Here is a 71,097-nt window from a genome sequence, read left to right on the forward strand (position 1 = left end):
TAAAAATTTTTACATGTAGTTGGAAAAATATGTTTTTAAAAGAAAAGAATAGAGAGAGTATATACATGTACTTGTTCTGAAGTGGAAGGAAGGGCTCTTCATTATATACGCTTAGAATTAGGCTTACCAAGCCTCTATCTAGGGGATACCCAGCAGGGCATACTGTGTATGCTTTAAGAATCTAATCCTTATTGGTCAGTCTTCATGTTGCACACAAACGGACAAACTACAAATCCAGAGAACCAGTGATAAAACGTGTTACCTACCAGATGACAGTGAGATGATAAACTAAAGATTCAGAAATATATATGTGTATATATAATATGTATATATACACGCATATATGTATGTATGTATGTAAACATGGCCAATGAAGGGATTTATTTTGCTTGACCATACATATGTGATAAAGGAGTTTTGTTTTTATTTTTTTCAGGGTTTTTTTGGGGGGGAGGTAGGGGATTGGAAGACAAAATAGTGGGGCTAGCTAGCTATCGGAATGGAGAAAAATGTTTTAACAAGTTAGAAAGGAGGGTCACTGAATCATTTTAAAAGTACATAGGAGAGGAAAGAAGGAAAGTCAGTAGAAAACAGATGTGTAGGACTGCTTTGAAATAATATATTGATCAAAGCGGATGTGTAACCTAAATATTAAAAATTATAACGTAAAAACTTAGAAGAGAAACAAATTATATACCTTTCATAGCTGTGGAGAGAAGGTGATAGATGGATAGAAACAATGGATAGAAGGTGGTTACAAAAGACAAAATAGATAATTTTGATTACACAAAATTAAAATCTCTCACTCCCAAAATTAATTTATGTAAGTTAAGAAGGCAAGACGTCACCTGGAAAAACAAAACAAAACTTTGCACCAAATTTCTAATAAGGATTTGGTGTCAAGCTGTATAGAGAAATGACAAATATAAGACCAAAATCCATTCTCCAATAGGTAATTGATCAAAAAATATAATCATGTAGTTCTAAGAAGAATTACAAACTATTAACCATATGATAGAATGCTCCAATTTGCTGATAAGAGAACTGCAAATGAAAACAACCCTGAGGTTTCATTGCATGCTCAGCAAATTAACAAAGATGACAAAAAATGGTAATAGTCAATATTGGAGGAGCCGTGGAAAGACAAGTCACTCTTATAGGTTATTGGTGCTGTAAAGTTGTACAATCATTTTGGAAGCATTGGGGGTTATGCAAATTAAGCTGCTAATACATCCACACCTTTTGACCCAAAGATTTTACATGCTTATATACCAAGGAGGTCATTGATAAAAATAAAGCCTCCTTCTATACCAAAATATTAATTGTTGTTCAGTCATTTTTTTTCAGTCACGTCCAACTCTTAGTAACCCCATTTGGTATTTTCTTGGCAAAGATACTGGAATGATTTGCCATTTCCTTCTCTATATCATTTTCCAGGTGGGAAACTGAAGCAAACAGGGTAAAGTGACTTGCCCAAGGTCACACAGCTAGTGTCTGAGGCCAGATTTGAACTCAAGAACATGACTCTTCTTGACTTCAGGCCTGGCACTCTACCCACTATGCTACCTAGCTGCCCCAAAAAATTCATAGAAGCCTTTTTTGTGATCGCAAAGAACTGTAAACAAAATAGATATCTGTTGATTGGAGGATGCTAAACAAATTGTGTCCATTAATGTAATGGAATATTTTTGTGCTGTGAGAAATGATGAGCACAATGAAGACAGAGAAGCATCGATAGACTTACATGAACTGATGCAAACTGAAGGAGGCAGAGTCAGGAAAACAATGTATACAATAATAACTATAACAATATAAATGGAAAGAACTGCAAAATAATCTAAAATGAAAATTGGGAAATAATAAAGAATAAATTTGACAACAAAGAAGAGATCTGAGGTCTTCCTACACTGCCTCTCACCCCCCACCCCTCTACCCCTCTTCCCTTTATTTGGCAGAGGTGAGGAATCCATGGGTGTGGAACACTGGATAGGATACAGAATTCCCTCCCCCGCCCCCAGATTTTGATTTTTTTTTCCTCCTTATTTTCCTTTCTTCCTGTTTTTTTCTTTTTTAAAGAATTATTTGTTAGAAGGGGTGGCTCTCTGGGAGGGGAGAGAAGGAAGGGTACAGGAGAAATCTAGGTGATATAACAACAAATGCTATCAATAAAAATTCATTTAAAAAAAAGTGAAAACGTGTTGAACTTCTTGTATTTTTGGAGGTAGAAGCAAATTGTTCATGGTTCTGGTCTGGGGCTTCACATGCAGTCTTCTTTTTCTGTTCTGCTTTGCATATAGAAATGCTTATTTAATTTGATATTTGTTAAATTCAGAAAGAAAAAGAAATACGCCATTCCCTAAGGTGGAGTGCATTATCAGGCAATGCCTGACTTTCCTCTCCTTTGTCACAAGTGGGAAAGGTTACTTCCACCAAAGATCCCCATTCCTTTCTGCCTCAGCAACTAGCCCCTCCTTGCTTTTGCTTGAGAAGCAGCTCTAGAATAGAATTTCTTCTTATTGGTTTCTACCTTTGGAAGGATGGAATTCTAATTAATGCTAATTACTCCAGAAATTATTAACTGAGAGAAACCTCCAGCAGCTTCTGGATAACTGAAGTTCTTATTTCTATGATATAGCACCCATGTGCCAGTGGTTATAATCTGTTCCCCAAATTCCTCATCTGTTTCTTCTTTCTGTCTAGGTGGTCAGTAGTATACTTCACTGACAATTCCTAACTATTTTCTTTTCCTTTTGACCTTTACTCACTAATAAGATTAATAGCTAGCATTATAGTACTATAAGGTTTATAAAGCATTTTGTGAATATCTCATTTTATCCTCATAACTCTGAAAGGCAGATGCTATTATTATCCCTATTTTACAGAGGAGGAAACTGAGGCAGACAGAGACTGAGTGGTTTGCCACAAAACTAGTGTCTGAGGTTGAATTCAAACTTAGATCTCCTGTTTCCAAGTCCAGTACCCTAGCCACTGTCCTATCTTGTTGTTCATTTGTTTCAGTTGTGCCTCGCTCCTTGTGACCCCATTTGGGGTTTTCTTGGCAAAGATACTAGAGTGGTTTGCCATCTCTTTCTTTATCTCATTTTACAGATGAGGAAACTAAGGCAAAAAGGTTAAGTGACTTGCCCAGGGTCACACAACCAGTAAGTATCTGAGGCCAGATTTGAACTCAGGAAGATGAGTTTTCTTGACTCCAGGCCTGGTGCTCTATGCACTGTGCCACCTAGCTGCCCACTGTGCTTCCTAGCTACTTCAAATGTTATCCGTCATTCTTCCCTCTGGTTCCTTAATTTCCTTACGTGCGTATATATTTTTAACGTACCATGTTTCTCAGCCTCTCCTGTTCTGTTTCTTTTGAATATGGTATATCCTTTTTAGAGCTGTATTCTAGTCACAGATCTCATCTCACTAAATTTCAGTGATACCTATAAAGTCTAAATTGCTTCCTTGTGTTAGTAACTCTTGTTTTTTAGTCATGTTTTTTATACTTGTATATAGCCATGGGTGTGTGTGTGTGTGTTTTGTTACTGGCTCCTTTTCGGGATTTTGTCCAAGAAAGCTTAGCATGGTGCCTGCCACGTATTTAATAGGCAAATAAAAATTTGTTGAGTGCTTGCCTGTTATTATTGCTTCCTAGGATTCTCTGCATGTCTACAACAGTTCTTTCTTTTTTTCTTTCAATTCACAAACATTTATTAAATATCTACTATTGTGGAAAGGTGTTGTACTAGGTGATCTGATCTTTGGTATTCCACCATCTAGGTTTCTGTTAACATGCATTTTTCTATTACATTTAAATCTTGAGTTATAAAAAATATAAAAATATGAAAATATCATAATAAGCAGTAATTTCCTTAAGGGCAAATAAAATCAGCACATTAATTTCGATGAAAATAGAATTCTGAAGCTCAAAATATGGCCCATCATTCTTTATTCCATAGTAGGAATGTAGAAGAGACAGAAATCTTCAACATTTTGGCATGATTAGGCTCATCTTCCTGTTTCCCATGCCTGTGTGACACATGTATCAGGGATACCTGTGCTAAAACTCTCTACCACCTATATGTTTCTCCATTGCTTTAATTCCAGCACTTTCTCAAAGCAACCATGGCCTTATTTTCATGGGTTGGCCCCAGAGGAAGACAGGTAGAAGAAAGCAACAAGAGAGTCCCTTAAAATCCTAAGACTTAGTGGGAGATGCTGAGCAAGGGAGAGACATCCCACCTTGTAGGGGAGAGGGGGAGAGCATCCCAGACACATTCATTCTTATTGGCCCTTGAAGGATCCCTTCCACCCCTGGTCAGAAGCATGCCATTCTCCTATTTTAAATAGAGGCCGATAAAAACTAAGGACCTTAGTTTTACATGTGAGGAATCTTACAACCATACACTACTAGAGTTGGAAGGGACCCCCTCACATATATACAATTGATTCTAAGGCCAAGGCCACACACACACAATTGGAAACCAAGGCCAATAGAGGCCTAGTTAGTACTGGAAAGTTTCTGAGCTCCCTCCAACACTAAATTAATCTGTTGGTTCTTTTGTCTTCACAACACCAAGTTCCTTAGCCCACTTCTTCAGGAAATTGCAAGAATTGACTACTTATTTTGACATTGTACAGATGCTGCCCAAGAAGCAGAACTCTATTTAATAACAGACCCTTTAGATAGCTGCTGCAGCCACAAAGGACAGAGTGGGTTTTTCACACGTGCACAATATGGAAAAGATCAAGATTTAGACTAGGAAGGACCTCAGAGGTCATCTTGTCCAATCCCCTCATTTTACAGATGGGAAAATAAGGCCCAAGAAGGGGACATGATGCATAACAGTGCTTGGCAGAGTTAGGATTTGAACCCAGGTCAACTGACTCTATATCCAGGGTTCTTTCCATTATGCATGGGATATCCACCAGTTTTCCTTAGCTTTTCCAGCAGCCCACCTCCTTTTCTGATTAGAAATCACTTCGGTGATGTCATTTATGCCATTCTTCATTGGTAATGAACTATAATGTGGTCATGTCCTCTACTCTAATACAGGTTCCTTCCTTACTAGATGTGTGACTCTGGGCAAGCCACTTCCTTAGCTGTAAATGGGAGTCATAATAGCACCTACCTCACAGGGTTTCTGTGAGGATCAAATATTTGCAAAGTGCTTGGCACAGTGCCTGGCACATAGCAGGCATTTAATAAATCCTTGTTCTCTTCCCTTTAATTAATTGCTTTTGTTGTTGTTCAGTTGTGTCTGACTCTTCGTGACCCCCTGGACCACAGCGCGCCGGATCTTTCTATCCTCCACTACCTCTCAGAGTCTGTCTAAGCTTGTGTTCGTTGCTTCCACGATACTATTTGTCCATCTCATCCTCTACCCTCCCCTTTCCTTTTGCCTTCAGTCTTTCCCAACATCAGGGTGTTTTCCAACGAGTCCCATCTTTTTGTTATTTGGCCAAAGTATCGCGTCAGCTTCAGTATTTAACCTTCCAGTGAATAGCCTGAATTAATGTCTTTAAGTATTGACTGATTTGACCTACATGTTGTCCATGGAACTCTCAAAGTCTTCTCCAACATGGTTCCAGATCAATCTTCTATTTTGTCTTTAATTGGTATTTTTGCAGACAAAAAATATTATTGGCTGCATTCGATTATAGCCAGTAGGCAGGACTTTGATGAATCTGCGATATCATCAGTATGAGCGCTCTCCCCAAGCTAAAACCTACCTATGACTTTTCATACTATACAAGCCTCGCTTATATTTTCCAAGAAATCCACTGGGGGTGGGTGGACATCCACGCAGCATACTGAGGGCCTTCCTCTCCTGTTTATTGTCCCTTGTTCCTTCCACCTCACTTTCTATTCTGGCCCATACATCTCTCTGGGGGACCTCCTTTAAGCTGCTTTTCTCATTTGATAGGAGAAACATTGATGTTACCTGCACCTATTGATAAGGTCAAAACAACACTTAGCAAATCAAAAGCAGCTTCGAAAGGTTCCACTTAAAGATAAACTGTAGGGAAGGAATATCACCCCTTTGAAAAGACCTTTGTGATCAATTCATTGAGTAATGAAAACTTTCCTACTTTGCTACGGGCAGCACTTGTTGTGGTAGCAAAGAACTGGAAACCAAATAGATTCTTATTGATCGAGGAATGGCAAAACAAATTGGAGTACCTGGATTTAATTGATTATTATTGTGGTGTAAGAAATGATGAAGACAGACAAGCATGGAAAGACATATGAACTGATGCAAAGTAAGCAGAATCAAAAAAACCACATGTACAATGATTACAAGGTAAAAAGAAAGAACAAAAACCACGAAACAAATCTCAATGTGGTGAAATTATAGTGACCAAGCTTGACCCCAAGGAAAAGAGATGATACCTCTCTCCGCTCCTTTACAATGATAGAAATCCCTGGGTATGGGAGACTACATATAACAACAGACTTTTTTAAAAATATGTTGATTGGTTTTACTAATTTTTTGGCTTTTCTTTTCTTGTTTTAAAAGAATTCTTTATTATAAGTGATGGCTCTTTTGGAGAAGGTAGGAGGAGGGATATAGGGAGAAATATAGGGGAATCTATTTTTAAAAAGGAAACTGATATTAGAGACTTGTTAACTTTGCAATGCCACATCAAGAGAAAATTTCAATTAAATTGATAGATTTTAATGTTACATTTCCTCTGAGATACTCCCTAAGTTGACACTCAAATTTATAGGTTGGGTCACAAGAGGGCGAATACCTTAGGTTCGAGGGGCTACCATTTAGGTAACCACACTAAAACTATAGTTCACAATCCCCATTATTGGTCTGCTTCTCAACTAGCTCAAAGCAATGACACATACTAAAATGATATACGTGGAACAGTATCTTCAAAACCTCCCACCACCCACAAACATGGTTGCACTCTTCCACGAAAACATACCAAGTCATGGGAATAATGAGCACTGGTTTTGGGTACAGCAGTATCAAGGTACACATTAAAGGCACACACGTGTGCAAGGCTCTTCACTCATCTGGCACTGCAAGGTCTTCCCGAGTTCTTTCTTTCTTCAATCCTCACAAAAATCCTCTGCTGGTCAGCCTCTCTGTGGGGTGGGCTGCTCAGCTGGGTTTACAGGGTTTCTTTCTTTCTGTACCCCAAATCTCAATTGCTAGGGCTAGCTGTCTTGAGTTAAAGAGCTGGCTATTTTCTACTGTCAAAGGTCCCTTATTTGAAGCTGTTTACTGCCTCCAATGACTATCTTTCTGCTTCTCTATTTGTCTGGAGTGAATGTTTCGCCTCCTTCATCTGTGCCTGAAACTCTCTACAACTGTGTAGAACAACTGCTGGATGGCGCGTCTTCTTCTGTGGGAGCAGTTCTACTGCTAGATGCCCTGGTAAAGAGAAAAATAATAACCCCCTTCCCCAGGAGGTGGAGTTGCATTCTTCCCCCAAATGACGGATCCCGCCTCAACTCTCTTATGACTGACTGCCTTGTATCTTTTAAGGGCTACTGGATAGCTTGCCCAGTCATTGTTTATCCAATGACATTGCTCCTTTCTGATTCACTTGAGGGTCCTCGTTTGTTTTTTATGAGGAACCTCATAAATCGATCATAAAGTGATCACCTGATTTGGCTGCATTTTTTTTTTCCTAACTTGCGCAACCTGGAAGCACATTGGCCATTTAGAAGCTTTGGTTTGCTCCATTTCAGACCCAGGACAGCTCATCGCCTTAGGCAACATGGTTTGACTTCTGCAATCAACTGTTTCTGGGGGCTCACCATGTTGGTGCCAGGTAGTGTAGACACTGTGGTTCAGAACCCATGAATTCAAGCAATCCACTGGCTTCAGCCTCCCCAATAGCAGGGACTTCAGGTGTGAGCCACTATCTGGTGGTGTGGCAGCATTTTTACAGATAGTTATCATTCTCTTTTCTGTGATTTGGTCCTGGGCTTTCAAGGACCAATTCCTCTACATTAAAATGAAAATTATATAATGTGGGAAAAGTATACTGGCCTCTGCCTTGATGGAGGTCCATTGATGTCAGAAAGTCTACCAACACTAGTTTTAAAAATGTGTTTTCTCTTGCAATTTGGATACCTTACATCTTTCACAGACAATCACCTATATTAAGATAGATAAAAGGAGAGTTACATACGTAATAATTTTTTACATAATGGTGAGCCTCCTTTGGACTTCAGAAAAGCTGAAGATTGGAAGGGGCAAACAGAGAGGCAATAAAATGTAAAGGAAACATTCCTCTCAAGGCCAATGATGACAATTAACTTGCTCCAGGGCACCGACTGCCTCTAAACTTTTGTCCCCAGCCACTCATCTACATAATGCCCCAACAGGAATCTGGGAAACTAACTGTCTAGTCAGCATAAGTAAGGGTAAGGTTCTTTATGGAAGGAATGATTCTCTGAACCATAAAGAATTATTAAATAGGAAAGACTAGACTTCTCCCATATCCTGTCTGGAGGTGACAATCCTCAGAGCCAAAGGCCCCAGGGGAATCACTGACAAGGGGTTTCTGCTAATCCTAGACCAAGGGTCACTGGCCTTCCTAAAAGAGGAAAAAAAAATCAACCTAATTAAAAAGAGTCCAGTAATACCTGGCTAAACCAGAAGTCAGAGGTCATGGAGACTACAGCTTCCCCTTGAAGACCAAGTCCAGGAAGTTAAGTTGATCAGCAGAGATACTGTCCCATGTGAAGAGCTCTACCTAGGGTGGGGGCAGCAGCCCAGCCAGGTGAAAGACCTACTTGGACCAACCCAATAATGGATCTCCTATTCTAGCTGAGATATGGGGAACTCATCAGGACACTCCTGAGAAAGAAAGTACACCGGGGCCCAGCTGTTCCATGGTCGTGGGCTGCCTTGACAAAACATGTTTCCTATACACGTGTACTACTGATTGTACCGTAAGTCTGTGGCCACTCGCCACTCCTGCGGACTCTGTGTGTGTTTGCGGAGTGTGCAATCCAGGATTCGGGAGACATATTTTTGTATTTACTGGTTTTGATATGCCGGTTGAGTAAATGTTTTTTTCTTAAAGTTGATTGAGTCTATTGTCTAATTGTTAAAGGGAAGCACACCAATGGGGACTTGAGGGTTGAGGAAGACTTATTACAAAATTGTGTACTGACATGGGAGCAGAACATAGAGCAATTCTATATTATTGGGAAACATGCCAGCTTCCTTGTATCCAAGTGCATTGAAGGATACTTGAACTAAAGGAAGAAAATGCCATTTTTCTTAATGCTAATAATAGAGGTGATGCCATTCATTTGATAACATTTTTTTCCCCCTGAAACTTATATATTTGATGGATTTTTTGAAAAGCTGAGTACTCTAAATGAAACAATTGTTGTTCAGTCACATCCAACTCTTCATGACCCCATGTGGAGTTTTCTTGGCAGAGATACTGGAGGGGTTTGCCATTTCCTTCTCCAGCCCATTTTACAGATGAGGAAACTGAGGCAAACAGGGTTAAATGACTTGCCCAGGGTCATGCAGCTAGTAAGCATCTGAGGCCAGATTTGGACTCATGAAGATGAGTCTTCCTGACTCTAGGCCTGACTCTCTAACCACTACACCACCTAGGTGGCTCTAAAAATAAAAATACGATATTCTAAAATTCATACTCTGATTGAGAAAGACAATGACAGTATTAATGAAAAAGAGCTAAGGATGAATAAATTTGCAAAATAGTATTTTTTCATATGTTTCCCAAACTTAAAAATACTTCACCAGTCTACAGAAGCAATCCTCAACTTATTTTAAAGACCTTCATATGGAGTGGGGCGGGGGCGGGGAGGAAGGGGGAAAACAAGAACAAAGTAAAAAGTGTACAGCAGAGAACAAAGAAAAACTATAAGGAAGCAAAGAAAAGATGGACAGCTCTCAACGCAGCATGTAGTATTTATTATATAGGCTTTCTTGAAATGGAAATTTATTGCTGTATGTTTTGAATCCTCCCTTATGTTCTGCTGTGCACATGACATTTTTTTCTTTCCTTATCTTACACTTAAGTTTTAATATTTAATTTTATGTTTCTTCCTCTTTTCTCATTATATATTTAACTTTTAGCATTTAAGTCTAAAATTTAAAAAAAAAGATTTTAAATAAAGACTTTGTTTTGTCCAAATAAAAATAGGAAAGGAATCCACTTGCCAATAACAAATATGATACATTTGTTCTTCCTGTATCTGTTCAAGAATAGTTAGTAGATGTGTCTTATTATAGTACTTTCAGTACTATAATCTGGATATCTTATATTTTAATTACAGGCAAAGAATTAATTGGTTCATCAAATCAAGTGAAAAAATTTAACTGATTTTTGTTACCCATTTACGAAATAGGGTTTTGTGGCTTTATCTGTCTATAAAGATGAAATACAGATCTCAATTTATGGTTAATGAAATAAGGAGTAGCAATATCATCGATGACAATATTTTAGAAACTTTGCCCTGACAGACAAGCCCTCCCAACATATTAAATATTATTAATTTTAGGGATCCGAGATTGGACCTGTGGTTTCATCATTGTAGAGATCTCCCAGGTGAATAAAAGTCAGCACCTTCTCTGAAATTTATAATCCAAAAAGTAGCCTAGGGCACTGAAAGGTTAGGTAACTTGCCCACAGTCATGACATACCTGTGGGATTACATGCCAGGGGAAAGATTTATCCCAGATTTACTTCCTGGCATGGAAGCAGGCTCTCTATCCACATCACACTGTGTCTTGTTAGTTATTATAAATATGAGAATTGTAACAGATTTTTTAAATGGTCAGGGTCTATTACCTTGTTTTATTGTATTTAAAATAATTCTTTGTGTTATTTTAAAATCAATAAATTCTTAATTTTATTTGAATAAATGTGAGATAAAATTATTTGTGTAGATTATTTTATGAAAAGTTGGGGGAGTAACGGTGACTTTTTTGTTTAAAAGGTGGGAATCACTACATAAAATTTTGAAATGACTGGATGTGATGCTCTAAAAGGTCCCATCAATTTCTAAATCTATGATTCCAGTCATTTGCAAAAGGGATAGGTGAGCTCTAAGTGTTCTATTTCTCTTAGTTCTGGGCTCTTAACCTTGGGTCCCCTGGACTTGGCGGAGGAAAAAAAAATTACATCTTTATTTTCACTAACCTCTAACTGCATTTTCTTTCATTATGAGTTAAAAAAAACCCCACAGAACCAAAATATTAATTGGAGGAGTCTGCAGTCTTCATCAGACTGACAAAGGGTTGTTGTGAGGATCCAATGAGGAAGTTGTAAAGCATTTAGCACAGTGCCTGGCACACACAAATGCACTCCGCAGCAAATGAAAGCGCCGTGTAAAGGTTATTACTATTAAAGGGGTCCATGGTGCAGAGAAGGTGAAGGACCCTGGTCATGTTCCATCCCTTCTTTTGACAGATGAGGAAACTGAGGCCCCGAGATGGGATATCGCTTGCCCGGTGGGTCCACCGCCTGGCGAAGGACGTGACCGGCGTCCTAAGTCCCAGGCGCACCCAGATCACTGCAGCTCAACGGCTTCACACCGCGCCCCTCCCCACCCTCGGACGCTACTGGGCACCGCCCCCCCTCCTCTCGCCCGCACTCTCTTCCCGGGGGGGGGGGCGCGCGCACCCCCCTCTGCGCAGGGAGACTCGCGCCAGCTGCTGGCCCTTTAAGAGCGAGGGCCGCCCCGCCTCGTTCCGGGCACGCAGGCGCGCGCACGCGGCGGCTCCCTCCCCCGGCCCCACCCCCTCCCGCCCTGCCCTGGAGAGGCTCTAGCAGCACCTGCGGTGGCAGGCGGGGGCGCGAGCCCCGGGGCCGGCGGCGGAGAGCGCGGGGCCACGGACAGGCGCGCGCGGGCGCAGGGGCGCGCGGGCGCGGTAGGGGGCGGGGGCAGACTCTGCAGCCCGGGAGGAGGAGGAGGAGGAGGAGGAGAAAGGGGAGGAGGAGGAGGCAGGGGCTCCGCGGGCTGAGCCCGGGAGTGCGGGGCTGCCCCAGCGGGCTGGAGGCCTCCCCAGCATCACCATCCGGAGCAGGGGGGCAGCGCGGCCTGAGGAGGGCAGGGGGCCCCGGGCCCCGTGGGGAGGGCTTCCGACTGCCGAGGGGCTGAGCGCGGCGCTGCCGGAGGAGCCGCGGCTCAGCCGGCGCGGGCTGCTCAGCTGGGAGCCGCAGCAGAGGCGGGGGCTGAGGCCCAGCGTGCAGGAGCAGGGGGGCGTGAGCTCGGGGGTGCAGGAACAGGGCGGGGTGGGCGCGGGGGTGCAGGAGCAGGGAGCGCGCGGCGGCCGCAGGCCGAGCGCGGGGGGCAGCGCTGGCTCTGCTGGCGCCCCCCAGGACTGGACGAGCCTGCTGCTCTGGGGCCGCTCCGGGAGCTGGCCGGCAGTACAGGAGGTGGGCTTGGGTCCTAGGAAGCAGCACCAGGAGAAGGGGGAAGGAAGCCCCGCAGTCCAGGAGCACGGGGAGGCTGGGGCCGGGGTACAGGAGCGGGGCGAAGGAGCAGATCTGCAGAGACAGCCGGTGGAGCAGGAGGTCGGGGGCAGCCCGGGCGAGCAGGGAGAGTGGTTTACGTGGAGCCTCGGGGAGCCGGCGGGGTGGTTTGAGGGGACCTCCAGGGAGCCGGGGGTGCTGCTGGGGAGGAGCTCAGGCAAACAGGCAGGGCAGTTTGGGGGAAGGCCACCTGAGCGGTTTAGGGGGAGCTCTGGCAAACACAGAAGGGAGGAAGTGACCCAGCATATCTGGAGAGGGTTAGAACTGCTTGGGGGAGCCCGACTGGTAGGACCCGGGGGACCTGAAGGAGAAGGTCGGCTCGGGGTGCAAGAGGCAAATTGGAGGCCGGGGGTGCAGGAGGGACAGGTGAGGATCTCTGTCCAGGAAACTTATTTCGAGAGAAAGGGACAGGGCCTTCCCCAGGGCGCAGAGGCCACCCCGGAGGGACACAGAGTAAGGAGGCGGAGGAGGAGAAGGAGGTGGTGAGGCGGCTTTCTGGGGGTGTGTGAAGGGGCTTGCTCGGGACCATAGAATGTAGTGGAGGGGGCTAGGAAGCAGAAGGGCTGTGAGTCAAGGAGAGGTTGGACAGTGGAGTCCAGAAGCATCCTGTTTGACCCTCTTCTCTCACCACTTTTTGGGGAGCCTGGAAGCTAGTGTGGTTTGGGGGCATTCCTCCCCTCATCCTTCGGGGGCAAGGCGGCAGAAGGCTGCAGGTAAGGGCATTACCTCGATCTCAGTTCTGAGTTGGGCACCTGGGTCCCTTTGTGGGTGGGGGTTCTTACAGCTAGTGGGAAGAAGCCTGTGGTCGTAGAAGGTCAAGGGTTTCAACTCTGACCCTGATATGTTTTTATTTGGTTTCTCTCCCTTTACTTTCCAGTACTGGGTAATCATGGGGGTGAAAGATACTAATTGCCTGATGAATCTTGGGCCATTTGCCCAACAGATTTGGGGAAGGCCGATGCAGATAGCCCATGTGTATAATCCGCAGAGCCAAGAGATGACCATACAGCCCTCTTTCATAAGAATGTATTTCACTTTCCTCCAGAAAAAAAATATTTCAGCCTGGGCAGAAGGGCAGGAGAGTGATAACCTTCTTCCCCTGCCTCACTTCCCCTTACAAGGGGTCTGTTATATGAAAGTGGTGATGAATATCAGTTTGTAACCAATCCACAGAGTCTGAAATCCTGCGAGTTGTTAGAGCGTATTCAAAGGAAAGTAATGGGACTCTAGGCCAAACCAGTTTGAAAGAACTTCAATATTAATAAAAACTCATATTTATATAGTGCTTTAAGGTTTGCAAAGGAGATTCCTACCCTTCCTGTGGTAGGGAGAAGTAGGTTCGGAGCAGCAAGCACCTGGCACCTTCAGGACTCTGTGAGGTCAGTGCTGCAATGGACACTGAATTCAGGGAGAGGAAAAAGTGCAGTTAAGTCCAAATGTGATTTGCTCAGAAAGCAGAAAACTTACCCTGTAACTTTGCCATGTGGGCTAGAGGTATGAATGTAGCACCTGCCCTCTGTTCTACACCCCCCCACCCCGTGAAAGGAACCTCATTGTTATGGGGAAAAGGATGAGAAGTAGGTGGAAGGGTGATGGGTATAGATAGTAAGAATCTTGCTTGCGTCTAGGTGAGACTGCAGATAAGGCCCACTAGTCACAAGAATTATTGAATAGCTCACAATTCTCTTGTTTTTTAAGATTAACAAAGCACTTTGCCCACAGTCCTGTGCAGGAGTTGTAGTTAATGCAAGTGTTATTATCCCATACTTGGAACATAGGAAGCATTTAACCAATGCTTATTAATTGATTTTCCTAGTTTTTACATTTGAAGAAACTGAGACCTCTTGATCAAATTAATTGCCTAGGAGGTCATATAGCTAAAAAGTATGAGAATTTGGAATTTGAACTCAGGTCTTACAGTTGCCAAGACCCATGCGGTCCTCTAGGAGTAGGGGGGTGGATCCTCTATTTCCTATCTGTGGCTGCCCTCAGGGGAGTCCTAGCTAGAGGCTAAATGTTCACCCGGTTGAGCTGTGGGTATTGAGCCAGTATCAAGACCGTAGCTCCCTGTCAACGTGTGAGGCTTGTGCCACTTCAGCTTTTATCTCTCTTTGGCTCTGTTCCACCTGGGGGAGGAGGCAGTCAGACAAAAACTCTGGCATTCGGGATGTCTCCTTTTGCAGCCACACCCAGAGCTTGGAGATGATCTCTAGCCTCCAAAGAGGTTATGTGGTGGGGGAGAAGGGCTTGGGAGTCTTAGATTTTTGAGGTCTGTTACTTCCTGTTACCACCTGACTGGTGGCCAGGCTCTGCCTCAGTTTCCTTCCGTGGTGCCAGTGTTACGCTTCAGCACTCATTTTGCTTAGCTGACCATAGAACAGCCATGGAAGGAAGGTCAGAAACATTAGAGTTCTTGCTTTCCAGCTTCCTTGGTTGTGGGGGGAGTGGAGTCTCTATTTCTCTCTAGTTATAAACAGGACACGTTGTGGTCCTTTTTTGTCTTTTCAGTCTCGGGGAAGATCTGTAGGCATGTCTCCTATTACGACTATGTTGGGACCCCTCTGCTACTGTAGTGTGGCTATAAATGAAGCTACAAGCCAACGATGGGGCATCCCCTTTGGGACTTGATCCCTACATGGAAGGGAATGGGCTGCCCGAAGGTGCTCCTCCCTGTTTCTTCCCTTGTAGGGCTGAGGGGCAGCCAGCTGTGCCTGAGCCGGTTAGCCCGCTCCAAACCCAAACTCGTCTGTCTACTTCCCATCCCACGCCTGCCAGGCCATGGTTGGAGAACCGTAATTCTGCAGTGATGACGTGCCACCCCCTTAGAACCCACACCCCAGAAACCTGGCTCCAGTGAGTGACCGTACGTGGCTCCTGTGCCCTCCGTATTGGCTATGGGCGATACTTGTGGCCGTGGGGGTGGGGACTCCTGGAGAAGGGAGGCTTGGATGGTAAACTAGTAGCTTTCTTGTTAGGTCTGAGTGCAGTCCCTGGTTACTAAACACAGCCCTCCCTGAATTTGCCCTCTGCCATCCTGTGTGTGCTACAAGGATGAGTATAGTGTTGTATGGGGGAAAAAAAAAACCAAAACAAAACAGACAGCTTTGGGTTTGGAACCAGAAGACCTGGGTTCAAACCTCCAGTCTGTTACATTCAGTTTCTTTTTCTCCTTCTGTCAAACTGAAGAGATGGAGCAGGAAAAAGAAACATCACTGTCTCTGTCTCTCTGTTTCTGTCTCTCAGTCTGTCTCTGTCTCCCACTATGTTTGGTTTGTCCCCTTCCACCTCTCCAAAAAGTTGCTGGACTGGATAGGCCTCATAGCAGAGGGTGGTAGGAAGATGGAAGAAGGAAGGAAGGATTCAGCCATGAGTGTGGGCTTTGGAGCTTAGAACTCTTGAAGGGGCAGGTCTGGTACTCTTAAGTGGGAGTGTGTAGGTTGGGACTTTAAATGCCATCTCAGGGATGTCAGTCAACGAGCATTTATGAAGCTTTTACTTTGTGCGAGTAATTGTGCTGAATGCTGGGGATGTAAAGAATTGGGGCTGGGGAGCATGGCCCTTAAGAGATTCATGTTCTACTAGGGGAACATAACTGCATACAAGGTATATACAATATAAAGGGAAGCTAGGCACTGGAGATGGAGAGAACCTGGAAAGCCCCCCAGAGGATGGAATTTGAGCTGAGTTCTGAAGGAGAGAGAAGGCATTCCAGGCATGGGGTGACAGGAGTTTCCTGTGGGGAATAGAAAGATCAGTGTAGCGTATAGTACGGACTTGGAAGGGGTGAGGTTGTGAAGGCCTGTAAATGCTGATCAGATTATAGTAATAGATAATAGCTAGCATTTATATAGTTTTTTAAAGTTTGCTTTACATTTATTATTTTCTTTAGTCCTTGGTGAGGTGGATACTGTCAGTATCCCCATTGTGTGCTTCTGAGGAGACAGGCAGAGGGAGGCTATTTAAACTCAGGTCAGGGTTCTGGATGTGACCTTTATGTGCTACTGTCTGGTCCTCTGTTTTCTCCACCCTCTCAGTATTCCCGATCTCCTCTGTTATTAGTTGTGGTCCCTTAATCTACCATTGGGGAGAGAGAGGGAGTAACTGCATAGGTGAGGTGTATATTAAAGCCAGTCAGTATTCTTTTCCATCCTGGGTTGTTAGTTTTTGGTGTTGGGTATGTGTTAGAGATGACTAAATTTAAAAACCACAACAAAAACCATTTAGCTATCTAAGATAGAACCTCCTATATTTCGTTTCTATAAAAATTTTCTTTTAACTGCATTTGTGTTCTATGGAGTGCTGCGTTTATTCCTTTTTTAAAAAATAGTATTTTATTTTTCCACAATTACATGTTAAAACAATTTTCGACATTGGTTTTTAAAATTGAGTCCCAAATTCTCTCCCTCCCTCCCCACTCCCTCATTGAGAAGGAAAGCAGTTTGATGTTGGTTATATTTATGTAGTCATGTGGCATTTATTTCTAAACTGGATATCAGTTACTTTTTAAATCAGAAGAGACCAGAAAAGGAACTCTGGAATAATATTTTTAATAGTAATAACTAATCCTGGTTGGTGTACAGTTATGTTATGTTTAAGGTTTATACAGTACTTTCTTCACTGAAGCCTTTGAAGTAGGTTGTGTAATGCAAATATTGCTATCCATTTATTGAGGGGAAAACAGAGGCTCAGGGGACTTGCCCAGGGTTTCACAGCTAATATGTAGAGCTGGGGTTCAAACCTCATCTCAGATTTTCTACATTCAAGACCAGGTCACTTTTTGGCAGCTAGGTGGTGTGGCAGATAGAGCCCTGGGCCCAGAGTCAGGAAGACCCGAGTTCAGATTGGACCCCAGCTACTTATTAGTTGTGTGCACCTGGGCATCTCACTTAAATCTGTTTCTGCCTCAGTCTCCTGAACTGTAAAATGGAGATGATATTAGCACCTAACTCCTAGTGGTGGTACTGTGGGAATCATATGAGATATTTGTAAAGCGCTTAGTACAGCGCCCGGCACTTCATTTATAAATCATTTATCAATCACCAGATGTACGGAGAGTATTAGGCTAGGTAGGTTGCCAAGTTTAGCCAAGTTTAAGAGCTCTGACTCCAGGAATGGGACTCTTTTTTTCCCCCTTTCTTTTTAAAATCACACTCTTGTAACAACAAGAGTCATTACTTTTCTTCAGTTGCAGATATTGAGGGAGCTGAAAACCCAGGCTGCAAGTCTTCTTTCTCCTGATGACCCCACCTAGGGTACAGTGCTAGAACCTCGGTGTCTCCGCTGTGGGCCGAGGGTGGGGGATCCTTGTATTGCCTGTCCACTGGGTGACCTCAGCCTGGTCTTTCTGTGCCTCAGTTTTTCTGTCTCCAAATTATGGGTGTGAGAGAGAGGTCTTTTCCAGCTCCAGTGGTCTTAGGTGCTGTAATCTAGTGCATTGTCCCTATCCTTCAGCTGCCGCCCATCCTCTGGTCCCTGGGGAGAAGATAAAGGTCATAGACTGTTTACAGGAAATTGATCTCTTCTTCCTCTTTTAGACTTCCCAACTCCTATTAGTTGAACCAGAAGTTAGGAAGACCTGAGTTCAGATCCAGTGTCAGACACTAGCTTTGTGATCCTGGGGTTTCCTCAACAGTAAAATGGGGGTAATAGCCCCTGCCTCACAGGACTTTGAGCATCAAATGCGATAATGACTGTAAAGCACTTAGTATAGTGTTTGGAACACAATAAGCACTATACAAATGGTAGCTAATATTATTAATATTAGTATTGTCTGTAAGGTGGAGATAACAGCATCTGCCTTACAGGGTTGTGAGATTCAAACCTGAAACCACTCTTTAATGCTACCTGTTAGCTGTTGGGTGGAGGGCTGAAGAGGGAAATGAAGCATAATGGAAAGAATCTTGAGTTAGGTGTCAAAAGACCTGGACTGCTCTTAGGTGCTTTTTCTGGGGAAGAGGTCAAAGGTTGCTCTCCTTTCTTCCATAGACTGGGGTGATAGATGACTTCCTTCCGACCCCTCCTAAGTAAGCCTAAGTAATATCCAAACTCCTCAGCCAGGCATTCAAGACATGGGAACTGCCTACATTTCCAGAATTATTCCATACCACTCCCTTGACAAATTCTGTGTTCCCACCAAACTGGGCTTCTATCCATTCTCTGATGAGCCTCTGTCCCCCATGCCTGGAATTCTCCCTTGCCTCGTCCTTGACCCTTAGAATCCTTCAAGGCTTAGCTCTGGTGACATCTTTTCCACATGGAGGACCACCTCCTCCCCTGACCCCCCAGTCCCAGGGACGTCTTTGCTGGCTGGGACCCAGACAGCAACATTTTGAGTGTACCTAGCTCCTTGAAACCTGTCCAGAAGGGTAACAGTGGGTTTGGACTCTAGAGGAGACCATATCTCTGTTAGCTCCATAAGTTTATAACCCTTCCCCCCCCCCTCCCCGTTCCTTCCTCCTCAACAGTCCCTCTCTTCCCCCACTCCACTCTGAGGACTCTGGCCTTAACAATGGGCCCCTTCAGCTGGGACCTCTGTCTGGGCATAGAGAAGGGTGAACATGGACAGGGGCTGACTAGAGCTAATCTCTGCCCTTCCCTCTGCCTACTTTTGGAAAAGATCTGAGGCCGGGGAGGGCAGGCAGGAGGCAGGTGTTTCTTTGCATCCTAATAAATTTTAACTTGTAGATTTATGCCTGTGAGTGGCACATTTAATAAATATTTGTATGGGCTACTCAGTTTTTTCCATGAGAAATAGGGGTAGTTGCACACTATCTGGGCTCTTTTTGTTATTTAGTTGTTTTAAATTGCGTCTGACTCTTCATGACCCCCTTTGGGGTTTTCTTGGGAGAGATATTGGAGTGGTTGGCCAATTTCCTTCTCCAGCTCATTTTACTGGTGAGGAAACTGAGGCAAACAGGGTGAAGTGACTTGCCCAGAGACACACAGCTAGTGTCTGAGGCCTGATTTGAACTCAGGAAAACATCTTGTTGACTCCAGTGCAATATGGCACCACCTGAGGGCTCTAGTACTCTATAGTGGTCTCTCCTCCCTGCTACCCTCCCGTAACTTTCTGTTGGAAGGCAAAAAGGTCTTCATTCTGAAATCCTCAATAGGCCTTGTCAACATGGTTGTGGGACTTCATAAGATTATATATTTAGAGCTGGGTGGGACATAAAAGTTCATTTAATTCGACTCCCTCATTTTACTGATGAAGAAATTAAGGCCTAGAGAGGGGTAAGTGACTTCTCTAAGGTCACCTAGGGAGTGACAGGCAGAATTTGAATTCAGATCCTTTGACTCCAAATACAGACTTTTTTCCTCTCCATTCTACCAAGTTGGATTCTTAATAGTTTTTTAAGTGGGCAAAGGGGCTCCTTCCAGGAAAATTTTTAAGGCATTGAGAAATACCCTTCCCCCAAATATTAACAATGTAAACATTGTCTACAAGGTTATCAGAGGCATATAGCTATAGAGTGTAGGTGAAACAGTTTCAAGTATCTTGGATATGTAGGTGGGAGTTGTGAATTCTGTTGGGAGATTTTGTCTCTTGGGTGAGAGCTCACTCCTATCCTCAACCCTAACCCTTAATTCAGTGTTGGGGAACCTGTGGCCTCGAGACCACATGCAGCCTTCTAGGTCCTCAAGTGCATCCTTTTGACAGAATCCAAACAAAGGGCCACACTTGAGGACCTAGAAGGACACATGTGGCCTTGAGGCCACAGGTTCTCCACGCCTGCCTTAGTCCCTTTGAAGAGTTGGGTATTTGCCTCTTCTAGACCAACCACTCAGGAGGTCCTTCATCCATTTATCAACTTCCCTATCCCAGTGGGGTTTGGTGGCCTTAGGTGTTATCTGGTCAGTGGGATGGTGGCAAGGGGGCAGAGAAGGGCCTTTGGAGCATTCTTCCTTCCGGTAACCATGGAGGAGACTGAGAGGGAGGGAGGGATGGATGGATGGATGGGGGGTGGGGGGGGTGTGAGGGAGAGAGAGGGAGGGAGAGCAAGCATTTAAGACTGGGCTTGAATTAAAGTGATACTGAAACCATAAGAGATTTGTAATAGCCAAGGAGCTGTTATTAGGCTTGGAGCAGGAATAGCAAGGATCACATTGACATTCCCAAAGGGCATCATCATCCCTCCTATCTCTTTGTCCCACGAAGACTCTGGCTTTTCTGGATTAAAACAAAGAAGGGTTTGGGGGAGGGGATCCCTGAGGCCTACTGGATTTGGTCCAGCTCTTTACAACTAGAACAGTGAAAAGATGCCAGCTGCTGTCAGTGTAAAGGTAAATCTTCCCTCTCTCTCCTATAATTGCTCACCTGTTCTTGTAATGAAGGCTTGTTAGAAGAGTATAGGACTATTGAGTTCATAGACCTCTGGGCCTCTAGAACTGGAAGGGATCTTAAAGCTTATCTGGTCCAACCCCCTCATTTTACAGATGAAGAAATTGAGACTCAAAAGGGTGGGGTTAGCTTTGCCTTGTTACACCACTAGCAAATGATGGCAGGAAATCTGGACTCGGATTTCCTGATTTGAAGGTCTGTTCTCACCACAGCATGTTGCCTCTGTTTGGATGGTCTGACTGTCTACCACTTCCTTCTTACTTTCCTCCAAACCATGTTGCAGAAAGGAGTATAGACTGAGAGCCCAGGATTGTGTAATATGTTGTCATCTTGGTTCTGTTTCGAGCTGGGCTTCCAAGCGCCAGGAGGATAGGATAGGAAAGACTTGTGAGTTCTTTTGCTACCCTGGGGTTTGTCATAGAAGGGGCTAAAGGTTTATATTTGTCTCTTTGTGTGTCTCTGTACCTGTTTCTCCAAATCTCCCACCCCCAACCATTTAGCATCTTGCCTGTCCCCACCCCAGATCTCTGTTATTTGGGTTCTTAGGGAGAACAGCGAGGAGGTCCCTCCCTGGCACTTGAAGTGGCAGGGGTGGGGGGAATCAGAATCAGAGGGGCTTGAGAATCCAAAAACAGGTGTCCAGTATTTGGCCACTTACTGCCCTGAAACACAGAGGGGGAGGAGTGCCAGGGATGGTGTGGGTTTTGGTAACAATGTTGTGAAGAAGGAGGGAAGGCTCTTCTAATGTTGTTAGCTCTTAACAAGGGATCTGTTCCAGACTTGGGAACATGTTATTCTTCAAGGCCCAGTGGTGAGGAGGTAAAAATTAGGCTGGCTCATAGGATGGCATATATTCCCTAAATTATGGTAGCTTGTTTTGAAAAATCCTCATGCCCGGAAATTGCATAGCTAGTCCACTTCTCTGTGTGGATTTGTCACTTTAGTGCTGCTTTGGGGACCTGTGGGGGTGGAGAGGTGGGCAGAGATCCCAGGCACAAGTCCCTGCCTTGCTAGGAGGTGTGGAGCAAGAAGGGGACTAGGTGTGGAAGGGGAAGGGGGAGCTGTTCTCACTCCTTGCCAAAGATCATTTGGTTACTGGAAACATCCTATAGTAGTGGGGTGGGGGAGAAGGAGCTGGAGTCATTCGAATGACACTTGGTTACAGTCACTACTTTCCACCAACCAGAGGAGGAAGGAGATAGGCCTGGCTTCACTAGACAAAGTAGGAATCTCTAGTAAAGTGTCCTTGGAACAGTTTCTTCACAAGCTATCTTAGCTGTGGTGCAAGAGAGGAGCAAAGGGACAAAACTTCAGCCTGAAGGTCAGGAATGGGACCTGGGGGTACTGGGCGCCTGGCGTGGCGTAAGCTATCTCCCTCTATCCAGTTGGCCTCGGGTTCCAAGTTGGGGAAGATAAGGAAGGAGAGGAGATGGTTACTAAGAGCCTCTGAGTCTCCCTCCTCCCTTCCCAGTTTGCTCATTCCCCAATAAGGTTCTCTCTCAGGTTTTCCCAGAGATGAGTATAGGATGGAAGCTTCCTTTGGGCAATAAGGTGAAGGAGGAGGGAGGCAGGAGTTGGCTGCCAGAGTAACGAGGGCATATCTCCTTTGTGTCAATCCTAGACTGGCTGAGATGTCCCCATCACAGCCCCAAATACCTGGTGAGGAGTCAGTGAATGCTTCAGATGCCAAGGGAATGAGAGGGTGTGTGTGTGGTGCTTTGAGGCCCTGGGGGATGAAGAAAGAGGAGGAGTCTCTGGAAGAGAACTTCTTGAATCCAGCAGTAGCCCTGGGGTTGATGTGAGGAGAGCAGCTGCTTCTAGGGGAGCAGGTTGGAGCTATGCCAGGCAGAGGTGAGCCTTAGGTAGGATAGGGGCAGGCCTTGTCATATGAATTCTCTCTCATTTAACCTTTTCTCCCCCTTTCTCCCTTCTCTCCCTCTTCTTCCCTCTCTCATATCTATCTCCTTCACATACCCCAACTCCCCACCAGGGTTGTGGGCATTTGTTTTGCAGGGTCCATGCCTTGGGAATTATATCACTTGACTTTACTCCTAACCTGCTCCAAGTAGCCAGGGACAGTGGGTTCCCTGGTGGGAAGGTGAAGCATTTGAGCTTGGGAACTTTGTGATGGGAGGAAGTTGGAGGGGAAACTGAGCAGGGGGAGCCAGGCAGCACTCTTGAGGGTAGAAGTGTGGGCCTTGCTCCTCTCTGGGTGGGCACTAACCATTTCTAAGAAGAATTTCCTAGGAATTTGAGTGCCTCCTCTCTTTGGAAGTAGAAAGCCTTGTGAATAAGATAAGCTGTGATATTCTGAACTGTATCTAATAGGGGGGTGGGAGGGAAAGGTTGACCAGAGTGTCAGCTACTCTCTACCGTGCTAGATGCGTCTTGGTGAGAGGAGGTGACCCATATAGCTTCTAAGACCTTACCCTTAAGGGAGGGGAGATAGAAGTGGAGAATGTCTTCATACCACATGGTGGTTGGTATCCCCAAGTCTGAACCAAACCCTCGTTCATAGGGGGCACTTTAACCTCTGAGGTTTTGGTGAGGTCTAGGGTCCCTTCAGACTGGGGCTTCTTTGTGAAACTGGGGCAAAGGGGCTGTGATTGGGGGGCTAGAGATGAGACCTCTTAAGGGGAAGAGTTCTTTTCCTGGGATTCTTGGACAGGTTTCAGGGAGTCTATAGACTTGGATAGGGAAAAAAAAATTGCATCTTTATTTTTGTTAACCATTAGTTTCCTTTGTTAAAGGTGTTTTATGCATTTAAAAACATTATTCTAAGAAGGATCTATAGGTTTCTTCTGTCTGCCAAAGGAGTCTGTTACATGCAAAAAGGCTAAGGAACCTGTGCCCTAGAGGGTCATTCCCCACTCTTTGGGTCTCGTCCCCCACCCCCTCCCCTCGAGTTTCTTTGACTCTCTCCTCTTCCTAAGCTGAGAGCAGTGGGGGAGGGCCCATTGGTCTGGATGGGAGCATGAGCATTAGCACTGCCGAGGCTGTGTCGCCAGCAGCGGAATGGAAGCTGGGAACGAGGTTAGGGGGAGGGGACAGACAGGACAGTGAGGAAGCAAACCCAGCCTCCCCAGGTGGGCTGGGCATTGGACAGCAGCTCTGCTGGCTGCCTGCAGTGCCTCCTGCCCAGATGGGTGGTGGGATTTGGGGCCTAAAGGTGAGAAGGGGAAAGGGGTTAAAGAGGGAGAGAGAATGGCAGCCTTTAGCACCCCCTCAGAGATGAGGCCCTGAGAGCCCTTAACTGTTCTCTTCGCCGTCATGGGTTGTTAAGGGATGATCTGGCAGGTTGCCGTGGGGGAGGAAAGGCAATGGGGCCGGGGTCCTGCCTGCAGGGGAGCTTTGATTGATGAAAATGCTACTGACAGAGTGGAAAGGGTAAAGAGGGGAGGATCAGGGACTGCCCAGGCCAGGCCAGTGGGCTTCGGTTGTCTTCCTGGTCCCATTTACCTGCTCCCTGGACCTTAGGATCAGAAGCTTGCACCTTCCCTGCCATTTGGGCACCAGTAGGATAAGCCTGTCTGTCATTGCTTAACAAATGTAGAGGAGGATGGAGATAGACCTTGGTTGGGGTGGAGGAGGGGAGGGGATGAGATGAATGGGTAGAATTAGGCAGGTATGTCTCTCCCCCCTCCCCCCCCCCGCCCCCTCCCCACCTTTCCCATGGGGTATCTGGGCAGCTGAGGGTAGTACATCTGTGCCCTTCAGAAATGAGAAAGCAGTGCTTTCTTGGTGATTGTAGCGCAGTCCTGAGGATTTCAGTTGGGGAAAGAGAAAGGAGGCAGTATGGGGGAGGGGAGCTAGGTGTACCCACACCGTGCCTCTTTCCTCACCTGCGGGGGTCACCTGTAGGGGTAGTTGGTTTTGTCACATTGCAGCTCTCCATACCAAAACCGTGGAGACAGGATGGGGCCGGGTTCCACACAGGTCCATTTGGAAGGGCATTTCTGCCCTCTCTCCTGAATAGATAGATGGCTGGGGTTTAACTAGAGGGCAGCTGAAGCCGACTCTCAATGTCCCTTCTCCCCTTGGAGAATACTGGGTTGGTGTTTTCTCCTAGAGCCTGCAGGGGGCAGCGGCCACCTGGAGAAAGTAGATGGAACTTGGAGCTTATGAGGAAAATGGAGGCAGGGTTTTCAGTGGAATTCCAGGAGCTCTCTGTAGTCCCGAATTTAGGATTTATAGCCCCAGAAATGCCCTAGAGAAGGATAGCAGGAGGTAGCAGTGAACTAGACTTCCACCTCTGCTGTAGGTGTTGGGAAGCAAAGTTGGCTTCTGCTTTTGACCCAGCGTTAACCCTTTCTTGGCCAGCCTGTCCATCTAGCACTGACCTAGAAATCCCTTGGGTTGGATACAGGCTGGGTAGTTTTTGGGGACCACATTAGAGGTTGGCAACCCCTTTGCTGGAGGAAGGATCAGTCATAACTCTTTCCCTCCACTCCTCCCACCCCCACCCCCACCCCCACCATTGCCTTCCCAGAGTAAATTTGTGCTTTGAGGGTTAGACTGGAACTGAAAGAAGCCTTGAATGGTGAGTAGTGGGGACTAGGTGAAGGGAACAAGATGGATGGGGACAGTGGAGCTGAGGGAGAGAGCCACAGAGAGCTGTTATCCACCCCTTTGAGGGACTCAGTCAGAGGAGAAACCCCAGAAAGAGAGAATATAAGGATCCAGACTTACCAGACTCTTCACTTCTAGCCTCTAGGGTACCCAGTCTTCCCCACCAGCTGGTGTCCCTTACAGCTGTTAGCCAGCTGGGCTGGGACAAGGGACTTGTGTATTCCATTCAAGAGGGGCTCCCTGGGTCTGACTGAGAGGGAAGGGGGTTGGAGAACTCTTCCTGCAGCTGTCAGGTGTGTCTGGAGGGTGTTGAGCTGGGGGTGGGAACAACTCTTAGTCCCTTCTCTGAGCTAGAGTGGGGAGGAGGGCCGGCAGAGAGGATTGAGAAGGTGACCAGAAGCCTAGAGGTGTTTGTATCATGGCACAGTGGGGGTGGGGGGTGGCAGAAGTGACCAGACAGGGTATATGTGGTAGGGGGAAGAGGATATTTGTAGGACTTGTACTGGCTGGTTTGGTGAGGGAGTCTGGGTGTTGTGAGCTGAAGACAGGGTTTCCCCCTTGAGGAGGGGAAGGAGAAGTCCCCTTGTTCCCCCACCCCCACCTCATCTCTTGACTGGGCTGTCCCAGCTCTGCCTCCTGGTTGGCTGCCAACTCCCTATTTCCGTCGGGCACCAGGGCAACTGGGACACATGGGGTCTGAGCCAGGAGCCACACAACTAAGCTGGGGGGGGCAAAAGGGACAGAAGAAGGGTCTCTGAGTAGCCTGCTTTGAGGGAAGGGGTGTTACCTGAACCTCAGAGCCTGGGAAAGAGGCTATGGAGTTCATTGCCTCAGGGCCAGTCACCCATCAGACTGAAAGATTCAGTTCCTTTGGGGCCTGACACTACCCTCCCCCCCCCCCAGCTGTCCCCACCCCCATCTAAGGGGCTGTCTGGAAGAGTGGGGGCTGGGATGGGAGGCAGGAGACAGGGGGCCTTGTGTACAGTGAGAGAGGGAGGGGGGCCATGGGTGACTGGGAGGTCCAGAGGAAGCACACACTCTCCTCCCTCACCCCCCCACCCCCATTCCCACCGCCCTCTTGGCTACAGTTCAGAGAGGTCTTTTCTCAGCCAATGCCTGAGCTCCTCAGTCTGGGAGGGGAGCTATAGAGGAGTGAGGTCTGGAGCTGTGACCACTGAGCTGGGCCGTGGGGGAGACAGAGACCCAGAGACAGCCTGAGGACAGCCAGCTGACTAGCCCTCTCTTTTCTAGACAGCTCTGAAAGAGTCCTGAAGCAGGAACAGGGAAGGAGAACAGCACAGCCACCCTCCTGTGCAGTAGTTTTTGGAGAGTGGGAATGTTGGGAGCTTTTGAAGGAGAACCCCCAGTTGCCTTGCCTTTGGACAGCCCTGGGCTTGGGGGCCAGGAGGCTCCCACATCTTGCAGCTCTCATCATCCCAGGGTCCTGGAGTCCCAGTGACTTCCTCACAAGCACTTGTTTTTTGAGGGTTGAGGGGGTTAGGGCCAACCTCAGAGATGCTTCGCCGGTTCCCTGGTCTGGAGTTTTCCTTCCCTTTCCTGACTCGGCTTCGACTACGTCTTTACACAGTGAGTAGGGGGACAGCAGAGAAAGTGGGAGTACACCCCCGATGGTATATAGCCCTTGGGTGGTGGACAAGAAGAAAGGACTTGGAATTCTAGGTTCTTATGTCAACTTTGTGTGGGAATGAGGACTCTGATCTGAGGGACTTCTTGCCCCCAACCCCCCTTTTCTCCTAGGCCCTCTATCTAGTACTGGTTTTCCTCAATGGTCATATGGAGTAGGGGTGGGAGGGTGTTAGTAGAAAGAGGTAGGAGTGTGTGTGTGTGCTCTCGTGTAGGTGTATGTTTGTGTACATACATACATACATGTACACACATATATGTGCATATGTTTATATATAAACATATGTTTTGCATGAGGATATGTACCTATGTACCCATAGTTGTGACTTCTGAGATCTCATGAAAGTGCTAGCTTTCAGGGAGTGGGGATGTTCTGTCTTCTCAACAGACCCTTTCTGCCCTCAAATTCTATTCCCTTTCTCCTCCACCTCCATGCACAAATTCCTCCACTGAGGTTGAGAAGTCATTCTGGGCTCTCTTGTCCAGCTCTCCTAGCATCATCAGAGGGAGCCTTGAACTTTCTTCCTTTAAGACTTAACACAACCTTCCACAAGAGGCTTTTCCAGGTTCTACCCACTGCTGGTGCTTCTCTGAGGTTACCTTCTGTGTGTTGTTCAGTCATTCAATTGTGTCTGACTCTTTGTGACCCCATGTGAAGTTTTTTGGCAAAGATTCTGGAGTGGCTTGCCATTTCCTTCTCCAGTGGAGTAAGGCAGGCAGAGATTAAGTGACTTACCCAGGGTCACACAGCTAGTTAGTGGGAGGCTGATTTGACTCCAGGCCCAGTGCTCTGTCCGCTGAACCACTTAGCTGCCTTCATCTTCTGCCTACTCTGTATCATCTTGAAAATACATAGCTGTTGTTTTCATGTTGTCTCCTCTATTAGAATGTTGGCTCTTGGGGGCAGGGTTGGTATTTTTTGCCTTGCTTTCCATCCCCAGAGCTTAGTATAGTGCCCCTTTCACATAGTAATTGGTTAATTAATGCTTGTTGATTGGCTGATTGAGAGTATCTCCTTTGGCCCCTTACCAGGGCTTCGTAGCCTTTCTCAGCAGCTGCTGTCTTCCTCTCTTCTTGCCTCCATCCCCAAAGAGAGCTACATTGTCCGGAACTGTGGGAATGGGGAGGTGGCCGGCCTGGGAAGGCTTTGGTGTTCCAGCTGGGACAGAGGAGGGGTGCTGTGTCTGTTAGCAGCTGGGAACATGGCAGACCTAGAGATTGGACCAGGGCAGTCCAGATATTCCCTAAGAGCTTTGCTATGAGAAACAGTGATGTTGGGAACGTTGGCTATCATGGAATCAAAGAATTCCAGAGCTGAGTGTTTAGAGATTGCCTAGTCACTGCCCTGATTTGAGAGGAGAAAACCGCGCCTTGTACTTGGAAATGAAATGATTCTCACATATGTTATTGGTACCATTTATTCTTTTATATCAACCATTTCCCAATATAGTGACCTCCTCCCTCCCTGGAACAAAGAAAAACAATTAAGCAAAGCCAGTTGATAGTGTTTGCCACATTCCACCCCACTAGCACCTCCTCTCTCTACTACAAGAAGTATGTTTTATCTTTTCTCTAGATCCCAGGTGGGCTCTAGCAATGCCTCTGAATTCAGCTGCCTTTTAGTGGTTTTCTTTTTAGTATTGTATAATTAGTTTATTTAATATGGCTTAGTACATAATTAATATAATATATAATAACTTAATATCCAATATAGTAATATATGTAACATGTAATTTACATGGGTTTCTTTTATAATTTAGCATAATTTTGTATAATTATTTTGCTTTGGATAAGGTCATACAGATCTTTCCATGGGTCTGAGTTCCTTGTATTCTTTGCTTATAACCCAATAATTTTCCATTTATTCATATATCATAGTTTGTTCAGCTTTTTCTCAATTAGTGAATGTCTGATTTGTTTCTAGGTTTTGTTTTGTTTTGCTAACATAAAAAGGGGTTCTGTGAAGATATGGGTGTATATGGGACCTATCTATCTTTTGATCTCCTTAGGTTAATATGTCCAGTAGTGCAATGGCTGGATCAAAGAGTATAAAAATTTTAAAGTGACTTTCCCATCAAAAGTGCACATCAAATTAGGAATATAGCTGGGATCAGAACCTAGGTCTCCTTGCTATTAGTTCAAGACTCTTTATTGTTTCATTTTGGGAACATTTGAAACTTGTGGGAGGGGGAACAGTGTTGGTGGGAAGGCTAAGAACTTCAGGAGTTGATGGCTGGTGGACATGGGATCAAGTTCATTCATAGGACCTCAGAGGTAACATGTTCCACATCTGTAAAATGGATATAAATCGTAACCTGGACATAATCGTCCAGTAAGCTGATACATACAAAATACTTAGTATTCCTTAAAGTGTTATATTAATTATATATATAATTATATATAACTATATAACATAAATTAATTAATATATAAAAGTAAATATTAATACAAAGTGTTAATATTAATGTCAGTTGTTATTATTGCCAGGCATCCAGTACTTGACTGAGTGGTCTAGTATTTTATCACAGAGGCCAGGTGCTCCTGGTGATGTCCTTGACTGGTTTTTACCTGGGTAGCCCTAACCATGCACAAGTGACACTCTTACAGATGACTGGTACTAGAGGATCAAGCTCCTCATATTGTAGATCCGTTGGCCTTAGGGATTGGCTTGGCTTCCCCAACCTTTATTCTCACATTCCTCCATCTAGTGTGAGAAACGTCATTCTCGGGATGGGGGGGGGGAAGAGACTTAGGGGAGTACAGCTTGTGTGTAGCAGGGAGCTAACCCTCGTCTCACTGAAAACCAGGGATTTGTTACATTTCTCTTGTGCGAAACTGGGAAAATCCTCTGAATCATCGAGAACAAGGAAGGAAGTCAGTCACCTGTCCTGCTCCCACAGACCTGGCTTAGGTCATTCTAGGTCTGTGCAGAGAGGATGATGCTTGAGGAATTTGAAGAGGTGGCAGTTAACGAAAGACAAAATTATTAGTGAGATGGTTAGTTAGGGACTTATACCTGTTAGGGTACTAGTTTTGGGTACTAGCGAGTCAGGGTTTCTTAGCTTGTCTTGGAGGGACCCAGGAAGATAGGCAGAGTCACTTCTCTAGCAGGGAAGAGAAAAGGTCCCTTGTTTGCAGGCTCCTCTGGAAAGTTGTGTTTGGGAGTTTGGAGGGAACACGTAGCCCTCCCACTCCATAGGACTTCCAGCATGTAGACCTGGCTTTGTCCTTTTACTGCACCTGTGGTGTTGCTAGGTCATCTGTGGAGCCAGAGTGAGTAGGGTGGGGAGAGAATCCTTCCCGTTCTTCCCTGCTCCCCTTTCTTCTTGAGCCTTCATTGGTTCTGACCCCTGCTCTCCTTCCCCACAGAGACTGGAGGGAAGCAGTATGCAGGCAGAGGAGGGCACTGGTTGGTTGCTTGAGCTATTGGCTGAGGTCCAGTTGCAGCAGTACTTCCTTCGTCTCCGAGATGACCTCAACATCACCCGCCTGTCCCACTTTGAGTATGTCAAGAATGAGGACCTGGAGAAGATTGGCATGGGTCGCCCTGGTACGTAAGGATGCTGCTCTTTGCTCTTGACCTTGGCCTCTTTTCCATTCTCTGGTCACATTCCCCAGCTGCCTTTTGACCTCCTTTACCCTCAATGAGACTGGCCATTTTTCAGCCTGGTTCCCCTCTATTTGCTGTTGGGGGTAGGCAAGCAATTGTAGTGTCTCAGGGAAAAACTGGAAACTGCCAGCACCGCCTGGAGAGACTAGGCTTTTGGGTTGGCTTAATTAACTGAGCAAACAAGCACTTATTAAGCAGCCTTCTATGTGCCAGGCGCCGTGTTAGGCTCTGTAGACACAGTGAGGACAGAAGTGAAAGTGCCTGCCTTCAGGAGTCTTACATTCTAACCAGAGATTAGAATGGCCCTTCCGTAAGTTAGTGTTGCCACCACCCTGGTACAGGCCCTTGTCTCCTCACATGGAATATCACAGAAGCCTTCTGGTGGTTCTCTCTGCCTCCAGTCTCTCCACACAGCAGTCCATGCTGTACTCAGCCATCATATTAATCTTCCAAAGGCTCAGGTCACACCCTGTCCCCAAATCCCCCCATTCAATAAACTCTATTGGCTCCCTCTTACCTCAGAGATCAAATATAAAATCTTATGTTTGGTTTTTGAAGCCCTTCATAACCTGGCCCCCCCTTTTTTGGGGGGTTTTTATTTTTTTTAATTTTTTTTTATTTTTAGCTTACAACACTTGGTTCTACATAATTTTGAGTTCCAGATTTTCTTCGCTCCCTCCCCAAGATGGCATGGAATCCCGTATAACTTCCACGTATAACTTCGCATTGAATTAATTTACACACTAGTCAAGTTATGGAGAATTATGACCAATGGAATGAATCATAAGAAAGAAGAAACAGGACCAAAAAAAACCCAACCCAAAAACAAAAGAGAGAAAAAGAAAAAAAAGGGGGAGAAAAAAGGCTAGCATGAAGTGTGCCTCAGTCTTCATTTATACTTCATAGTTCTTTCTCTGGATGTAGATAGCATTCTCAATTGGGAATCCTTTGGAGTTGTCTTTGTACCTTGTGTTGCTCAGATGAGCAAAGTCTGTCAGGGTTAGTCCTCACAGAATCCATATATCTGTGGTTGTGTATAATGTTCTCCTGGCTCTGCTCCGCTCACTCAGCATTATGTTGTGTAGGTTTTTCCAGGTTGTTATGAAGTCCGTATCAGTATCATCCCCATTTCTTATAGCACAGTAGTATTCCATTACCTTCATATACCACAGCTTGTTCAGCCATTCCCCAATTGATGGGCATCCCTTTGATATCCAATTCTTAGCTACCACAAAAAGAGCCGCTATAAATATTTTTGTACATATGGGTCCTTTTCCCACTTGTGTGATCTCTTTGGGATACAACCCTAGAAGTGGAATTGCTGGGTCAAAGGGTATGAACATATCCGTAGCCCTTTGGGCATAGTTCCAAATTGCTCTCCAGAATGGCTGGATCAGCTCACAACTCCACCAGCAATGTAACAATGTTCCAATTTTCCCACATCCTCTTCAGCATTTATCATTTTCCTGTTTTTACTTTAGCCAATCTGACAGGAGAGATGTGGTATCTAATAGTTGACCTGGCCCCTTTCTACCTTTTCAGTCTTCTCAGACTCTATTCTCTACTGTATATGCCATGATCCGGTGACATTGGCCTCCTTGCCGTTCCTTGCACAGGACACTCCATCCCCTGACTCCAGGCATTTCCACTGGCTTTCCACTGCGTATGGAATGCTCTCCCACCTCTCTCCACTTCCTGGGCTTCTCTGGTTTGCTTCAGGTCCCAACTTAAATTCACCCTTGTACAGGAATCCTTTCTCCATCCCTGTACCAATGCCCTCCATTGATTATTGCCGACTTTGTGTATATCCTGTTTGTCCATAGTTGTTTGTATGGTATGTCTACCATTAGATCGTGAGCCCCTTGGGGCTGTTTTTTGCTTCTCTTTATATCCCTAGTCCTTAGTAGTACAGCGTCCAGCTCATAGCAGGCACTTAATAAATGCTTGTTGACTTGGCTAGGGGAGATAGCCCATAGACTTGGGGTGAGGTCCTTGTAGATAAAAGAATCACAAAATTGGAAGAGTGTTTAGAGGTCATGATGACCAGCCCGTACTTATGCAGGTATATGACTGAGTGTAACTGATTTCTAGTAGCCCTGGGTTAATAGGAAATCTCATAGAAGATTGCTGGAGTCGGATCCATCTGGTAATTCTGGCTACAGGAGCAATCTCATTGTCACCCAAGAGATGAGGAAGTTTTTGTGCTTAAATCACGTTCCATCAAGGGATCATCCGGCCCACCTATAGGGAAAGGAACCCATTCTCTCCCAAGGACGCACATTCTACTCTGGGTCCGCTTGCATTGTTAAGATGTATTTCTTTACTTCAGGTTGAAGTGTGCTGCTTGTCCTGGCTCAGTCATCTTGGATCAGATTGCCTCTTTTTATATCTCTAGTCCTTAGCACTGTGCCTGACACATTGTCGAGTCCTTTTCGGTTGTGTCCAGCTTGGCAGAGATACTGAAATGGTTTGCCATTTCCTTCTCCAGCTCATTTTACAGATGAGGAAGCTGAGGCAAACAGGGTTAAATTATTTGCCCAGGGTCACACAGCTAATAAGTGTCTAAGTCTCAGGCCAGATTTGAGCTCAGGAAGATGAGTTTTTCTGATTCTAGGCTGTCCACTTTGCCACATAGTAGGTGCTTAAAAATGTTTATTGAATTGAATCGAATCAAAGAGACTAAGTCTAATCCCTCTTTCACATGAGAACCTTCCAGAGTAATTGCACCAAGCTTGGTCCCTTTGCACGTAGTATGTGCCTAGTTGGTATTTGTTAATTGTTTTGGTTGGTTTGTGGTGAATGTGCTTTGCTTTGCATAACTAAAAACTCTGTATCAAGCACATATGTGTTGTCCAGGATGGAGTGGTCTTGTCAATTAAAATATGTAGTTTGTGTTTGCTTCAAACCTTCCCTAAGATTAGCTTGTTTCAGACCCTGCCTTTACTAAGTGTGATATAATCATACCATTCTTTGATTCAAGCTCTTGGAGGGCTTCACGGTCAGGTTTTGTGTGTGTGTGTGTGTGTGTGTGTGTGTGTGTGTGTGTACACCTAGGTGTGTCTAGTGTTCGGAAAGGGTGGGAGTGAGGAGCTGCCGTGTATTTGGGGCTGACTCTCAAGCAGGAAGGGGAAGGATAGCCAGTTGATAATCCTTCAATCTGACAGCAGCTCTCACTGATTCTGAGGAGAGGACATCTTGGTGGCATCCAGCCTGAGGGCCAAAGAAAATAAGTCCACCTGCTTTGCTTGGTATGTGTGCAGGGGGTTGCTGAGTCCTTACTGGAGGAGATTGGGCTGAAGGTGTAGTGTCCTCAGGATATACCCCAGGAGGGAGATTAAAAAAAAAAAGATTCCTAATTTAGCTTGTATATTTTTTTAATGATTTGCTTCTTTGTCTTAAAAGTGAAGTGAAAGAAATCTAAAACTTGATTAAAAATTTGATTGACCATTATGGTATTATTGTTATTATTAGATGAGGCAACATGGGATAGTGGATTGAGCACTAGTGGTTAAATCAGGAGACCTGGGTTCTAATTTGCTTCTTACTAGATGAATGACTTTGGCCAAATCACTTAATCTGTCTCCTTTCCTTTCCTTTCCTTCCTTCCTTCCTTCCTTTCTTCCTTTCTTCCTTCCTTCCTTCCTTTCTTCCCTCCTTTCCTCCCTCCGTCCCTCCCTCCCTCCTTCCCTCCCTCCTTCCCTCCCTCCTTCCTTCCTTCTTTCCTTCCTGCCTTCCTTCCTGCCTTCACAATTGGGGTTAAGTGACTTGCCCAGGGTCACAAAGCTGGCAAATATCTGAGGTCGGATTTGAACTTAGATCCTCCTTACTTCAGAAACGGTGCTCTATTCACGGTGCCATCTAGCTGCCCCTCTCCTATTCTTTAAACAGACAAACACCTATACCCCTCTTAATTTTATTGTTAGTTTTCGATTTTATGTAATTTTAGTTTCTGAATATATTCCCCCCTCACTGCCCCACCCATTGAGTCATGCATTGTAACAGATTTTTAAAAGGAGTAAAAAAAATAAAGGCAGTTAAAAACCCCCAATCAACAGGTTGATTTTATCTGACAGTATATTCACTATTCCACACTCATGGTCTTCTATTTCTGCAGATGAGAGACAGAGGTTCTTTTTCTTAACTTTTCACTGGAGCTAACCTTATTCATTATAATTTCAAAGTGTTTAGTTTCATCTCTTGGTTCTTTCTGTTATATGCTGTTGTCTGTTTTCCTCTTCTGTAAAATTATTGATGATTATTCTTCTACCTTTCTCTTTGTTATCCTTTTAGTACAAGACAACTTCCAAGGGGAAATCAGTAAGATTCTTTGGCCCAAATTGTGCCTTAAGGGGTCTTCAGTAGCTTTACTGTAGTCCTTGGGGTGGGAATCTCAGCCTACTCCTCACCAGTCCTTTCTTTTGCTGTTTTTTGGTTATGCATGGCAATGTTTCTATGGGATACTATGCCTGAAGACCTTACTAATCTCTCCTTGCTGCTAGGCAGCATCCCTCATCCTTTGAGGTATGTATGCCCTCTGACACTGGTGCCAACTCTCTGCAGGTCAGCGGAGGCTGTGGGAGGCTGTGAAACGGAGAAAAGCGATGTGTAAGCGAAAGTCTTGGATGAGCAAGGTGAGTGCATTGGACTGTGGCAGGGGAGGGGTTAGGGTGTGTAGCGGGGAAGAGTAGAGTCTTTAGCAGAGACCTCATTCTCTCTTTCTCCCAATGGCAAGAGTCAGTCCGTCAAGTACAGTGGGAACCATATGATCTCAGGATAGAAGACCTCTTGTGTACCCCATTCCCACCCTCAATTCCAGGAATCTAGGGAAATTCCACTGTAATATTTTTCTTAAAAACAGCATCTTTCCCCCTTTTTTTTTTGCTTTCAGTCTTCTGTAGTCCCTGGGGTAACTTCTGCCTTAAGTAAATGTATCCCTCTTAACTACCGCCTCCCCACCCCACCCCCCACCCCCAGCTGCCATCTTAGCTGAACTTAGAATTCGTTCATTCTTTGGCCCTTTGCTTGTTTTCCTAAAAGACAGTGAGAAAGGAAATTTGTGTAGGCCTGTGTTCTGCTATTAGAAATGTCTCTGGCCTTCCCTCCCCATCTCTGTGCCCTGTGGGCCCTGTCCCAGGGGGTAGGGGTGGCATTGGGGGTGCTTTTCCTGGATTTGGCAACAGCAATTTCCTGGATGGCCCTACAGCAAAGGACCCACTTGAGAGCCTGATAAGGGGCAGCTGCCCCAGGCCACGTGGTCTCCTTTGGTGGATGTTGCTCTGGCCCTCTGCCCAGACTGAAGGGAGAAGGGAGGGGGTCGAGGAGAGAAGTGAGAAGAATAGAGGAGGAGAGAAGGTTGTGTGAAAAGGGAAGTAGTGAGGAGTAGGCCCAAATCCTGGACTAAAGAGAGAAGCCAGGACTGTGCAGCAAGGCAGCCCACTGTCCTCAGTTCTTAGATGTGAATGACTTTAGTGTTGGTGGCCTTGCCAATCTCGAGGAGGTTTTACTGGGCCAGTGTGAGATGGGAGCTACTGGTAGGATAATGGAGTAGACTGCTGCAGCAGGGGGGCATTCTGCAGGCCTTGCTCAGGGGCAAGAAGGGGTGACTAGGGCTGTTTTGCCAAGATTTCATTTTATTTTCCTAGGAGGGGGCATATAATTTCTCCTTTACCTGCTTGCTTTCCTGCAGATTTGGTCCTCAGATACCTGTAGCCTTGCCTCTCACTTGCTTCCATTCCCAAAACTCAGTTTCTTTTTGTGCTCTTTTCTGAGTCTCTTTCTCAGCTCCAAGATACCATCTCAGCCCTAGTAGGCTGTCCTGAGTGTTTCAGACACTGCATTCCCCCCACCCCCAACACTTACTCACTCTCTCTCTCTCTCTCTCTCTCTCTCTCTCCCCCTCTCCCCCTCTCCCAACCTCCAAAACTAAAATTATCTTCTCCCCTGGGCAGGACAGGGGACAGAGTGACTCCCTGGGGAGGGGGCTGGAGATAGGCAGCACCAAGTGGCTATGAGAGGGAAGGAGCCAAAGCTAAAATTAGAAGGGGAGGTGGGGAGGGCCCCTCACTGCTTGAGAAGGGGTTAGGGTCAAGGGAGGCCCCTGCATCTTTCCTGGCTCTGATTCCCTGCTGGGAGGGCATAAACAAGTAGCTGCCAATAGGAGGCAACTCAGTGCTTGCAAAGTGGCCTGGGAAGGGTGGAGAGCTGCTCTGGGCTGCCGAGACTGTTCCATTAACTCCCTTCCCCCTTCATCACTATGCCCAACTGGGGCCCTAAATTCCATAAGGAGTCCTGCTCTGACCAGCTCCAAGCCAGAGCCACACTCAGACCTTGGTCTGCTCTAGACCGTGTGCTTCTCCATGACTCGATTTCTGCCCTGTCCTCCAGGTGTTCAGTGGTAAGCGCTTAGATGCAGAATTCTCCACTCCGCAGTCACAGAACACCTTCAGAAAGACATCACCCATCCCGGGGGTTTCCATTGGGGAGGGGTCGCTGCAGAGCCTCACTTGCCTCATCGGGGAGAAAGACCTGAGCTTGTTCGAGAAGCTTGGAGATGGCTCCTTTGGAGTCGTACGAAGAGGGGAGTGGGATGCCCCCTCAGGGAAGAAGGTAAGCTGGATTTACCTTCTGGATTTCCTGAGAGAGTCAGAGAAGTGTTAATCTGGGGTCCATGCACTTGGATGGAGAAAGTTCCATCTTTATTTCAATACAATTCATTTCTTTTGCAATCCTATGTCTTTTATGCATTTAATGACACTACTCTGAGAAGAGGTCTATATAGCCTTCCAGATTGCAGAAGACTCCATCAAGACATAAAAAGTTAAGAACCTCTGAATTAGAATAAATACCTTAGTTGTACCCAGGGTCGAGAAGGGATGGTAGAGGTCCCTGGGGGTGGGAGTTGAGGGCAGGATTATCCACATTTTGACTTTCCCCATCCCTTTCTCTGAAGAGAGTGCATTTGTCTTCCCTTTGCTGCATACCACTGGATCAGGGAAAAGTCAGGAAATGGTGGTTTTTGGGGCCTGTGCTGAGGTTTAACTAGATTTGATTAATGTTTAAACTTGAAGATTTCCTGAGAACTGTCAGACTGATGGCCACCCAGGCACGTTCATGGCCATTGCCTTCCCTGGGACCATGTCCCAATTCCTTGTGATCCTTGTGTCCTGGACAGGTGAGCGTGGCTGTCAAATGCCTGAAGCCTGATGTCCTGAGCCAGCCTGAGGCCATGGACGACTTCATCCGGGAGGTCAATGCCATGCACTCCTTAGACCATCGGAACCTAATCCGTCTCTACGGGGTGGTCCTTACCCCACCCATGAAAATGGTGAGTGGGGCCTGGTGGGCGTGGGGGAGGAGAAACACGGACCAGAGAAGAAAGAAGGCCGCCGTTAGCTTTCTGCCAGCAGTCTTGCATGGAATCATCTTCCTTTCCTCCCCATTCCCCATTCTCAGAGTGAAGAAAGAGGCTCCCTTATCCCCCTCCCCCAGGATAATGCTATAGATTTTACAGTAGGGGATGGGGAGAAGAAGGACAAAGTAGAACATTCTGACATTGATATCGTCTTCCAGTATAATATGGTATATAGTCCCAAGGAGCCCAGCTGAATTTTCACCTCTGCTCACTCTCTGAATTTCTCTCTGTATGACTCTTTCACACCCCATTTTGAGGCAGGGATATGTTCCCTGAAGCCTCCCCTGGAGTGCTCAGGCCTTAATTTTGCAATCTTAGAGTTTCTCATCTAAACCTCCCTGAACTTACTGAATGAATGAACAAAACAATGAACATTTATTAAGCACCTACTATCTGCTGGGTATGATAGTAGGTTCTGGGGATATAAATAGAAAAGATGAAACAATCCCTAACCTCAAGAAGCTTACATTCTAATGAAAAAAAGCTCTGAGCAGGCCTGGGTGGGTGGTCTCTGTGGCTGAGGCTGAGGCCATGGGGAAGGGGAAATCATAGACTTCGAGCTGGAAGGGATCTCAGAAGTCAGCTAGTCAATCAGTTAGCTGCTTGTTGGCTAGTCTAGCCGATTCATGTTACAAATGAAGAAACTGAGGCCCAGTTTTCAGGACAAGAGGATGCTGTCTGAGGAGGAGTCCTTGTAGGCTGGCTCTGGGGTCGGTGGCAGGCATTCTTTCCCTGATCCCCCCTTCTCTTCTCACTCCTCTGGCTGTTCCAGGTTACAGAGCTAGCTCCCCTGGGATCTCTGCTGGACCGTCTGCGCAAACACCAGGGCCACTTTCTTCTGGGGACTCTGAGCCGCTACGCCGTGCAGGTGGCTGAGGGAATGGGCTATTTAGAAGCCAAACGCTTTATCCACCGAGACCTGGCCGCCCGGAACCTGCTGCTGGCTACCCGAGACCTGGTCAAGATTGGGGACTTTGGACTGATGAGGGCCCTGCCCCAGAATGATGACCACTATGTCATGCAAGAGCACCGGAAGGTTCCTTTTGCCTGGTGAGGGAGGGGACTGGGGCACCTCAGCTCCCACCTGCACTTTCCCCATGCTAGGGCCTTTTATTTAGGCTCTGCTCACCCCTTATAGGTCCTGCTTGGTTGGTCCAGGTGCCTCTTTGAGACTGTCCTGCTTGTCTTTCTAGGCAGCCAGCTGGCATAGGAGAGAGAGTGCCGAACTTGAAATTAGGAAGACCTGAGCTCAAATCTTGCCTCAGATACTTAATAGCTGTGTGACCCTGGGCAAGTCACTTAACGTTTCTCAGCCTGTTTCCTCGTTTGTAGAATGGGGATAAGAATAGCACCTGCCTCATGGGACAGTTTGGCTCAAATAAGATAATGCACGTAAAATGCTTTGCAAAACTTAAAAGTATAGTATAAGTGCCACTATAATGATATGTTTATATTATATTTAATATATAGTAGTATATTTACATAAAGTATCCTCATTATTTCTCCCTTCACATGCCCTCTGCATAGTCCCGGCCCCATATCTGACCTGGACTGCCCTGATCTGATCCCTGGCCTGCCCACTCTTCCTAATCTACTGTAGCAATGTTCCCAAGTAATTATTTACCTGTCTTGGGGCTTCTGGTAGCCAGAGAAGGCCATAGGAGGAATACAGGCCATTCAGTTTGTTTTCCCCAGCCTCTGGAGCCCTGGTTCCAAAAGACCCCCAGGCTACTTTGTTACATCTACTCCTGCTCCCTTTGCCTGTTCTAGGAGGTGCTGGTGAGATGAGATGAGATACCATAGGCAGTTTACATAGTAAAGCTGGTAACTTTTTCTTGCCTGGGCTCTGCCTTCCCCCAGGTGTGCCCCAGAGAGCCTGAAGACACGGACTTTTTCCCATGCCAGTGACACCTGGATGTTCGGAGTGACCCTGTGGGAGATGTTTACTTATGGCCAAGAGCCCTGGATTGGCCTCAATGGAAGCCAGGTGAGAGTCTGAGTTCATTATGTTTCCTTCCGCTCTCCCACCTTCACAAAACAGACCTGGGACAGTCTTGCCAGTTAGCTGGATTCCTTGTCTGGTCTTCTAAGGATGGGTGCCTGGATGAGGCAGGGACTCCTGATTCATTGGCCTGGGACGCCTTTTAAATAATCAGCAAACATGATTAAGCACTTCCTGCAGTTAGGTACTTTGCTGAGTGCTGGGGATACAAGTAGAGGCAAAAGACAATCTCTGCCCTCAAGGAGCTTACAGTCTAATGGGGGAGATAACAGACAAACAAATTATAGAAAACATGCTATATCCAGGATAAATAGGAAGTAATTAATGGAGAGAAGGCAGCTAGGCCTCTATGCACTCTCCTCCCTTCTCATCTGTTCATCTCTCCACATCTGAGTGACTTTAGTTTTCAGGTGGGGATAGCTGATCATGGGGAGATGGGTCGGAGAAAGAGAAGTAGTCTTTGGCTACTTCTCCCAAGTCCCATGCTTGGAGCTCATGCCTGCATTTACTCTGGCCCCAGAAGATTCAGGTTTTGCCTCATTAAAGGGGGGAGTAATCAAATTAGCCTTTTGTTGGGAGATGGATTGTGGGGAGAGTGGGGTCTCTGGTTGCATACAGACCTTACCCTTCCCTTACTCAGATCTTACACAAGATTGATAAAGAGGGAGAGAGGCTGCCTCGCCCGGAAGACTGTCCCCGAGATATCTACAATGTCATGGTCCAGTGCTGGGCCCACAAACCTGAGGACAGACCTACCTTTGTAGCTTTGAGAGACTTCTTGCTGGAGGTAAGGGGCATGGGAGGCTGGAATTTGACCCTGGGTCAGTACCAGCTGAGGGTACTTTGGGAACCCTGGTGGGGCTGGGGGAGGAAGCTGGCACTGGAGTAATATTCTCTGCTTTCGGTATGAAGGAAGGCTGAGGGTAAAAGTGACCTGTCCTTGACCACCATCCTTCTGCCCTATCCACAGGCTCAGCCCACAGACATGAGAGCCCTTCAGGACTTTGAGGAGCCGGACAAGCTGCATATACAGATGAATGATGTCATCACTGTCATCGAGGGAAGGTATGGGTGGAGGTGGTCCCCGGGCTGCATCTGGGCATGTTGTCGGAGGCTTTGAGAGAGCCAGCTCTGCTCCTGGGCAGAGGTTTGTGTGAAGAGAAGAGAGGAGTCAGGACTTGCTCAGATTTCACTCTCTGTGGTCTTTATCTGGGCCAAAGAGGTAGGGGACAAGCCCAGAGGCTCTTTAAAACTTCATCATTAATTATATAGAGGATCTCATAGATCACAGCTGGAAGCCATCCAATTCAACCCTCCCATTTTATAGATGAAGAAACTGAGGCTTAACAAGGTTAAGTAACCTGCTCACAGTCCCAGGCCAGGCAGTCTATCCATTCTGCCACCATATTAGGCAGTTTTAATTGTTAGAAAAAAGTCTTCCTTTTATCAAGTGGCAGCTCATTGGTTCAGTGGATAGAATGCAGGACCTGGAGTCAGGAAGGCTGGCCTCAGAAATGAACTGTGCTCCCCTAGGCTGCCTGCCTCAGTTTTCCTCATCTGTAAAATGGAGATAATCATAGTGTCCATCTCCTAGGATTGTTGCAAGGTTCAAATGAAATCCTGTTTGTAAAATGCTCCACACCACATATAGCGCACTAGTAGGTGCTTAATTGTCAGCAATTTCTTCATTCTTCCTGACTCCCAAGGCTTTACCAATTTTGTCAGGTCCAGGCCCTAGCTGTGTACATAAGGGCCAAGCCAGGGGTGGGGAACCTACAGCCTTGAGGCCCCACGTGGCCCTGTAGGTCCTCAAGTGTGGCCCCTTGACCAAATCCACTAACCTATAGGGCCACATGTGGTCTCAAGGCCGCAGGGTCCTCACCTCAGGGCCAGACTCATCAGTGGGGACGAGGGGAACACAGGGTATAAGAATTGGCTGGGGTTGGTCAGCCCTGTGGCTGCTGTGACAATGACAAGAATCCCATGTCCCACTCAAAGTGGTCTTCTCTCCTTGACGTAGTATTTGGAGAAAGTTGGGTTTGGAGTTAGAAGATTTGGATTTCAATCCTAGCTCTGCCACTAAATTCCTGTGTTACCTTTTTATCCTCCCCAGAGACCCCAAGATGGGGCAGATAGGTGGTGCCACAATGCACAAGAGCACCAGGCCTGGAGTCAGGAAGACTCTTCTTCTTGAGCTCAGTCTGGCCTCAGATGCTTACTAGCTGTGTGACCTTGGGCAAGTCACTTAGCTCTGTTTGCCTCAGTTTCCTCATCTGTAAGGCCTCTAAGAGCTCTGTGATCCTGTGACTTGCCTCTGACACTTAGACCCAAGGAGGTTAGACCCCTCCTAACTTCAGCACAGAAACCAGCCACATCCCTTACCAGTAAGACCCTTGCCATTAGCCTCTCCCTAAGCCCTTCCTCTGTATTCCTACTGATTCCCTCAAGATCTTTCTGATGATCTGTTTCCTGAATGATCTGTCCCCCCCAGTACAGCTTTCTCTCTTTTTAAATTCTCACCATCCTGCACATATAAATTTGTTTAACACCTCTCTGATTTCCCCTATTCCAGTGCCCTCCCAATGAACACATCAGTCCTGGCTGGCTCTTCCAACCATTCATTGCCTTCCTCACGCCCACACACCCCTGCTTCATCAATCCCCACCCCTAAGGCTTCCCGGCTGGGCCCTCCCTAGCCCTGACCCTGGGTAACTGCTGCTGCCCCACCCCCCACGTGCCTCTGCCTCCAGGTACCTCCTGAGTCACCGGCTTCTCTCCCCTCCAGCCCCAGCAGTGCCAGCATATGTGCCAAAGGAGATGGCCCCACCTGCTGTTATCTGATACCTTGGAAGTTGGAACTGGTTGGGGCAGGGGCAGGGGCAGGTTCAGGGTTAAGGAGAGAGTGAGGCAAGAAAATCCCCCTTAGGACTCCCTTCCCTATTCCTCCTGTCCCCTCCAAGCCCCTCCACGTTCTCTAAGGTAGGCAGGTTGAATTCCTTCCCAATAGCTACTTCTCCCGTCCAAGCTGCTTGTGTTATGGGGGAAATGTGTTTCACTAGAAAGCTATCTTGGGATCTGTGTTGTCTTTTTTTCAGTAATGTCCGACTCTTTGCGACCCCCATTTGAGATTTTCTTAGCAAAGATACTGGAATGGTTTGCCATTTCCTTTTCCAGCTCATTTTATAGATGACGAAACTGAGGCAAACAGGGTAAAGTGACTTACCCAGGGTCACACAGCTAGTCAGTGTCTGTGGCCAGATTTGAACTCAGGAAGATGATCTTCTTGACTCCTGGCCTACTACTTTGTCCACTGTGCCATCCGGCTGCCCCATCTTGGAGTCTCTGGAGAGGATAAAAAGTGAGACATAGGCATAGCCTTCTGGGTGGGTTGGGAGGAATTGTCTGGGCGCCTGTGGAGTGATGCTGGTTCATGCAGGAACACGTGCATCTGGGATCTCCTGGATATTTGAGATTTCTTCACCAGGTCCGTGGGAGGAAGAGGCTGCAGCTGCTGAGGTCCTCCCCTGGAGGAATGAGGCCAATGATACCTGCCTGGCTTCTTGTAGGGCATACTCAGGATAACTATGGGCACCAAATGATGGTTACTGCTAGGGTGGATGAATGGATGTCTAGTAGAGAGGGGCAAGAAAGGAGATATGGGGGGAGAGAGGCCCTGAGGAAGAGAAGCAGAGGGAGGACATTGGCAAGAGGAGAGTAGATACAGAAGGGGAGGATGTGTAAATGGAAAAAAATGAGATGTGGTAGAGGGTGTGTGGCAAATGGAGTTAGATTTCAGAGAGAGGGGGACCAGAGCTAGGATCTGTTGCAACCATATTCATTATTATGATCCAGTTTTTGCCTGGATTTACACCCAGCAATATGGTTGGGATAGATCTGGTTCAGAGCTATGAAGTTATGAACTTGACCATAAAGCTTGGAGATACTAAAAAGATGTGGGTGCTGAGAAGAAACGCCTTGGGCCTTGATGCCAGTGCTAGCAATGCCTTCTGGATGCCTGGATCCTCACCCTGATAAGATGCCCTTCCTATCTGGGATGGGATGATTTTCTTCACCCTGGGATACCCCAAGCTACCTCTGAGCTAAAACGCACCCCTAACACCAAAACTCCCGGATCCCTCCCAACCCTCTTCCTGTGTAGGAGATTATGAGAGTTGAATCATGGCGCTTGACCAGGAAGTGGCAATGTTGATTATTGGTCTCTCTCCTTTAATTGTGGGATTCTAGCAATTTCTCATTTCTGAACCAGGAACATTGGGGCTTGATTCCCTGGTTTGGTTGTTACTGGCTCACCTACTCATAGCTTAATAGAACTTAAGAGAGGATGTCTAGTCTAGCCTCTGTATTTTACAGATGAAGAAACTGGCCTAAGGAGTTTAACTCAGAGTAGTCTTCTTTCTTTTGTCCATCCATATTCCAGAGACAAATCTTAGAGAAGGGGAAGGCCTCAGACGTTGGTACCTCCCCTCTCCCAACCCAATCCTCTTTCATTGACAGTATCCTAAATACTTTCTCTTATTTCATCCTTATTCTCATCATTTACAATGCAACTGGTTGTTTTGGATCTATTTCTTTCCTTACAGTCCCTCTTTCCCAGCTCTGCCTCCCAGATGTGAGTCAGGGTCATCCTCTGTGGGTAAGAGGAAGGTCTGGGTACAGAGGGCCCACCCTGCCAACCCTTCCCCAGGGGGTGACTCAGAATCTTTGTGTGTCTTTGGGGCCTGGCTCCCTCTGTCACTGCCAGAACAGCAGGGGTGGAGGGGTGGGGGAGAATAGGGGAGGGCTGTTAGGCCGCTCCCTCCTGGGAGGGCAGTTGTGGGATCACTCTGCCCCACCCTTCCGTCCCTGGTTCCCCCGGCAGCTCCAGCTGCCTTTGCTGCTGTCTGGCTGCCTACGGCGTGGGCTTGAGGCTTTCCAGGGAGCCTCCAACACTGGCCTGGACACAAAGCCCCTTGCATTTAGCTCCTGGATCACTTCAGAAAGTGGGAGGTGAGGGGGACTGAGGCCAGAGCAGCCAGTGAGACCGTTCTCTGTATTTGTTTATCTCGGTGTCTTTGACTCTCCCTGTCCCTCTTGGGTGTAGGTGTTTCTTTGCCTCATTCTCCACATCTCTGTGTTAATGGTCTTTCTCTGTCCTTGGTACTGTCTGTTCCTGGGTCTGTTACTCTGTCATTCAGTTTCTTTTGGGATGGAGGGAGGAAGTGGGGGTAGGAGTGGGTCTTTCTCTCTCTGTGGCTAGATTTCCCCAGGGGGTCTTTTTCATGTTCTCTGTCCTGGAGTCTTGGATACTCAAAAGTCCGAGTGCCCAACGGTTCCTTCAATATAAAATTTTTAAGGGCCTGGGGATCTAGGAGAGTTGTTGGTGGGGAGGTAGAAGAAGGGTGGACAGGACAGAAAGAGGATTATCTTTCCATTTGAATCCACGAGGAGCTGGGCGGTGCTGAACAAGGGGCTGTTTGGGGGTGGGGAAGACTTTTTTGGTTAAGGGCTTGGACACAAAAGCAAAAACTTAGCAAGGACAGGAGAGGCAGGGGCTGTGGGGTCTCTCGATTGTCAGGGACCTGAGTAACCTCTCTTTAGGACAGCCCTGTCAGGATCCAGTCTTGGGTGGGGGCTAGGGGGGAGGAGAGAGAGAGAATATGAGAGAGAATGAGAGAATACATAAAGGACAAAACATTTATGTTGTTCAGTTCAGGTTGGTGATGGAGAAGTAAAGGGGCACACACAGTGTGTGACAGTCTGTTCCTTAACTTAGCTGGGAGCAAGGTGATCGTTAGGCAATTTTCAACCTGTGCCTCAGTTTCCCCTTATTTGGAAGCTGCCTCCAGGTCTGTCTCTAGCCTAGGGTAGTGAAGGGACCTGACCTGGGTAGTCTAATTAGATGGGAGGTACTGTGCTATTTTCTTACTCATTCAGGGACTCTCTGTCATCTCTGCAATGACACTGCCGGCTGGCGGAACTGGCCCTCTCGTTGCCATGGAAACACTGATGGCTGAGCCCCAGAGCTGTGCTGGCCCACTTAATGGGCCATGTGTGGATGGAAGGAGAGGGTGTGTGACGGGAAGGACAGTGGGAGATGGTAGACAGAGGGAAGAGTGGTCTACATGGTCTTGTAGGAATTCGATTCTACTCTCCTTTGTTCTTCAGGATCATCTGTTCCCACTAAACTCCAGAGAACCTAGGTGGGAGAGCATCTTGAATAGACTTGAATTTATATTGCTCTTTGAGGCTTATAAAGTACTTTCAGTCCTTTTGCTGTGTCAGTTGGGGAGTAATTCCTTGAATGCTGTTTGGGAAGTAATTCCCATAATGATCCACTGAAGACAAACCCCGCCTCCCACCCCTACCCCCAGGGCCAATAGGTAAGGTTTAGGTTGAAGCCAGTTCCATGTAAGGACCTCTCAGTAGTAAGGCCGGGGAACAGGACTCCTGGGACTTGTTCCATGGTTTCTGTTACTTGGTGTTTTGGCCTCTACCGGGAGTCTCACCTCCATCTTTCCTGTTGTAATGTGGCAGGGGTAGGGATAGGGGGAGCAGAGTGTTGTTGGCTGTGCAAAACCTCTCTCTTTCATGGATGGAGCAATGAGGAGTCGGCCTTTTTGTGATGTACTGGGTGGGACCGTAGCTGAAATTATGACTAGAAAAGGGGGGGAACCTGGCAGGCATTGTTCGAGTCAGGATTGTCTGTTTCTGGGAAGGAGTGGGAGAGACAGGATCAGAACTAAAGAAAAGGGAGTATTCTGTTGAGGCTAGAAGAGGGTGGGGAGAATGGGCCTCAAATGAGCCAACCCCAGGCCTAAGTGACCTGGAGCAATGGAACAGTCTAACATCCCCTTCACCCTTCAAAAAATCCCACAAGGGTTTTTTTTTGGCTTCCTTCCATTTCTCACACGTGTTAATGAATAACTTTAAGGTGGTGTAGACAGCAGGGTCAAACTTCCAGGTGACTCATTTGCCTAGATAGAGACAAGGGGAGAAACAGGCCGTGGGGGTGGGGACAAATAAGTGAGGACTCTGTCCCAAGGGGATGGCAGAGGATGGACAGTTGTGGGGGATGGCATGGAAAAGACAGAAGGAAGTCTGTGGACTTCTCAGAAATGCTCATGCCTCACCCTTGGTTTTCGTGTGGCAGTCCTCTGGCCGTGGAAGACTGTGGGGTGGTCTCTCCCCTGCCTATGGGAGGTTGTTTATTTTGGGATTGAGGGGGGGTGTTGTCCTCTCCCTCTGTTCCTTCTTGCTCTCCCACCCTGAGGACTGGAGTGTTAATCTTAGGGTGGTGATGTCTAGGGACTCAGGATGCGGCTGGAGGGGGCAGGGGAAGAGGCCAGCTTGTTTCTTACGTGATAGAAAGAGACTATCTGGGCTGCAGCTCTGTGGCTTATGGGCAAGTCACTTAGCCTGAGTCTCAGTGTTAAATGAGTGGGGGAGATCGAGAGATAATATCTACCCTGCCGACCTCATAAGGGCATTGAATATCAAGTGGAATGAGTGTATTCAGAAGGGGTTTATGAAATAGTATGTAGAGCAGATGTAAGTTGTCTCCCTTCTAGTGCCATTTGGGCTGATCCTTGAGGGCTGCTCCTGGGCTAGGATCAGGTTTCTGGACTTGACTTTGTTCTTTAGGGAATAAGTCCTTTATAGAAGTAATCCTTCCATGGCTATGGGGACATTCGTTCCACAGGTATTTGGAGTCAGAAGACCCAGGTTTACATCCTAGCACCAACACTTTGCCGCGTCTTTGTCCTTAGACAAATCACTGTTTTGAGACTTAAGTTTTTTCATATGTAAAATTGGAGGGAAGTGGGGTGTTGAACTAGACGATGTAAGGGCCTGTACAGCTGAGTCTTATGATCGAATGGATGTCTGTGAAGCATTGGGAGGTTTTGCATAAAGGATTTAGAGCCGGAAGGGACCTTAGACTTCATCTAGTCCAATCCCAGCGTTTTTACATACATGAAAAAAAAAAGCCCAGGGAAGTTAAATGATTTTCCTGGTGTAATGCAGGTTTTGTCATTGTTTGATTGCTCACCACTGGACCCCAGCTTGGAGAGCCAGGGTAAGAGCTTTCAAGTCCTTGGTTTCTTCTCCAAGTTAAATATATATACATATATTTATACACACACACACACACACACACACACACGCACACGCACACGCACATGCACATATACACACATTTATATACATACATATATGCACACAAATTTAACTACACACAATCTATATACATACACATAAATTTAAACACACACACACACACACACACACACTCACAGACACCCACCCCTGGCCTAGTTCTGCTTGGAGAAATCTGTAGTTGATTGATAGGTTTACATAGATGGTGCTGTGCATAGAGGACTGTTCCTAGAGTGAAGAAGCCTTAAGTTCAAATACATCATCAGGCCTGGGGAAGTCACTTAGATCCTGTCTGACTCAGTTTTCTCAATTTAAAATGGGGATAATAATAGCACCTACCTCAAAGGGATCAAATGAGATCGTAATTGTAACGTGCCTAACAGAGTGCTGGGTACATAGTAGGGGCTTAATAGTTCCTTCCCCCACCCAGCCATTCCCAGCCTCTTATCATTAAGACAGGTCCTCTAGTGCCCTTCTCTACCTACTGCTCTGGGCTTCTATCCAGGAAAGCTTCAGTTTAATTATTCTCTAGCTGTGTGACCTTGAACAAGTCACTTCTCTTTGGACTTCAGTTGCCTCATTTATAAAATGGGGGCACATGATCTCTTGATGTGTCTTTCAGCTGTGCATTCTGTAGTACTCACGTGTATAGGAAAGAGGTGGCAAAGTGGTCATGACTTATTGATAGTAGGTTTTCTATTTCTTGATCCCCCTTCCCCTATTTCTCTCCCCTCCCCTCTCCTCCCCTCTCCTCCCTTCTCCTCCCTTCTCCTCTCTTCTCCTCTCTTCCCCTATTTCTCCCCCCTCTCCTCCCCTCTCCTCCCCTCCCCTCCCCTCCCCTCCTCGCTCCTCTCCAACTCTCTCCAACCTCAACAAGAACCCTGTCTTGTCTAAACTTTGTATCTTTCTCCTCAAGTGCTCTAGACAAATTAGACAATAATTAAATGTGGTTGAATTGACGGAGTGCCCCATCTGAAAGTTGTGGGTCCTTATGGCCACCCAGCTGCCGGAGTCCCCTGTCTCTTCTTAGGGTTTGTGGTCACTGGGGTGAGTGGTAGTGGGGGGCTCCGTTGGTGGACAGAGTTACTTACACTCAATATCTGTGACTTAGTAGAGAAATCCTAGGGAGTTGTCAGAAGCATTGAGAGAGTAAATGTCTTGCCCAAGACACAGAGCTAGCATGTATTGGGTGGAGTTTGAACCCAAGTTTTCCAGACCCCAAGCAGAACACTCTCTTCACTATACCACACTGGGTCTAGAGCAGGGCTTCTGAACCTGGGGTCTTTGAGCTTGTTTTGTTGTGTTTTTGATAGCTCTGTGGTTCAGTAGTTCCAATCATGTCTGGCTCTTCCCGATTCCATTTCTTGGCAAAGATCCTGGAGTGGTTTGTCATTCCCTTCTCCAGCTTATTTTACAGATGAGGAAACTGAGGCAAACAAGGCTAAGTGACTTGCCCAGGGTCACACAGCTAGTGTCTGATCTGAAATCAGACTGTCCTGATTCCAGGCCCAGAGCTCTATCTACTGTGCCAATAAGCTGCCCATGTGGCATATCGTAGGTACTTAATAAATGCTTGGTGGGGGGGGGGGTTGTTTTTATTTTTCCTCCACTACACCACATGAGACTAACCTTCCATCCAACAGAGGAACCCCTCATACAAGGCAGTAGAACATTCCCGACAAGTAATCATCCAGTCTCTGCCTGAATATCTCCTATGACAGAGAGCTCATTACTTTACATGGAATGGTATGCCATTCCACTCTTGGTGGGCCGATCTGACTTTTAGAAAGTTCTTTATATTGACAGAAAAGCTATAACACCCTGTGATATCCAACAACTGTCCTAGTACTACTCCTAGGGGACCTAAAAAAACAAACCTACCCCTTGCCTTCCCCGTGACAACCTTCAAACGTGTGCAGACAGCTATCCTGCCCACAATCTCCTGTCTCCTCTTCACCTGGCTAAACATCCCTGGCTGCTTCGTCCAATCATCTGTAAAATGAGTTGGAGAAGAAAATGGCAAACCCTATCCAGTATTTTTGCCAAGAAGACCCCAAATGGGGTCACAGAGAGTCAGACCCAACTGAAATGACTGAAAAGTGACCATATGTGCCTGTAATGTGCTCAATGCTTTATAGATCCTCACAGCAACTCTGGAAAGTAGGTGCTGTTACTATCCCTGTTTCATAGCTGAGGAAACTGAGGCAGAGGTGATGTGACTTGCCCTGGGTAAATTATATGAGGCTGTATCAGTCCTCAGGCCTTCCTAACTCTAGGCCCAGCGCTCCGGCCATTGGGCTACTGGGCAGGAAGATGCCTAGATTTGGAATGAAAAGAATTGGGTTTGAGGGGCAGCTAGGTGGTGCAGTGAGTGGAGCACCGACCCTGGAGTCAGGAGGACTGGGTTCAAATGCGACCTCAGACACTTGACACACTTACTAGCTGTGTCACCTTGGGCAAGTCACTTAACCCCAATTGTCCTGCCTTCCTCCAAAAAAAAAAAAGGAGTTGGGTTTGAATTCCAGTTCTGCTGCTTAGCCAGCTGTGTGATCTCAGGCAGGTCCTTAACATTTAACAGGTCTCCGTTTCCTCCTCTGTAAGATAAGGTAATTTGATTAAGTTCTAAGGCTGCTTCTGGCTTTCCTGTCAGGGGTGACCTGTGAAGCCTCATCCTACTCTGAGGTTCTGTGAGTCTGAGTTCTGAAGCTTCTACTCTGCCTGATCCTCACCGGAGCTTCTAGGGAGGAAATGTGCTAGCCTTTGCTTGATGTCAGCAAGGGATGGGGCAGCGGGAATAGGGCCCAGGAGGTATAGGGAACGTTTCTTTATGAAAGTTATTCCTGTCTGATTCCAGCTCAAATTAAAAAAAACAAAACAACATTCCCAGCAGTTTTTTTTTTTAATGTCGCAGGGGTACAGAATAAGATTGAGTGGTCGCAGTGGGCCACACCTGTTGTGAGAAGTTGGCAGGGTGAGGTATTCACGTATCTTGGCTTTTCTTCTGGGCCCTGCGGCTGCAGGGAGAAAGGGCGGTGACTCGGTCAGCAGCCATTGTGGTGCCTTACTCCCTTTGAACTTGTATCCGCAGCCAGAACTGTCCTATTGTCCCTGCTACCTCTTGGTTTTTACCATCTGCCTTTGGGCTTGACAGGGCGGAGAACTACTGGTGGCGTGGGCAGAATACAAGGACGCTGTGTGTGGGGCCCTTCCCGAGAAACGCAGTGACCTCCGTGGCTGGCTTGTCAGCCCACGACATCAGCCAGCCACTCCAGAACAGCTTCATCCACACGGGCCATGGCGACAGCGACCCCCGACATTGCTGGGGATTCCCGGACAAGATCGATGAGTGAGTGCCAGCCTGGGGATGGGCCCTGCCCCTCACCCTCAGACCTTCTGCCTGGGAGAGAGAGGGAGCATGATTCACCCGCACTTTATAGTTAGTTTAGTGCTTCATTGTCTGATTCTTTTACTGTGATTAGATTGGTTAAAGACCAACTTCCTAATATACCCCTCCTCTAGGATTCTGTCTTACTTTCTTCCTGAATGTCTCCATCTCTTCTCCTCCCTTCCTCATTGTCTTTCCCCCAGTTCTTGACCCTGGATCACCTCCTGTCACCCTCTTATTTATCTTTCCCCACCCTCACCCCACCCCAGTTCTTGACCCTGGTCCTTTCCTCTGTCAGCATTTTAGTCATCTCTCTTTTCCCTTCTTTATCAAGTTTCCAGTGCTTAGAAAAGGAGAGGGGCACTGGAAGCCCCTCCAGTAAGTCCAGAGAAGGAGAGGGAGGTCACAGTAGGGACTTGGGGTTGGGGGTGGGATGTCAAGAGAGCAGCCCTACAGCCTGCATAGTTTGCTGAAGGCAAGCAGTCACGGGAAGGGTGGAACAATCGAGAGGTCTGTCCTCCCCTGCCCCACAAAGGCTCTGTTCCCTTTCTTTCCTGAGATCTTCCCACTCTTTTTCCTTTTGGTACTACTCAACCCCAGACAATAGAAGCCCTGAAGAGTCAGACCCCCATACTCAGGCTCCAGGGGACCAGACGTGGAGCACTAGAGTACCCTGAGTTCATAGAAGGACCTTTGTCAGTCTGGATGTACCCGGGGGATGCAGCGTGAATGAGAAAGATTAACCACATCCTGGGTGGCGTGTCAGAATCATCCGAGGTGTGCATGATCCAGATTGTGTCTCAGGCTCCTCTGACTCCCTCATGGGTCATCCACTCCCTCCTTTTATAGATGAGAACTGTAAGAAATTAATTGTAAGAGAAATTAACTGACTTGGCGGGGTTCACACAGGTAGTAAGTAACAGAACTGGAATCTGAATTCAGGTCCCTCTGAATCCAAACCCAGCCACCTTTCCCTTGTACCCCTCTGGCTTCAGGATCCTAGAATGCTTGTTTCTGGGTCCCTCTACGAGGTTAGTCCCCCAAGACTTGGTAAGCTGTGGCTCACATGCATAGACACCCCATTCTCCATAGAACATGTGGAGTAGGAGAGTCCTGAAAAGAGGGGGAGACGGCCCCCTGCTGCACTAGTGCCCTCTGCCCTATGCCTCATGTGGCGTGGCATGCCAGGGTGGACCCAGCCCCATTCCTTAGGACGTTAATCAGCCTTAGTGACTAAGGCCCAGATGCTGACAGGCGGGGATTGAGGTCGAAGTGGGGGTAGAGGAGAAGGGAGGCTGGCCCCCTGCCTCCCTGTTCCTGTTCCTATCTCTTAGCATTAGTCATGGAATCTTAGCTTGTCAGAGAAGCAAGAGGGACCTTTGAAATGGTCTGGTATAGCCCCATCTTACAGATGAGGAGGCTGAGGCCCCGAGAAGAAAGGTAACTTGTCAAAGATGACACAGTTGGTGATGGAGTCAGTGCCAAAAACTATGTCCCTCTTTCTTTTATTGTAAAACGCTTAGCCTGGGTTCACGAACTTTTCTTTTTTAGTATTTTGATTAAAGTGTATTTCAATAGAATTGGTTTCTTTTGTTCTCCTATGTGTTTTATGCTTTTAAAAACACGATTCTGAGTAGGGGTCCATAGGCCAATTGGCCAGATTGCCTATTCCCTACGTCTTTCTGGGCCCCAGGCCCTTTAAGTCTGCATACTTGGTCTGCTGTCTCACCTGGTCCTTCCGTAGTGTCTCTATCAGAGAAAGAACAAGAAGATGGGCTTCCCAGGGGCTACCTCTCCCCCACAGCACCCTGCTCTGCTTTTCTCTACAGACTCTATCTGGGAAACCCTATGGATCCTCCCGACCTGCTCTCAGTGGAGCTGAGCACCTCCCGCCCCACCCAGCTCTTAGGAAGGGTAAAAAGTAAGAGTCGGCTCCTCCCCAGGAGCACCCCCCGTTCCATCCCCTGGGGCCCTGGCTTTTGGATAGGAAGGAGTGGGCAGCCTCTTCCTAAGGACGCCTCCATGCTGGTCTGCTTGGCTCAAGGTTGGGGTGAGAGCAGCAGGTGGGTTAGCTTTGTCCCTGATCCCCCCGACTTGCAAGTGGGGTGGAACATGAGGGGCACCTGGTGTTGGCTCCTCTCGTATCCGCCAGTGGTGGGCATCATTTGGACAGGGCCCTGGATTAGCCCTGGACTTGCTGCCAGCCCCTCCCCCACGCTCTGTGCCCCTCCTCCCCTCAGCGGCTTAGCAGGACTCTATTCCCTGGCTCTTCGAATCCCTCACCAGCCTATCTAGGGCCCCTCCTTGGGTGCCTGTCTCCTGCTCATCTCCCGGTCCCTGCCCCTCCATCCTGGAGCCTAGTTTTCTGCTACTTTGCCCACCCAGCTACCCTCCCTTTGCCTCTTCAGATGCGCATTAACTGATCTCATTTCCTGCTCACCCTCTTCCCCCTCTCCCTTTATCTCCTTTCTCTTCCTCCTTCTCTCTTCCATTTCTTCCCCTTCCTTTCTTTTCTTCACTTTTCTCCCAATCCCTACTCCCTTCCCATCCTCTCTCTGTTCCCTTCTTTTCTCCCCCTCACTCTCCTCTCCTTTATTCCTTTCCTTCCCTCCTCTCCTCTTTCTTCCCTTCCCTCCTTCCCCTCCTCTCTTTCCTGCCCCGCTTCTTCTCCCTTCCCCCTCCTCTCCTTCCTCCCTTCCCCCCTCCTTTCCCCCTCCTCTCCTTCCTCCTTTCCCTCCTCCTTTCCCCCTCCTCTCCTTCCTCCCTTTCCCCTCCTCTCCTTCCTCCCTTCCCCCTTCTCTCCTTCCTCCTTTTCCCCTCCCCTCCTTCCTCCCTTCCCCCTCCTCTCCTTCCTCCTTTCCCTCCTCCTTTCCCCCTCCTCTCCTTCCTCCTTTTCCCCTCTTCTCCTTCCTCCCTTCCCCTTCCTTTCCTTCCTCTCTTCCCCCTTCCTCCCTTCCTCCATCTCCCTCCCCTCTCTCTGCCCTTGCTTCTTCTCTCCTTCCTTTCTCTCCCCTCCTCTGTCTTCTTCTCTCTCCCCCTCCCTTCTCCTCCTCTTTTCCTCTCCTCTCTTCCTTCCTTTCCCTCATCTCTTCTTTCTCCTCTCTCTTCTTCTCCTCCCCTCTTCCCCATCTCTCTTCCCTCTCTTCTTTCCCCCTCCCCTCCATTCTCCTTTCCTCTCAATCTCTATCTTCTTTCTCTTACCCTCTTTCCTTCCTTCTCTCATCTTCTGCCTCTGCCCCTCCCCATGGCCTCTCTTCCAGGGGAGCCTCCGCCTCGCCCGCCTCAGCCTGCCATCTTCACTCAGAGTAAGTGGGGCCGTTCTCCTTCTCGATGCCCTGGGCCCTGCCCCTGTCCCCTCTGTTCTCACATAACTCCTCTCCTCCTTGAAGGTACACAGCAGGGGGCTAAAGGGGGGCAGGGAGGGAGTGTGCTGTGAGCTTCCTGCTGCCAGCCCCTAGCATGACTCAGCCTCTTCAGCTGCCTGGTGCTTGTAGCTCCCCCTTGGCTAAACACCAGCTTCCTCTCAAGGAAATGGAGCTGTTCCCCCCAGCCAGACTCCCCAGACCCTAGGCTGACATGCCAAAGACTCAGTCTGTTCTCATGAATGAAGTTCAGCCTGAGAGTAGGGATGCTGTTTTCTTCTGTTCCCGTTTCCCTTGTAAAGCCCCCTAATACTGATCCCCCCTCCCCACCTTGCACTAACTTGTGTGTGGTGTTTGGGTGGGCCAGGAGATGGGTCTGGTGGGAAAATGAGGAGTGGACCTTGGGGTACTGCTGACCACAGCTCTAGGGAGAGATTTTTAAAAGCTTAATATTGGCAAAGGAAATGCCAAGGGGTGGTATTGGGGGGATGATGGTGTCAGAAGTAGCAGAGGTGGCGGTGAGGGTGGACTGGAGGCCCCAACTCTGTTATTTCCTTAATGGGTCACTGTGACCATACTTGCTTAGATCGAGGTAGGGGCAAGGGTGGGGTGGGATGGGTTAGATTCTCAGTGGTGGTGAGGACAGGGTTAATATTACCACTCGGGGTAGAGGGAGGCAGCTTGTGTTTTCCTCTCTTTACCCTAAAAAGTGTCAGAGCTAATCTGTGACACCACTTTCCTGGGGGTTCTGTCCTCTACTCTATCCCACAGAGCCTACTTATGACCCTGTCAGTGACGATCAGGACCCCCTCTCTGCTGACTTCAAGCGTCTTTGTCTGAGGAAGCCAGGCCCGCCCAGGGGCCTGTGGCTGGTGAAGCCCTCGGCCCGAGTGCCGGGCACCAAGACGAGTCGGGGCGGGGGTGAAGTGTCTCTCATTGACTTTGGTGACGAGCTCACAGCACCTCCCCTGGCCAACCCTGCCCAAAAGCCCGGTGCCCCCTCCCTTGCCCAGCTGGCCATGGACGCCTGCTCACTGCTGGACAAAACACCTCCACAGAGCCCTACACGGGCACTTCCAAGGCCCTTACACCCCACCCCTGTGGTAGATTGGGATACCCGCCCACTGCCTCCACCGCCAGCCTACGATGATGTGGCCCAGGATGAAGATGATTTTGAAGTCTGCTCTATCAACAGTGCCCTGGTTGGTGCCAGAACCCCGGAGGGGCCTCCCCACGGGGAGACTAACTATGCCTTTGTGCCTGAGGCTGGACGGCCCCCTCCGCCCTTGGAAGACAATTTGTTCCTTCCACCCCAAGGAGGGAGCAAACCCCCTAACTCCCTCCAGACTGCAGAAATCTTCCAGGCCCTGCAGCAGGAGTGCATGAGGCAGCTACAGGTCCCATCTACTTCTCTGGCCTCCTCTCCTAGCCCTGGCCTGGGTGGAGAAGATAAACCCCAGGTGCCCCCCAGGGTGCCAATCCCACCTCGGCCCACCCGGCAGCGAAGTGAGCTGGGCTGCCGCTCAGGGGAACTGTCACCAGCTTCAGGGGGTGAAGAGGAGCCAGGACGATGGCGGGGAGTAGCCCCTCCCCCGCAAGTCCCCCCGAGGGAGCCGTTCTCCCCCCAGGGCTCCCGTACCCCTAGTCCCTTGGCACTGTCTGGTGGGTCTCCCTTGCCCCCTCGCCTTTCCAGCTCCCCTGGGAAGGCCATGCCCACCACCCAGAGCTTTGGCTCTGACCCCAAATATGCCACACCCCAGGTGATCCAGGCCCCTGGCCCCCGGACGGGGCCTTGCATCCTACCAATTGTTCGAGATGGCAAGAAGATCAGCAACACACATTACTATCTGCTTCCAGAGCGGCCTCCATACCTGGAAAGATACCAGCGATTCTTGCAGGAGGCCCGGAGCCCTGAGGAAGAACCCCCTTCTATCCCTGTCCCTCTGTTGCTGCCACCCCCCAGCACACCAGCCCCTGCTGCCCCCACTGCCACTGTGAGGCCCATGCCCCAGGCTACCCTTGACCCTAAGGCCAACTTCTCAGCCAACAATAGCAACACAGGTGCCCGTGCCCCATCCTTGAGGGCGTCTACCCGTCTGGTGAGGGGCTGCCCAGGGGATGGGCTGGAGGCTGGGCGGCCCACAGACAAGATACAGATGGTGAGTCCTGGGAACGAGATTGTTGGGGTGGGAGGACATCAGGGGAGTGGGGCCTCTGGGGTTCTGGCCTTTCAGCAGGGTTCTGAAAAGGAGCTCATGGAGCAGGGGCCCCCTGAAATTGGTGCCCAGCCCCATGAGCAGTCCTGACAGAGAGTGGTGGGGGTGTGCCCAGGTCCAGGCCATGGTGCATGGGGTGACCACAGAGGAGTGCCAGGCGGCCTTGCAGAACCACAGCTGGAGCGTTCCGAGGGCAGTTCAGTATCTGAAGGTACCATCCCTTGCCCCCCTGACCTCCCCTGAGCCTCGGGAAGCTGACTCACACACCACCTGACTCCTGAGCTCTTCTCCGCTCCTCATGCCTTAGTCCCGCCGTACCATGTACCCCTTGGCACTTGTCAATGCCCTTTTTGCTCCTCACCTTCCCAACAGGTGGAACAGCTCTTTGGCCTGGGTCTGCGGCCAAGGCAGGAGTGTCATAAGGTGCTGGAGATGTTTGATTGGAACCTGGAGCAGGCTGGCTCTCACCTGCTAGACTCCTGTGGTCCCACCCACCATAAGTATGTGTTTCGATCCTGGTCTACCCCAGTTCTTCCTGTCTTCTCCACCCAGCCAGGTGGATCGGAGGGAGTTGGGCCCTTTAGGCCCAAGGACCCAGCATTTCCCAAAGGCTAAATATTCCATAGCCAAGAACCCCCTGCCCTAGGCCAGGGAAGCTCCAGGCAGCCAACCAGTCCCAAAAGCTGAGACTGTGAGGTAGCAAGTGTCACAGAGAAGTCCTGGGAATGGGGGTCTTGGGACGGGGGAGAGGTGGACCCTGAATAGAAGGTAACTGCTCAGCAGCCATCTCTCCCAAGCATGCAACCCCCTCTCTTCTTGCAGGCGCTGATGGCAGGTCTGGGGAGCCGGAGAGTCTGACTTAAGGGGGGGTCCTGTTAGTCTGCCTGAAGGATCGTTTGAGCCTATGCTGCATGGCGGGGGCCAGGGAGGGGCCTGGGGAAACCTGCTGCTGCTACCTTCTCCCCCCATCACCCCGCTTCAGATAGGCAGAGAGGAGCCAGAAGGAGCAGGAGACTTGGATGGGACCACAGTGCTAGCTCTAGCCCTCCATCCATCTGCTCCTCCCGTGGCTACTCGAGAGGGACAATGGAGAGGGAACGTGGGGAAGGGAGTGAGGAGACATTAAGAGCTGGGCTGAGGGAGGACTAGAGACAGTCCCAGGTGCAAGTGCCCCTTCTCTTTCTAGCCCTTTCAGTCTCCATCCGCTGTGATGCCTCCCTTCCCTTTAGGGACCAGATTATAGGGAAAACCCCAAGCCTGTCTGCTTGTGTCTGTGGCAGTTCCTATTCCTATGAAAGCTGAAGGAAGGTGTCAGTGGAGACAGTGAGGGCAGGAGTGAGACCTCGATGCTCTGCTTACCTCAGTGGAGCCTTCCAGCTTCCTGGCAGGTGCGGTGCCGTGAGAGAGAGCTCTCAGGATACAGACTGTGGTCCATCCTGTACCTGGTTTGGGGTAACTGGGGGCAGGGGATGTCACCCACGGTCGAGAATTTCAGGATGTTGGAGGCAGGGAGGATGTAAGCAGTTCCAGGGCGGGTGCAGAACCCCAGGACGTACAGAAGGGAACAGATACCGGCAGCTAACGTGGAGACCAGCGCTCCCACCCCTGCCCACTGCTGTTTTGTGTTTTTCCCAACAACCTCTGTTGCCAAAGTTGCTGCTCTTGTCCTGCCTCCACACATCTGCTTCTTCCAGAGAAATAAAGTTAGTTTCTATTTTACATTACCGAGGGGAGTCGGTGTGGTTTCTTTGCCTCCTGGGCAGTGGGGAGAAGTTGACATAAGTCCTCTAGGCCATCCATTGAACTCTTCCCTGGCTCTTGATTTTCTGTGCGCTGACGGACAAAGTGTGAGACTGAAGGATCTCATTTTGTGGCTCTCCATTGTGGACTGGAGGGTGATGAAGGTGGTCTGTCGTATTGATTAAGGGACCTGGCCCAGACAAGGGAAGCCCTCTGGGGTGCAGGGGTGCCAGGGAAGACAGAATCTCATTGAGAAAGGACCTGGGAAGGCCAGTTAGTGGATAGCCCCGGCCCAAAGGGCTTCCCACAACAGAGGAGTCAAACGTGGGACCCACAGAACAGTCCTGAGTGTGGCCTAAACCAGATAAAAATGTAATTGAGAAATGTTTAACGATACTTTATTAAAAATACAATAAAACATAGATAATATTACATTTTTAAACTAAGTCAGTATGGAGCCTGCAGTAATCCTAATTTATGGTTCAGTGACCCCTGTCTCCATCTGAGTCTGACGCCTCTGTCCCTCAGGACCCACCTGGGTCAAGTAGGGATGGAACCCAAATGTTTTTCCCATGGCTTTAATCCTGCCTGCGATGTGGTAGGATAACCATGGAGTTGAAAGTCAGAAGACTCGGGTTCAGGTCTCTCAGCCTAGGAGCTAAACCAGCTGTGTGACCTTGGGTAAAATCACTTGACCTTTCTGGGCCTCAGCTCCCTCATCTATAAAGTGGGCATAAGAATCCCTTTCAGTCTTATGATGAGATTGTCACGGACTTAGGTCTGAGGTAGTGTATGTGAAAAGTGCACTCGAATGCCTCCTTCCTGATACAGGCACAGAGACAGTGTCTCCTTCAGTGTATATTGTCACCTGTCCTCCACTCACCCTGTATGACTTGCCTATGTCCTTCCACACATCCTCCACCATGAGTCTGCCCTGACATTGTTGGGGCTTTCCCCTTAACACTCTCAATATCCCCCAGGTGGCAGTTCAGCACCTGGGCTGCCCTTTAGCTGTGCCTCATTGTTCACCCATGAGTGAATTCTTGTATTGCTACACTGCTTCTTGCTCAGGATTCACCTTGGGTAATAAAATGCTGCAGCTTATTCATACCCAGCATAATGTCTCACCATTGGCCTTTGGATGACTCACAAATTGGATTCTTAGGTGGCTTGGCACTCCATGATTCACCACATTTTAGCATCCCTGGAAGGATATTGGTGATAAAAAGATGGCTTTCAGAGAGACTCGTTGAATGTGAATGACTCCAATTTGAAGTGGCGATGGTGGGGTGGGGGAGTCGGCTGGGCTGTGGGAGCCTTACGGTCACTGATCCTGTAAATATTAGTAACCGCTCATGACATCATCAGCCCCCCTCCCCCAAGTTAAAGGGATTAAGGTAGGATAGATATGTAGAATTGGATGGTCATTACAACTGATGACTGAGCTCCATGCCTGCCCCAGTGAGAACCAGAGACTTCGTCTACTATTTGGTATTCACTATGATAGAGTGGAAGGAATTCTGGACTTAAGAGTTAGAGGGGAGCAGCTAGGTGGCTCTGGAGACAGGAGGACCTGAGTTCAAATCCAGCCTCAGACACTAGCTGTGTGACCCTGGGCAAGTCACTTAACCCCAATTGCCTCTAAAAAAAAAAGAGGTCTGACTTCAAATCTAGCCTCAGATGATGTTTACAGAAGTCACTTAAACCACTGAGCCTTATCTTCGTCATGTGAGATCATTCGTGAACCTTAATGTACAATATGAATGTTAGCTCTTATTTTGTGAATCCAGTGGCTTTCTCAAGACCCCAACCTCATTCTGAAATTCCAAAGTGATGTACCAGCTTGCAGACTAAGACATCTGGGGCATGCCCTCCACCTTACTGATGACTTCATAGATAAGTCCAAAGGAGTTGCCTAAGGCACATAGAGAGGTTAAATAATTTTCCCAGGCTCCTATATGCAGTATCAGTGGCAGCATTTGAACACATCTTCCTGACTCCAGGGACACGCCTCCATTCCCTATGCTGCCAGCTGCCTCTTCATAAGGTAATGAAAATTCCAATGTTCTTTCTCCTTTTGTAAATAAATACTAGAAAACATGTACCATTTTGGTCTAGAGTCTGATTGTAGGGGTAAGAAGAAAAAGAAAAAGGAATAGATTACAGAATGGGGAAGTCAGTTCACTTAATGGCAGGTGGAGGGTTAGGTTTAGAGTCAGAGGCATTTAGGGTTAGGGTAATGTTCTCCTATGGGAGATCTCTGAACTCAGGGAGAAAGTCTCAGAGACCAAGAGAGGTGAGGTGGGGTGTCTCAGACTAGGGTGGAGATGATGAGGTGTCGCAAGTCACAGTTTCGAGAACCTTGTATAAGTTTCCAGGAGGAGTTTAAATCCCCAGTAACCAGACTTTGGATCAGCAAAGCCTGAGAGGTTCAGGGCTGGATCCCTCTGGGTCCAAGGTACCATGTAGAGTTACGGATCTTGAATTTACCCTCAATTCTAAGAGCTTCCTCAAATGCCCCGTTTACTCAAGAAAATGGTAGTGTGAGCTGCAAAAAGCATGCCTCTTAGACCCCCACGAACATAATTAAATTTACTGGCAATCCCATTAATTTAATTCGGCCAGTACGCTCCTTGAGGTCAAGGATTGTTTTTGCGTTTGCATCCCCAGTGCCTGGCATATAATAAGTTCTTATTTTGGGGTGGGGGTCTTTTTGCGTGTGATAACTTTTTTAAACATTCATTTAAACTTTTTTTCAGTTCTGAATCTTTTCCCTTCCTCCTTCCCCTTCTCCAACCACTGAGAAGGCAAGAAATGTGATATCAATTATACATGTGAAATCATGCAAATCATATTTCCATATTAATATATCGCAAAAAATAAAGCAAGTGAATAAATTATGCTTCAATCTTCACTCAGAATTCTTTCTGGAGGTGGATAGCATTTTTCTTCTCAAATCCTTGAGAATTGTCTTGGATCATCGTATTAATCAGAATAAGTCATTCACAGTTGATCATCGTGCAGTATTGCCGTGCTGTATACAGTGTTCTGGTTCTGCTCACTTCACTTTGCATCAGTTCATTTAAATCTCCCCAGGTTTTTCTGAAATCATCCTGCTTGTCATTTCTTATAGCACATCAGTATTTCAACATGATTATATATACCACCACTTATTTAGGCAATTGGTGGGCGTTCCCTCAATTTCCAATTCTTTGCCACCACAAAAAGAGCTGCTAAAAGTATTTTTCTATGTATGAGTCCTTTTTCTTTGATCTCTTTGAGATGCAGACCTAGTAGTGGTATCACTGGGTCAAATGGTACGCACAGTTTTATAGCCCTTTGTGCGTACTTCCGAATTGTTCTCCAGAATGGTTGGACCAGTTCACAACTCTACCAACAATGCATCAACATCCCAATTTTTCCACATCTCCACCAGCATTTGTCATTTTCCTTTTCTATCGTATTAGCCAATCTGATAGGTATGAGGTAGTACCTCATGGTTGTTTCAATTTGCATTTCTCGTAATAGATTCTTAGTAAATGCTTTTTGATTGACTATAGTGGGACAATCCAGATTCCTAATATTCTGTCCAATTGTCCTAAAAATTATTGAAAGTTCTGGAAATCTCAGTATCTCTGTAAGTAGTCACTGAATAAACCAATTTATTTTTTCAACAAGCATTTAGTAAGTTCCTACTGTGGACAGTGGACAGTCTAAGGGACTGGGGAAAGACAAAGATACTGCCCTCAAGGAATATTCTGGGTCTATAGGATAAATTCCAAGGTTTGGAGGGTCATTCCCTAACAGCAGTAAATATTTTCTTTTTTGTCATTGAATTTTTAGTTTTTGTTCATTTTTCTACTTTTTACATCATCTTCATATCCAAATATTTCGGACCCCTTTCACTTTCTCCCTCTCTCCCATAAAGCAAACCTTTGGAACAAAGGACAAAAAAGAGGGGAAAAAGTGATTCAATTAAACTGACCAGCTCAGATGAGTCCAATGGCATTATGTAATCCTAGGTTGTTTGGTCATTGTAGTTATATGGCATTATTAGGTTTTGTTGTTGTTCATTTCATTTACATCCTTGTAGTTATTGGTTCTGTTTCCTTCAATCAGTTCATGTGAGTCTTCTCATTATTCTCTGAACAGATGCTTCCTAAATGGTGGTTGTATAGTAAATATGGCTTCCATGCCATTAAAAGATTAAAGCAAAACCTAACACACAATTCACATATATCCCAGTGGAGTTTATTGAAGGATATAATACAGGTGAGTGGATCTCAGATGGATAGCAAGTGATGAGAGCGTAAAAATAGTCAGGATCCCTCTGTGGGTGCTTGCAGATGAGGGCATGCATGCTTTTCTGAGCCCCCTCAGAATTCCCAGTCCACCAACCTTTGATATATCTCTCTAAAGGCTATAGGAAGAATTTTTGTCAGGAATGACATTTCAGGCTGGATTGCTCTTGCTTATATGTAGAAAAAGTTCTTCTGACATCCCAGCAGTTGCTCTGCTTTTCAGTTCCCCAGGAAGACTTAAAAGTGGTGATTCGCCAGTGGATCAATAGATGAATTCGTGGTCAATCTTGTCTTTTGTCTTTAAGAAAATTTGGTCTTGACACACATTCAAGACCCTCAGGGCCTATGAAATATGTGGCTGATCTTTGAGTAGAAACCTGAGATGGAGACAGCTAGTATGCTGAATCCAAGAACCTTAGGAATAGCAATGCTTCCAGCCCAGTGCCCTCCCTTAACCTAATCCTGGGAAGCAAACCCTGCGAGATTTAGCCTGGCAACTTCTACAGTTGTTACAGCCGCATCCACTAAAGACCCAAAATAGAAAGTTCTTGTTGCCAAAGTTCTTGGCACTGTCAAATGGTTCAACATCAGAAACTGCTAATTTTATCAGTGGAAATGATGTTTAAAGAAAAGGCATTAACATCTACTTTGCTGTTGCTGGCAACATAGGAACCCTAAAAGCCATGGGAATTTTTATTTTAACTTGCGACTGAAACTCTGCATATGTTTTGTCTCTCCTGCCTTAGAATGTGAGCTCCTTGAAAGCAGGGGATGCATGACTTTTTTGCTGTGTATTCCCAGCACTTTGCACATAGTAAGCACTTAATGAATGCTTTTTTCATCCATTCATTCATTCTCATAATTAGCCTAAGAATTAAATATGATATATACATAATTTCAGCGACCTTGGAAGGAAGTCTGCCAAGTTCAGGTGCTAATAATTATCTTGAGAATGACCTTGGAAGACATTCTTGTTATCCTAAAATGGTCTTTGGAGCAGGTGGGGCCCAGCTGCAGTGGCAAAGCCTTTTACAAAAGTTACAAAGAAATCCACTAAAATTTTAGCATGTGAACAGAAAAAAAATAAGTAAATAAACATAGCTAATATTTATAAAATGTTTATTATGTGCCAGGCACTTTGCAATTATTATCTCATCGGGTCCTCATAAAAAACAGTGCTACCATTAGCTCCATTTTTACTGATGAGGCAACCAAGGGAAACGGAGGCTAATCATCTTGCCCTAGGTCACACAGCTGGTAAGTGTCTGAAGCCAAATTTGAACTCTTGTCCCTGACTCCAGGCCCAGCACTCTAACCACTGTATCACCAAGCTGGCCTAGATAAATCATACTTAATATATGTTTATTTTACTTAGGAAAGGTGTCTTCCCAAATGGAGGATGCACTTGAAATTTTAGCATAAGATAAGCAATAGTCATCATCAAAATAAACTATTGATAATTGATTGGTGGTTGTCCTTTGTTCTTGAAAAGGACCAAAATGATGTTTTTGTGTTGAGGTCCAACGGTGGCTGATCAGACCAGTATGAGCTTAGAAGGCTCCACCACAGGTCGGGCATAAATAGTCCATATTTTACAATAATTTCATCTATAACTTAACCTAACTTCTACAGGTAGAATTCACATAGCAGTAACATCTTAAGTTGTTCGTTGGGTCACAAGTCAAAATAAGACACTGGCTACAGTTGAGTAGGCAAATAAGACATAACCCTGGATAACTCCATCAGGATTGTCAAAGGACCTGTAATTTCATCTCCCAGTGTGAGAGTTCTGTTTCCTTCTAGGGAAGTTGCCTAAGATACTGAGAGATCGTGACTCACCCAGAGTCACCCAGCCAGTAAGTGTTGGAGGTAGGGTTTGTAATCCACATCTTCCTGACTCCAGCAGCATTCTATCCCCACTTCTTCTCATAACTAGAATATACACCACAGCCAGGTGCTGATTAATGTGAGCAATGAATCCCCTGAAATGGTTGTGTGTATTCAAAGTCATGCTATTCAGAGCTATAATTATGTAAAATATGGTAATTGGCTCTGACTTAATGGAAATATTTAATGTGAATTAGAATAATCCAACCACTTTGAAAGGATTCATTATTTTCACTAGTCAGGACCTAGTCATACTACATGGTAAGTAGAGAGCTGGGGTCCAAGGGATGTCTTACCAATTAGATGGGGGTAGGAGGAAATCAGGAGATGTTTCATGGAGGAGAGGGCTTTGAGTTGGGTTTCAAGGCTATGAGTCAGCTTCACAATAAAAATATCTCACAAAATATTAGGAGTCATAGAAGATGGAAAAGTACAGGCTGAAGAAACATGGTTACTCATAAAAATGGGTCCATACTGACACGTATTATGCACATCTGTAGTGTTTGCCTCTCTGTTCTTCTACAACCCCACTTATCATTATTCTACAAAAATCCTCCAATGTTTCATCATGAGTTCTTGAAGTCTATGCCCATAGAGCACAAGCTCTGGCAGGTTCTTTCATGCTGGAAAAGCCCCTAGGTGATGAACTATTTGGCTATGGTAACCCGTGAAACAGAAAAATGCAAAGTGACCCCTGGTCCCATGTAGCTCCCCTCTGCATCTGTAGTGAGTATGGGAGAATGGAAGAGAAGCAGGTGAGACAACAACAAGAATGAAAGTTTTTAGACCTTCTCTAAACATTAATTTAGACCTCTAAATGTGAAACGAAACTAACAGTCATCCTGAGACAGGAAACAACTGGTTACTGATGTGGGAGTCATTTCCGAATCAGCTCTCGATGCGTAGCCAAACCATCAGATTATTAGAGCCAAGATCAAAATCTGCACGAAATTAGTAGAAAGGATAACTGTCTAACCCGACCTGTTTAGAGCTAGTGAGTGTCCACAAAAGGAAGTGGTGATTACAAAGAGCTTGGTGGAGAACAAATCATGCCAGACTCAGCCTTGTTTCCTTTTTTTGACAAGATTCCCCAAATGGTGGGTGAAGAGAATGCTCAGTTTACCCAGATATTAGCAAAACATTTGATTAGGTCTTTTTTGCTATTCTTCTGGAAAAGATGGAGAGATGTAGGCTAGGAAATAGACAAGGATTTGGAACTAGTTGAATGACAAAACCTGCAGGGGAATTATTCATTGTTTGGCAATGGCCTGGAAGGAGGTTTTCCCTGGAGTCCTCCAGAGATGCATGCTTCACCTTATTCTGATTAACATATTTGTCAATGATTTTAATAAAGATGTAAATGGTATACTTTTTGAATTTGCAGATGACAAAGCTAGAGAGATAGCGAAGACATCAAATGACATAGTTTGGGCAGCTAAGTGATACAGTGGGGCCTGAAGTCAGGAAGATCTGGGTTCATATCTAGCCTCAGACACTTACTAGTTGCATGACATTGGGCAAGTCACTTCACTTCTGTTTGCCTCAGCTTCCTCATCTTTAAAATGGAAATGATAATAGCACCTATTTCCCGTGGTTATTATGAGGATAAAATAAAATAATATCTGTTAGCACAGTGCCTGACACATAGTAAGTGTTATATAAATGTTAGATATTTTTAAGTATGTACAAGCTGAGAGATATACAGCTTCCTCCAGCTTGAATGCATCACCAAAGCTTAGGCATATTGCTGGTACTTGAAGCCAGGATGGAGTAACACAGTGGGGGAGAACAGTGCCTGGACCAGGTTAGGTGCAAGCTAAAATTCTGTCACGTGTGGTTTTTGGTCTAGAGTTCCTTTTTCAGCCACAATCGCCAGCTCCACTCCTCTGAGAGAGGTGGGTCCTTTCAAGGTATCCCAAGCCATGTGGAGTAGACCCCTAGTTCCAGCTGTCACATCCCTGACATTTTGAGAGACTCAGGGGCAAAAGAGACTTTGAGAAGCAGCAGCTGTTGCTACTTAGGCCCATTATAAGACTGCTAAATTCAATCTCTGTGTATCCTTAAATAAAGCCTATGAAAGCAAACCAATTGTAAGTTATGTCGGTCAGACCACAGGAATCTTCTGAACCTAGTAGACTGTGCTAGACACAGAGTCAGGATTTAAAAAGATCTTGACAGGTTGGGCCAAATCAAATAGGATGAAATTTAATAGGGATAAATATAGTCTTACACTTGGGTTCAAAAACTTAACTTCACAAGAACAAGACAGCTGCATATAGCTAGATAGCAGTTCACCTGAAAAAAGACATAGTCCACAGGATGGTATGGTGGCCAAGAAAGTGAATATCGTCTTAGGCAGCATTAAGAAAGATATAGTATCCAGGAAGAAGGAGGCGATGTCTCATTGTGCCCTACCCTGGTCCAACCATATCTGTCTTCAGTTTATGGCATTATAGCTCATTCTGGGAAGAATGAGAAAGCCAAAGAGGACCCAGAAGAGGGTACAATGATTTTGGAGAGCCAGGAGTTCATGCCATAGAAGATCAGATGAAGAAGCTAGGATAAGAGTAGAGGAGGGCATGACAGCTATCTTCAAGAATCTGAAGGACTGTCATGTGGACAGGGGATTAAATTTCTTCTGCTTAGCCCCAAAGGGAGTAGAAGCAATGGGTGGAAGTGGCAAAGAGCCAAAATTTAGACCTAATATAAGGAAAAACTTACTAACAGGTGGAGCTATCCCAAAGTAGAAAGGATTATCTCAGAAAATAACTGGCTCTCCCTCACTTAAGATCTTCAGGAAAAGACTGAAGGACCATTTGTCAGGTTTTGAAGGATCTTCTTTCAAGCACAGCTTGGGCTCCATGGACTCTGAGATCCCTTCTGATTCTGAAGTTCTGTGATTCTGTGAAAATCTATTGCGGTTAAAAATGGGAATTGATGAAAGAACAGTGATAAGGACGATCACCATTTCATTTGGAGGTTTAATAAATATGGAACAATTGCCAAAATGGAGAAGGCAAAGGAACTTTGAAACTGTCTTAGTCATCAAATAATCTCTGCTCCAAGTGGAGGAAGGCAACATTCAAGGGCAATTCTTATTTAGAATATAAACCCATTTGCAAAACCCTATGCAGGAGGATGGTGGAAGATTCTGAATAATAAGAAGCAATGAAGAAAAAAACACATTTGCAGAAAACTTGGCATGAGGCCCCATGAAGCCAGATTATCTGGGTAGCATTTAAAGTTCAACGATGTTAAAGATACGCCAACATTTCTATGAGAAATATTTATTCATCAATGATAATGATGTTACTACATTAAGATGACAACCTCACAGTCTGTGATGATGGAATAAGGATGTGGAAATGGCCGTAAAGAGCACAAAGATGGGAGATGAGATAGACCAGAGAGGTCTGTACTGGAGGGGATTCCATTTTAGAGGACTGACTGTAAGATAGCTTCTCAAGACGTGGACATTCTTGGGGAAGTCAAGTGACTTAACATCTCTGAATCTCAGTCGGCACAATTGTAAAATAAGGGGGTTGCCCTAGATCATCTTGGAAGTTACTTCTAGATCCTAATCTCTGCTGCCATGATGTTAGGAGAGGATATCAAAGAACTGGTCCATTCCATCTCTGATACTCCTTTATTGAAGATCAGGAAAAAATAAACATAAAAGGGACCGAAAAAAATCAGTGACATGTGTTTGTGGTCATATATGGTGACCCAGAAAGAGTAGGTGCTCCGCCTTTGGAGGCTTACAGCTTTTTTTCCTTCTCACTTGAAAGCTGCAGGGAAGAGATGGAGCATTCATCTGGTTGTACCTTTTGTGTGTATACTCAGATCCAGCTCAGAAGGTAGTTAAAAGGCTTTCCATCATCACCCAATAAACCAATATGAAATAGTCAAAAGATACTTATACATACTCTGAATTGGGGTAGATCCTCCCTATTACACACCCTCACACATTTCTAGCAGGCACATCAAGTATCGTCTCTAATTGCCATCAGGGAGAGCATACTGTGCATGCTTCAACCCCCATTGCATTCTTCCCTCTGTTTAAAAAAATTCCTGTCCTTGGTAAGTTGGCTAGGGTGCATTTGAACATACCATTCATGTCTCCAATCCACAATAGTCCTCTAAGGTCCCAGGGAGGCATATGAATTATTATTTCATTTACTCCTCTGGGGAATACAGAAAAAAGTCTGAAAACAGTCAACATTGCACAGATCTCATATAGTATGGCATGTACAGGACATTATGGTTGTCCCAAATAAAGTTCTATGCCAGAATAACAAAGCACATTTTACAATGTTTATCAGAGATTACCACTTGCTTAGTACTAACAAGAGTCTGCCTTGGTCTTCCCCAAACCAAAGACAATAAAGAGAAAAGCAAAGAAAATCCAGCTTTCTAACTCAGAAGGAAACCTGATTCCTAAGGAGCTTCCCAGATCCTGTGGACTATCCCTAAAGGGATAGAGGACCTGCGATTCTCTGGGTCACCCTCTAACCCTCAGTTGAGTAACCAAATCAATTTGGCTTGGTGCTTTTGTATGTACATTCATTTGGGAACCAAATGCTGTAGCAAAATGGTACTGGGTCCTTGCAGGGAACTCTCTTCCAAAAGTGGCACCTTCTGTTCTGGCCCCCCAAAACACAATGTTCCCTCAGTCCCTGAAAGAACATAGAGCACCAAATTTTACCTAGGGATCCTTGAAACACACAGGGGATCCAACTGGAGTTTTGGACAAAATCTCTAAGTGTTCATTCTCTGCATATTCACAGCCACCCTGTTGACCTGAAAAGTGAATAGAATACAAGATCTTAATTATTTGTTGATTATAAAAGTATTGGATTTGGTAGAGCAAAATTCTACCTTAAAGATTCTCTTCCAATAAAGGTGCGTCCCATCATATGCCAGGATCATACAAGATCCCTAGAAAGATTTTGACAATGTATTGATTATTAATATCAGATGAGGTATTAAATAGGGAGACCTATGGTTCCTGAAATGCTGGTCACTGCCATCATGGAGGAGCTCCACTACAGAATCCAAATGGAAAAAGGATTAGCCATAGATGGATGGTTGGGTGTTCCAGATACTTCTTTTTGAGAATGATATTATGCTGACTGTGTCACGCCCTGGAACAATCGCAGAGCTTCCTAAATAGTATTCACAGCCACTCAGAAGAGAAGCAGCATGCATGGGGTAGTAAAAGCGCTCTGAATTTGGAGTCAGCAGACTAGGGCTCAAATCCTATTTGGGTGACCTTGAGAAAGGCCCTTAACTTTGCTGGGTCTTCATTTCCTCATTGAGAAAATAAGAGTGTTGTATTAAATTCCTTTTAAGGTCTCTCTCAGCTCTAAATATATGATCCTATGACTGAACACAGGGAAAAATGGATGAAGAATGTTTATTGTACATGCTTATAAGCATGTGCTTGTAGTAAGAAATATATTATACAGTCGGGTGGGTGATTAGATTAGATTATAAGTTCCCTGAGGGCAAGAACTATCTTTTGCTTCTTTTTGTATCTCTAACACTTAGCACAGTGCCTGGCACACAGTAGGTGCTTAATAAATGTTTATCAGCTGACTAACTGGATGGCCCATTGAGCTAGCCCATTAGTTCTATATCTTGGGTAGACACTACAGACAGACAGTGAGAAGGGCCCAGAAATGAATGGAAGTAAGAGAACTAGCTAGATTTCATTTGAGAAATTGCTTAGCGCTTTGAACAACCCCACTCTTCTGGCTGAAACCGAATCCATCTTTTTAACCCCCAACATATGAGGCAGCTAGGGGATAGAGTGCCAGGCCTGGAATCAGGAAGACCTGAGTTCAAATTCAGACTCAGATACTTATTAGCTGCATGACCATGGGCAAGTCCCTTAGCCTCTTTTTGTCCCAGTTTCCTCAACTATAAAACAGGGACAATAAAAGCACTTATTTTTCAGGGTTGTTGTAAAGCTCAAATGAGA

The 71,097-nt window shown here is 46.6% G+C and overlaps 1 protein-coding gene across 3 annotated transcripts; it reads left to right on the forward strand.

Annotated features, from left to right (window-relative positions):
* Positions 1-12,596: 12,596 nt before the first annotated feature.
* On the forward strand, positions 12,597-58,910 carry TNK2 (tyrosine kinase non receptor 2). Of its 3 annotated transcripts, XM_036746367.1 has the most exons (16): positions 12,597-13,205; positions 30,416-30,596; positions 35,217-35,287; positions 37,041-37,262; positions 37,828-37,980; positions 38,840-39,117; positions 39,928-40,054; positions 40,710-40,856; positions 41,040-41,134; positions 51,375-51,569; positions 53,438-53,529; positions 54,869-54,913; positions 55,742-57,129; positions 57,302-57,397; positions 57,559-57,686; positions 58,009-58,910. In XM_036746367.1, exons 2-16 carry the CDS (start codon positions 30,434-30,436, stop codon positions 58,013-58,015), a joined length of 3,207 nt encoding a protein of 1,068 aa, XP_036602262.1. In that variant the 5' UTR covers positions 12,597-13,205; positions 30,416-30,433; the 3' UTR covers positions 58,016-58,910. The 3 variants fall into 3 exon arrangements, with proteins under 3 accessions (XP_036602262.1, XP_036602260.1, XP_036602261.1); XM_036746365.1 differs by lacking the exon at positions 58,009-58,910 and having other exon boundaries at positions 57,559-57,983; XM_036746366.1 differs by lacking the exons at positions 54,869-54,913; positions 58,009-58,910 and having other exon boundaries at positions 57,559-57,983.
* Positions 58,911-71,097: the final 12,187 nt, after the last annotated feature.

The sequence above is a fragment of the Trichosurus vulpecula genome, chromosome 2, assembly GCF_011100635.1.
Source record: "Trichosurus vulpecula isolate mTriVul1 chromosome 2, mTriVul1.pri, whole genome shotgun sequence".
Classification (NCBI taxonomy): domain Eukaryota; kingdom Metazoa; phylum Chordata; class Mammalia; order Diprotodontia; family Phalangeridae; genus Trichosurus; species Trichosurus vulpecula.

Bases quoted from the DNA above. Each gene is read 5' to 3' on its own strand.
- TNK2 (XM_036746365.1), top strand. From the start codon at position 30,434: ATGCAGGCAGAGGAGGGCACTGGTTGGTTGCTTGAGCTATTGGCTGAG. The intron at 40,055-40,709 runs GTGAGAGTCTGA...TCCCTTACTCAG, and splicing joins TTGGCCTCAATGGAAGCCAG to ATCTTACACAAGATTGATAA. The intron at 57,398-57,558 runs GTACCATCCCTT...CCTTCCCAACAG, and splicing joins GGGCAGTTCAGTATCTGAAG to GTGGAACAGCTCTTTGGCCT.